Source organism: Miscanthus floridulus, chromosome 3 (genome assembly GCF_019320115.1).
Source record: "Miscanthus floridulus cultivar M001 chromosome 3, ASM1932011v1, whole genome shotgun sequence".
Taxonomy (NCBI): Eukaryota; Viridiplantae; Streptophyta; class Magnoliopsida; order Poales; family Poaceae; genus Miscanthus; species Miscanthus floridulus.
The window spans coordinates 25,475,498-25,547,586 of record NC_089582.1 but is presented as its reverse complement, the minus strand read 5'-3'; the positions used below and the strand labels follow the sequence as shown (position 1 = coordinate 25,547,586).

At 45.8% G+C, this 72,089-nt stretch overlaps 1 protein-coding gene and 2 pseudogenes across 2 annotated transcripts; 2 read left to right on the top strand and 1 right to left on the bottom strand.

Moving 5' to 3' along the window:
* Nucleotides 1-25,394: 25,394 nt before the first annotated feature.
* LOC136541481 (2-oxoisovalerate dehydrogenase subunit beta 1, mitochondrial-like) lies at nt 25,395-29,436 on the top strand. 2 transcript variants are annotated; one of them, XM_066533390.1, is made up of 13 exons: nt 25,407-25,771; nt 25,975-26,086; nt 26,311-26,346; nt 26,806-26,865; nt 27,205-27,262; nt 27,366-27,463; nt 27,721-27,810; nt 27,905-27,973; nt 28,053-28,139; nt 28,635-28,730; nt 28,834-28,911; nt 29,041-29,127; nt 29,216-29,436. In XM_066533390.1, the coding sequence occupies exons 1-13, from the start codon at nt 25,572-25,574 to the stop codon at nt 29,249-29,251; spliced, it is 1,107 nt and encodes a 368-aa protein (XP_066389487.1). In that variant the 5' UTR covers nt 25,407-25,571; the 3' UTR covers nt 29,252-29,436. The 2 variants fall into 2 exon arrangements, with proteins under 2 accessions (XP_066389488.1, XP_066389487.1); XM_066533391.1 differs by lacking the exon at nt 26,311-26,346 and having other exon boundaries at nt 25,395-25,771.
* A 74-nt stretch (nt 29,437-29,510) lies between these two features.
* Nucleotides 29,511-30,682, top strand: LOC136541482 (NADPH-dependent aldehyde reductase-like protein, chloroplastic; annotated as a pseudogene).
* A 908-nt stretch (nt 30,683-31,590) lies between these two features.
* LOC136545264 (DNA topoisomerase 6 subunit B-like) lies at nt 31,591-58,439 on the bottom strand (annotated as a pseudogene).
* Between the last annotated feature and the right edge of the window lie 13,650 nt (nt 58,440-72,089).

The window sequence follows — 72,089 nt, the reverse complement described above, 5'->3', positions numbered from 1 at the left end:
CCCATTGCATACTTGATGGTGATGATGGTTCATGCTCAAGCCATGATGAAGATGCTACTACATGCTCTCCAACCACACCACATTGTCTCATGTCACAAGGTGACACCAAGGTATCAAATGATGATGTGGTTGATCATGTTGATTCATATGATGAGCTTGTTAGTAGACTTGCTAGCATGACCATGTCTTTAGAAAATGAGAAAGCTAAAACATTGAAATTAGAAAATGAAAACTCATTTCTAAAGAACTCTTGTGAAGAACATAAGAAATTACTTGATGCATATAAATCTTCACTTGATGAGCTTAAATTGAATCATGAGACACTACTTGCATCTCATGATGAATTATTAGAACAACATGCTTCTCTCATTAAAGTATTTACAAAGAAACTTAAAAACAATGAGAGTTCATCACATGGGTCAATTGATCAATCACATACTATTGCTAACCCTTGTGATGTAGGCAAGAAGCATGTATCCACCTCTTGTGATGATTTATTAGATATGCCATGCTCTTCACATATAGATGCTTGTTCTACTTCTATGTCTTGTGAGACTAACCTTTTGAAGGAGAACAATGAGCTCAAAAATGAAGTGAAGAAATTAAGCAACAAGTTAGAGAGGTGCTACAACTCTCAAGTCACCTTTGAGCATATGTTGAAGACTCAAAGAAACTTTGGTGACAAGAGTGGAGTCGGCTTCAAGACTAGCAAAGTCAATCATCAAGAAGCCGCAATGACACAAGTGGCATTAGCTTCAACAAGAGCAAGATCAAGGGCAAAAGATGGGGCAAGAGAAGATATGAAAGAGAGATGAAGAAGCAAGAATAAGAGAAGCTCTCTCATTTCATGTGCTTCAAGTGCCATGAAGTGGGACATCTTGCAAATGGTTGCCCCAATGAAGAAAAGCTCAAGTTGAAGAAAGAAGAAGAGAGGCTAAGGCATGTCAAGTGCTTCAAGTGCCACACTTGGGGTCATCTTACCTCAATGTGCCCAACCAAGCAATTGGTGAAGCAACAAGTGAAGCCTCAACCAAAGCCACAAGTTGAGCAAGAGAAGACACCCTAAGTTCAAATCAAGATCAACCATGAAGATGGTGGTAATTTGATGATAAAGAAGAATAAAACAAGAAGGGGTGAAAAGGCATGTCATCCAATGCAAACTCAAGATGCCAAGATGATGAGCAAGAATGAAGATGAGAAGAAAGATTTTGCTCACATCAAGTGCTTCAAGTGTGGAAGTATGGGACACTTTGCCTCTAAGTGTCCTACCAAGCTTGAGAAGAAGGCTCAAGCAATCCATGAGAGGCAAGGCAATGAGAAGCACCACATGAGCAAAGAAGAGAAGGCTCAAGTAAAGAGAAAGTGCTATTCATGCCGAGAAAGGGGACACATGGCACATTCATGTCCCCTAGGTAACACTCCTAAGCCTATTTCAATTGATGATGATTCTATGCTTATGAAGGATGGCAATGGTACCTCATTAGTTGTAATTGCAAAACATCCCGCTACTCATACTAAGGCGTTGCCTAAGTATGTTGCTCCTAACTTGAGAGGACCCAAACTTGTTTGGGTACCATCAAAAAGTGGATGATTGATTATAGGTACCATCGGCATTGGAGTCTTGGTTCAAATGATATTCATCTTGTTGATCATGTAGTTGAGCCAAGTATTGCTAAGTGATGATCATTATCCCAATGCCATGACAAATTGAATGAAGTCCAAATATGCTACAACATACAAGTGTAAATTTCAAGTTGTTGGTGATTCATTGGATATATTTGATAACTTGCAAATAATTGAGTTGACGCTTGCTAGTTGGATGATCATGAGCTAACCAAGGTATATCTCTTGTTGATCATTTCATTTGGGTGCATATGAGTTGATTGAATTGAATAAATATGCAATGTAGCTTGCTATGAGATGATTAAATGGATAATTGATTAGTAGTCAAGTTTGGATTGATTTGTGTTGGATAAGTTCATGAGATGACATTTAGTAAGTGGTTTTAATGGATATATATCTTATGGAAGTATTCAAATAAGTTAGCTTCAAGTTTGATTCATATTTGATGAAGTATAGCTCAATTGTTGAAATATATCCTATATTGCAAAATCTGAGCTAGCTGTGAACTTAGCCATGTTTGAGAAATCAAAACTTATTTGATTGGCATGAAAATTGGTGTACATGCTCTAGACTTAGGGTATAAGATGCTGTAAAATTTTTATGAGAATTGGATAAGAAATGCTTCAGTTTTAGAGTGGATCTTGTCAGCTATAGTGCAGCAGTTTTCAGCATATAGCAGTGGTGGAAGAATTGATATATAGCAGCAATCTAGAAGTCAGATGAAGCTCAAATTTTTACAGCTGCTATATAACTTAGTAAAGAACATCTCCACCAAATTTCGTAGTATTTGGATTTGTACTTTGGGATATATGCTTATTTCTTTGAAGGGTACAAAATCTATCAGAAAAGTGACAAATGTTGGATTGATCTAGAGTCACTTTGATTGAAAGGTCCTCAAGTTGGAAATGTGTTTACAAGTGTTTGAGGTACCTAAGTTTGGTTTTGAAATAATCTAGAAGCATGACAAGATATGAGTACAAGGCTATTTGATTGAAGAGTGCACTTTGCACACATTCGGTACTCAAGATGAAGATCAAGATCAAACTCAAGTTGAAGATGAAATTTAAGTTCTAGATATGATTGGAGATCATTTGGTAGAAAGAAAAGGACTTAGAGAAGGAATCAAGGTCACTCATCAAGTTAAGTCCATCATTTGGATCAATAAAATCAAGTCATTTTAAGTGAGTATCAAGAATGATTCTTGGAGAGAGGTCACTTCTCCCTGGTGTAGGGGCTTGCCGCCTATGTGTAGGTGAACCAAGTGTGGTACTTGGAAGGCTAACATGGAAGTGGTGATCCGAGGAACATTTGAGATGCTTAGTTGAAGCAATCAAAAGGGTTGATCAAGAAAAGCAAGCAACACCCAAAAGAGAGCTAGTCATGATATTTCAAGTAGTATTCTCAAATTGATACTCTCATGCAAGCAAAGATCAAAAGATAAAGCAAGCCAACCACAACAAGAAGGTGCACTTGATCATAAGTGGTATTCATTTCATATGGGTGAAGAATGGAATTCAAAATGGTATCTATTAGTCTTTACCAAGCCTATAATTGGACTTTACATTGCTATTGGAGTAATGAATTGGAATCTATGTGACTATCCTCTACTCCAACATAGCAAAGGTATCATTATAATATGCATGATCATTTCATCCCTTACTAGTATGCGGTTAGTGCATATAGTACATGCTTCATAGGATCATGCATAACAAATGAAATGTTTAAATTCATAGCCTACCACTATTATTTGAATGATTACTTGATCTAGTGGTTAGTACATGAATTTGTTCATGAGCTAGTGAACCCAAGTACTTGACTTAATTTGGATTGCTAACAAGTGACAAGTACAACATTGGCAAGATAACCCTTGTAAGAGGTGTGAAGAAGCTTATCATTGGTTCAAACCAAACTTAGAAGCTTAGGCAAATCATTTTAGTTTAAGTCAATCATAGAAGCTCATGATAGTGATAAGAGTATAAGCACAAGACAACAATGCAAATGGATATCTAGTTTGTTTCAAATGGTATCTAGACTCAAGTATTTTATCAAGAATCTACAAATAATGTCTAGATCAACTCACAAGTGATATCCTATAAGTGGTACTCATTAAAATAGCAAATGTTCAAGAAATGGTCTTTATTGATAAATCAAACAAGTGGTTCCATACTAGAAGATTCTTTCAAATAGTATTCACTTCCTACAAGTGGTATCTATATATAGTATCAACCATGAAAGACGACGGTTCCACAAGTGATCCTCAACTTTAAGTGATCATCAAATGAAGAATACATCCCTCACCTACAAGAGCTCAAGTGTATCAAATGGATGACCCATGCTATCACATAGGGGGAGATATACCACAAATTGGTATAAAAAATCTTATATGCGGTATCTCAAGAAGCCCTACACAAGATTCAAGTGGTATAACTTTCAATTGGTATCAAATTGGTATCTACAAGTGGAGTCATTCCAACAATCAAGTGATGTCTGTCAAAAATACAAGACTCAAGCCTCAACCATCTACCCAAAATCCATACCTTTGCATCAATAAGAAACACACCTTTTATGGAAATTGATGACAAAGGGGGAGAGATTGAACAAAGATATGAAAGTCTTTGTAAGGGGGAGAGATAAATTGTGTAAAGGGAGAGATAAGATATGAAAGCTCAAGAGGTTGGACATGGACATGGACAAAGAGGGAGCAACATTGAAGAAAAGAGATGGATCAAAATGGATCAAAATTCTTGGACAAGAGAAGCACACAAGTAGGGGGAGCAAGCTCATGAACTTTGATTGATTGCATTTGATATGTGCATATTCATGTGCTTGCTTGCATTGCATAAGTTTTCAAATTCAAATATGCATGCTTGTGTGGTGTATGCTAGTTGTAAAACTTGAACGATGATTTGATAACAAGCACACATAGGATGATAGCTAGACACTTGGTATGCTTTACAAGTAATGCTAGTACCTTGTTTTTTATGTTGATCTCATGAGGTATCTAGTGATTTTATTTCCAAGTGACATCTAGCTAACCATGGTGCTAAGGATGAAGTTAAAGGTGCAACTCCGATTGGTATCACACTTCAAAGGTTTATTCTATACACCTTAGCATCATTCGGTAGTAATTACTCTCCCACAATTTCAATCTATGCATATGTGCAAGCTTCAAATTAAATACTCTAGCACATATGTAGGGGGAGCTAATACTATCAATTAGGGTTTGTGGTACTTGTCCAAAATCATTTTCACATGGTAAAATTGCTTGGGCAAGCAACATGAATCCAAAAGAGCTTAATTTCCATATCTTTGTAGAGTTGTCATCAATTACCAAAAAGGGGATATTGAAAGGTCCTTGTTTGGTTTTGGTAATTGAGTGACAACTTAGGTGGACTAATTGTGTTTATGTGAGATACACAGGTGATTAGTCCATAGGTACATGTGTGTGAGCAACATATGCCATGAAGGAGAAGATGGCTTGAAGATGTTGCAAAGCTCGCACATGTGATGATGAAGGAGCTTATTGTACATGAGACATGACATTGAGTCATGTGATCAAGGTGGAGAAGATCAAGACAAGACTTGGCTTGATGGACCTGTTGCAAGCGTGAAGGGCAAGTCGAAGGCTTTGGAGTGATGGACCGCGTGGCGGTGAAGCTTGAGCAAGACTTGGCACCGATGGACGAAGGCAACGGTGAAAAGCAAGTGAGGTCAAGATCGATGAACCAACAAGATCATGTGGTGACATGAAGTGGATCATATCATTGATGATCATGTTGGTGCATGTGTTGCATCGACATTGGAAGAGATGGAATGGAATGCGCAAGGCAAAGGTATAACCTAGGGCATTTCATTCCACCGGTCATAGGTGTGTAGAGAAGTTTATGACCAGGTTTAGGATAGATGGCCGTACTATCAAGAGGAGCAAACTTGTTTGCATATCGGTCATCTAGTGCCACTCGAGTGATCTAACTTTGCATCATCTCTAGGATCGAGTGGCGTGGCAAGTTGAGTGGCTAACATCCTTTGGGAAATGATTGTGAAAAGCTAACACACATACACATGGTGGTGTACACTTGGTAGTGTTGGCACATTTACAAAGGAGATGGAGTTGGAGTTGATGTGGATCAACTTGGTGAAGAAACTCCACCGGCGGACAGTCCGATGGTGCCACCGGCACCCTAGACAGAAAAGACCGGGTCTCACAGAGTGCACCGGACGCTGGTCACGTGGTAACCGGACGCTGGGGTCCTACGTCCGGTCAGTGGTGGCTGAGAGCATGCAGCGTCGGTCTTTGACCGGATGCTGGCACTGGAAGTGACCCGATGCTGGCAGGGTGCGTCCGGTCAGGCTGATGTACGGTGATGCAAAAGCTGGAGTGTGACCAGACGCTGAGCTGCGTCCGATCACGTGCGATCGGACGTATCCGGTCATGTCTGGTACCTTACTTGAAATGACCGGACGCTGGGGTTCCTACGTCCGGTCAGTTGAAGCTGCTGCGTCCGATCAGAAGATGATCATTGAGATCAGAAGAATGTCGTTGAATGTAGTGACATGTGGCTGTCATCGGGCGACCGGACGCTGAGGTCCAGCGTCCGGTCAGCACGACCGGAGCGTCCGGTTGACCCGACAGTTGCCCAGTGAAGGGGTAACGACTAGTTTTGCCCTTGGGGCTATAAATAGAAGTGGCCTTCAGCCATGGCTGGTGCTGAGCACCTTGGGGGACTTTGTGTCCATGCTTGAGAGTGCTTGGGAGCCCTCCATCTCACATATACTTGATAGTGATCATCTGATTGTGTGAGTGGGTGATTCTAGTGCGGTTGCATCGTGAGGTTGCATCGAGTGGCACTAGGTGATCGAGTTGCAAGCCGATGGTGCTTGTTACTCTTGGAGGTTGCCACCTCCTAGACGGCTTGGTGGTGGTCTCCGTGGAAGCCCTCAAGAAGCTTGTGCGGTGCTCCGGAGAAGTGCTTTGTGAGGGGCACTTGTGCTCGCCCCGCGGGAGTCGCGAAGAGCAACTTTAGTAAAACATGTCATTGAGCTACCCTCACTCAAGGGGTAGGTTCTTACGGCGCCCGACGTGCGGGCTTAGCGGGTGATGCTAATTAGCCATCGAACCACCAAGTGAGCGGTCGACACAACGGGGACTTGCGTGTTGGCAAACACGTGAACCTCGGGAGAAAATCATTGTGTCAACCTTGTTCTTCCCGTTGGTTTGCATCCCCATTATACAAGCTTGCAATTACTTTTATACATATTAAGCTTGTGTAGTTGCTCTTGTAATTAGATAGCTTGTGTAGCTTGCTAATTACCTTCTTGCTTGTGTAGCATAGAAGTAGCTCCCTTGCGTGGCTAATTTGGTTTTAGTAACCTTGTTAGTCACATTGCTTAGTTTGTGTAGCTAAGTATTTGCGCTCTCTAATTAGGCATTGGTTGCCTTGTTATTGAGCATTGCTAGTGAACTTAGTTAGCTTTGTGCTTTTGCTTACTAGCATGTGTAGGAGCTCCCTTGTTGCTTAAAGTACTAGTGGCATAGGTTTGTGTGACCTTGCTCCTAGAATTGTTTAGAAGAGCTCTAGCTAGCCTGGCACCTTAGTTGCATAATTAGTATCTTTGCTAGGTGCTAGTGAACATATATAGAGGGGTGTAGTCTTGGCTAGACCGATTGTTTTAATTCCGCATTTATATCGGTGAGCCGACACGATTAATTTTAGAAAAGACTATTCACCCCCTCTAGTTCGCCATCTCGACCCTTCAACCAGGCCGCCCGAGAGCGCGATGAGGCGCAATAGAGGATCGGCTCCCTCCAGGCCGAGCTCAAAACTGTGGTAACCCGAAGGCTGGAGGCTGAGAGTGTCTCCGTCGGGCTGGCCATGGAGCTCACCGAGGCATGAAGGAGCCTTCAGGCAGAGAGCGACGAGCATGATCTCCTATGTGCTGTCCTTGGAGTGGTCTGCGATGACCTGGAGGTGGTGCGGTCGGAGGGGACCTAATGTAGACTAGGTCTGATCTTCCGAAAGGTATGATAGCATTGATTGGTGGAGACTCGACATTCACGATCTAGGCTTCGAACCAAGACTGATTCAGACCCCCGCAACCGTTACACCACTGCTCCGTTGGTTATCAACCATGCGAACGCGATTGACCTCGTCAAGAAGGCTTTCCTGCAAGCGAATCGAGAACACAAGCAAGAATGAGATAAACGCAATCTAAAATTGCAAATAAATATGAGGCTTATGATAATGAGAAAGAGTTCAAGTCTTTATTCAAAAGGACTAATCGCCACAGGCGAACAAGATCAAGAACTGGGGCCCTGGTTCACAGCAAGCGGCCTTGGCGACGACAGTTGCAGCAAAACGACATTTGTTTCACGAGAAAATCAAGAACTAAACAAAACCCAAACCCTAAGGAGAGCGACAACTGCTATTTATAGAGTCTTAGGCGTCACCCCCCTGGACGTGCCCCTTAATGGGCCCAAACACGATACACGGTCCAACGAACCAAAAGATGGTGTCGCAGCACCCTGGCAGATTCTGGATGCTAACTTGTTTCAATGATTCCCGTTGATTCCGAAGGTCTTTTGATGTGAAACCACTTGTATTGGCTTCCTTATCAAATTAGCTTTCGATCCATATGTGGATCGTCGAAAATGGAGTCCGGATGCATCCTGGGTGACCAGTTTAAGGCAGACTGGTCTTAGAACCCGAGACAGACTCGAACTTGAGTTGCTTTGGGCCTCCACCTCGGGGACTCGAACCGAATTAGCCTCGGACCTCCTTCTTGACTTGGACACCCTTGCTGACCTCCTACCCCTCCATGCCATGCACCAAACATGGACATATGCATGTGTGTCATGTCCTCATCATCCTCCCCTTCTTGACAAAAAGCCGTCTTCGGCGTTGATTGTGCTTGAAACTGATCCTGCACAACACAAAGGAGAACGGGGTTGCGAAGACAAAGGGAACTAAAATAATTGTGAGAAGGAATGTGACCATGTTTCCAAGTTTCTAGCGTGTCATCTCGCATAAAAATTTCAGCAAGCATGTAGACTCCTTGATCCGAATGCACACGATGTATGTCAACACTATCCTACAAAAGATTAGAACTAACCAAAAACAATGCAGGAATAGATGGTCTAGCAGACATAGGTAACAACCAACAATGCTCTCCTTCTTGGAAGTGAACTTATTTCTTTGAGGAACATGAGAAAATGTTTGTATTATTATGGTTGCCCTCTAAACGATCATAATCTTGTACAACAAAAGGAGAATTCATATTACTACGAATGTATACTCAATGTATCATATATTGTCCTTTGTTGTTATATTTGCCAATAATATGATATGTATGTTTAGAAAACCAAGGCAAATCAACATATTTAAATAGGCTCTCCTCCAAGCAATCTAGGTTACACAAAACATCAAATTCAATGTAACCCAAAGTATGTAAAGAAGACAACAGTTTGAGCTCATCAGTTTTAGTAGCAATATGAATAACATGTTTATTTTCAGCACAAGTGGTTGGTTCCAAAACATGTAAAACTGAAGCATCATCAACCAATTCATCTTTATCACAAGGCAAATTATCATGGGACAAAGATAAATCAAGAGAGGGTTCCACTAACAATTGCTCTATGATAGCATGGTGTGTGGAAGAATTTAGTACATTAAAACAATTCTCACCTTCTGTGAGTGTAGCACCATGGGCGTTACCTGTGTTTTCAGTAGGAGTAATAGGTGCATTGTGAAGTGATGGTTCTGAATTTGCATATGAGGTTGTGAGCTCCTCATTTTCTATCACGTCATCCTCGCTCTTTTGTACATTGTCCTATAAAAGGTTAGGCATAGCAAGAGGAATAACAAGAGATTGATCTAGTTGATGCACCTCATCATTTGAATTAATTACAAGAGATGGATTAACAAAATTTTCTCTCATAAGATCTTTCATATCATTCCAAGTTTGAGGTTTATCAGAAGGATCTAAAGACTCCCACCAAGATAAAGCAGAATGTCGCAAAACACTAGATGGATTTTTTACCTTCCTCCTTGGACACATAAAGCGAGTAGCAAATATGTTATCTATGACAAATTTCCACTCCATGTACTCATCAGCACCTATACCATCATAAGTCGGTGGATACGAACAACCTGTCATTGTTAGAAGACAGCAAAAGACAACACAAAAGTATTATCCCTACCAACTACTTAGGTTGTGGACAAGGAAAAACAAGGCACTCAACTCTCAAGCATCTTACCTTGGTCTTACAAGTGTTCTTACCAAAGCAACAGGCGGTGCAATCAGTCGGTGACTATGATACCATTGTAGCTTGAGTGTAACAATTGCAAGGCGAACCTGTACTTGTTTAGAAGAAAGTGGAGCTTGGACAGGCACAATATAGTAGCAAGGAATAGCAATAATTTAATTCAGAAATTGCAAGATTGAAAAGTAGTCCCAAGCTAGTCTATGTCGCTGGCCTAAACTCGTCCTGAACCTAGTTCAAGCAAGCAATACAATACAACTCAGCACAAGGACTCAAAAGGATGCAAGCACTTCTGAACTTTTTTTTCACTTTCTTTTTCTTTCCTTCTTTATTTTTTTCTCTCTTTTTTAGGTGCGGCTTTTTTCCTTCTTTTGGTTTTTTGCACCTCTTTGTCTTTTTCTTTGTTTTATGCTTTTTATCTCACAAAAGTGCCGCACATAAGAGATTAGACTTTAGATATTTCCACCGTGGAAGAAAAATACTTAACCGAGGAAGCCGTAGAAGGAATTGCTAGACAAAACAAACTCAATCACGCAACCCACTCCGTGACTATTTCAGATCCAAAGAAAAACTGGAGATCAATCCAATGCAAGCCACACTAGGAAAGAAGACTTGACACTAGACCAAGAACAAGATCAGAACACAACGAACACTAAGACGCGGCGAGGGACGACAGTTCAATAAAGCAAACTAAAATTTAAAAAATTGCAAAGGCACAGCGGGGCTATAGGACTAGAGAATATGTGATGATGTATATTTTTTTGGCTTTTTGTGGACTATAGGTAATGCAAAAACAGAAACAATCTAAAGGGAAAAACAAAGTTATACCTAACGAGCTGACTCCCCTAGCCGAGGAGGCGGCCAGTCTCCAGCTGCGGGAGGCCGAGGCCCGACGGGACATGGAGGAGGCCAAGAAGGCATTTGAGGAACTATCAGCGAGGGTGCGGCAGGATGAGGAGGAGGCCGCCAGAGTCCAGAAGGAGTGGGATGAGCTGCTCCAGAGGGACGTCGAGGCCCGCTAGTGGATCCTCAACCTCCTAGCCAAGGCAGAGAAGGAGCGGGATCTCAAGCTAGGAGCCAAGGAGAGGTTCGTGGCCCTACAGTAGAGGGTGAACCTAGATGCTGAGGTGGTTGCTCGGCTGTGCAAGGAGCAAGATGAGCTGTGCCAGACCGCGGAGAGGCTCTGCTCCGAGCGTTGCGCGACCCACGGGGAGCGCGACCAGGCCATCCGAGAGTGCGATGAGGCGCAATAGAGGATCGGCTCCCTCCAGGCCGAGCTCAAAACTACGGTAACCCAAAGGCTGGAGGCTGAGAGTGTCTCCGTCGGGCTGGCCAGGGAGCTCATCGAGGCATGAAGGAGCCTTCAAGCAGAGAGCGACGAGCATGATCTCCGATGTGCTGTCCTTGGAGTGGTCTGCGATGACCTGGAGGTGGTGCGGTCGGAGGGGACCTGATATAGACTAGGCCCGATCTTCCAAAAGGTATGATAGCGTCGATTGGTGGAGACTTGACGTTCACGATCTAGGCTTCGAACCAAGACTGATTCGGACCCCTGCAACCGTTACACCACTGCTCCGTTGGTTATCAACCACGCGAACGCGATTGACCTAGTCGAGAAGGCTTTCCTGCAAGCGAATCGAGAACATAAGCAAGAATGAGATAAACGCAATCTGAAATTGCAAATAAATATGAGGCTTATGATAATGAGAAAGAGTTCAAGTCTTTATTCGAAAGGACTAATCGCCACAGGCGAACAAGATCAAGAACTAGGGCCCTGGTTCACAGCAAGCGGCCTTGGCGGCGACAGTTGCAGCAAAACGACGTCTGTTTCACGAGGAAATCAAGAACTAAACAAAACCCAAACCCTAAGGAGAGCGACGGCTGCTATTTATAGAGTCTTGGGCGTCACCCCCCTGGACGCGCCCCTTAATGGGCCCAAACACGATACACGGTCCAACGGACCAAAAGACGGTGTCGCAGCACCCTGGCAAATTCTAGACGCTGACTTGTTTCAACGATTCCTATTGATTTCGAAGGTCTTTTGACATGAAACCACTTGGATTGGCTTCCTTATCAAATTAGCTTTCCATCCATATGTGGATCGTCGAAAACGGAGTCCGGATGCGTCCTAGGTGACCAGTTTAAGGCAGACTGGTCCTAGAACCCGAGACAGACTCGAACTTGAGTTGCTTTGGGCCTCCACCTCAGGACTCGAATCGAATTAGCCTCAGACCTCCTTCTTGACTTGGACACCCTTGCTAGCCTCCTACCCCTCCATGCCATGCACCAAACATGGACATATGCATGGGTGTCATGTCCTCATCAGGACCAGCTCGCTTGCGGCCCGTGCTGTAGATATCATGGTGCGAGTGTGCAAGCTCGAGAGGGAAGCTCTTCACTCCAAGATCACCCAAGCCTTCACCATCGCCCACTCTCACTACGTGGAAAGTATTGACTTGGAGACAATGAGCCTTGGCTTCGCGCCTGGCTATGAAGCCTCTGAGCTGGATGAGATAGAGACGGCGGTGGCTCCACTTACGCGGGGCCTGGCGGACAGAGTTGAAGACATAGTTCTCCCCCTGAGGGGCTAGTTAGTCAATTAGGTTGGGTGAATTTGAATGAACATCATTATACACTGTGGACAATTGCTGATCCTTATGTATCATAAGAATAAATTCATAACTTGGTTATTTTGTTTTGTTTGATTGAATTTGTTTCCTTCCCTTTTTGTATGCGAAAAGAGAAGGCTCACGTATTCCAACCCTTCCATTCGTTAAGACCATAGGGCCCAAGGTGTAAGGGGAGAACTTCGATCATGCTGGTGAGCAAAGACACCGTAGCCACCGAGGCATAGGTGATTTATAGTCCAACCAGACATGATCAATTATTCGTTTCCACAAACCTTGCCACTAGGCTTAGCGTGAAGAAGAGGTCTGACGCAGCGACTGTTTCAGAAAAGGTATACTTATACCTTTATCAGCCCCCAAGTGAGATCCAACCCCTTGCCATTGCTGGGATCAGATGTCACTGAAAATCGAGAGGAGGATAGTGAAACTTAGGAGAATGCATCTCTTGTATTCGCACGTACCGTCTCCCTAGGATCTTAGCTATCATTCTGCGACCGTGTGTTAGGTCTCCTTGCAAGTCCGACCTCCCTCGAGCCCCCACGCATGGCGGGGGTTCGGTCAAGGGTTGGCATGTTTTTGTGACTGTCACCCCATCCATGGTTTCCGCAACTGGAGGGGTTGAGTTACTATTACTTGCCTTGGTGGCTCGAGTGACGTGCTCGGTGAGCTCGCTAACGGGCATGTTCGAGCGAAATCCGGTTCCATTGCTTATGACGGGGTCAGCAAAGCCCTCGTGTGGCATTCTGTTGCTTCTTAACCCGCCTTCCAATAGATTCCCCCTCAATGGGGATTCTATGGGCACGGCTAGAGGCTAGGATCGAACAAGAAGGTTGAGATGACCTTGTTCGCTTCTAAGTGGGATGGGCACGGGCCACTGAGGCTCATCTGCATTTCCCCCCTAGGTTTTGTTCGATGCGAGGTAGCCTCAGGCCCTTCGCGAGCCGGCCTTCGAACCTCGGTCTCTTGATCTAGGGTTGGGCAGCTCGAGCCCCCAAGCCCCTTGGGTTTGATAGGGGTCGGCCATGTTTCATGTGTCACCCCGTCCTTGATTTCTGCGACCGGAGGGGCTGAGCTAACGACACTTGCCTCGATGGCCTAAGTGTCATGCTCAGTGAGCTCGCTAACGGGCATGTTCGAGTGGAATCTAGGTCCATCATCCACTGACGGGGTCAGCAGAGCCCTCATGTGGCATTCCACTACTTCTTAACCTGCCTCCCGGTAGATGCCCAAGCCGTTCGATAGGCTCAGGTGGCCCATTGGCCTCTCCTCGATGGAGATTCTATGGGCTTGGCTCGAGGTTAGAATTGAATGAGAAAGGTCGAGATGTCCCTGTTCGCTTCTAAGCGGGGTCGGGCAAGGCCACTGGGGCTCATCTCGGTTTTTCTCCCCTGGCTCTGTTTGACATGAGGCGGCCTCGAGCCCTTCGTGGGCCGGCCTTTGAACCTCGGTTAGTTGCCGCTCATATCAAATGAGACGACTACCGCTTCATGATGCGACGCAAAGCGTTGTGACGCAGCAATCGCATATGCGATGCTTGGATGTATGATATAAGTGTATGAATGATTATATATAGAAATAGCGGGGGTCGGTAATGTTACCTCGATGGCACGAGTGACGGGTCCTAGGAGTTCTTACCGGATATGTCCGTCCGGGGGTTCGAGTCCAACGTTCATGACAGAACTGGTGTAACCTGCATGAGCCTCCCATTCTTCTGTATCTGTCATTCGACAGCGGCCCGAGCCATTTGATCAATTTGGGTGACCTGACAGCCTCTCCTTGATGGAGATTCCATAGGTAGGCCCCTCCAAATCCTTCCCAAGAAGGTGGAGGTTAAGGTTTGGAGTGCGGAGACAAGGACTCTGATCGCGCTAGTGGATAAAAATGCCATAGCCACTAGGGCATAGGGTCCTAGCTGTCCGACCAGGCTTACTCAAAGTTTGCATCCACACACCGTGCCTCTAGTTTTTTAAACATAAGGAGGGGTCAGGCAAAGAGAATGTCTAGCAAATATACACCCTCGCCAGCCCCCAAGCAATTCCTGACCCTTTGCCGTTGCTGGGGTCGGAGGCTCGGTAATGAAATTGATATGTAAAGTAAGTAAGTGAGGATGATTATCTTTTGACAACGGTCTTAAGCCGTCTAATCGACCTAGGAACCAGTTTTACCTCGATGGTAAGAGTGATGCGTTCAGAAAGCCTGCCCTAGATATGAGCGTGATCCTGTCTGCTCCTTATCCGCTTCTCGTTGGTGGCCAAGCCATCCAATCAAATCACGTTACCTATCGAGACAAGATTTCCCTATGGAAATAGAGGATGAGAACGTCCCATGCAAGAATTTAGTTAGACAGATAAGTCAAGTGTCAAATTTGTGCAAAATGGATGAGCTCTTCGTTATAGTAAACAACCTTTTAGCTCTTCTCTCTCTTTTTGTAAAAGAGGTTTAGTGCATTCCGACCCTTCACATAGTTAAGGTCATAAAAGCTCAGAGTGCGGGTGAGCCAATTCTGATTACACTGGTGAGCAAAGACACCATAGCCGCTGGGGTGTAGGTATCCCACAGTCCGACTAGTTATACTCAGAGCTTGTTCCCATAAACCTAGCTCCTAAATCCTAATGTAAAAAGAGAGGCGGGCACAGAAAATGTTTGTAGGATAAATGTACTCATATCAGCCCCCGAGTGAGGCCCGACCCCTTGCCGTTGCTAGGGTCAGATGTCACGAAGGATTGAGGAGTTTTGATAACAAAACTGATAAGGAAAAGTGTGCATTTATTAGGGGTAAAAGTGACATAGTTGCTTGATGTTACAGGCATTGGTGAAGATTTCATCGTCGATGTTCTTGAGCTTATAGGCGCCTAGATGAAGCACCTCCGCAACTACATATGGTCCCTCCCACAGCGGGGAGAGCTTGTGGTGGTCCTTGTTGCTCTGTACGAGGTGGAGGACCAGGTCCCCGACGTTGAAGGCTCAGCCCCGCACTCGCCGGCTGTGGTACCATCGCAACGCCTGTTGGTACTTAGCGGAGCAGAGGAGGGCGACGTCGTGCGCTTCATTGGTGGCGATGTCCAGGAGTTCCTTGGTGGTTCATGGGCCCTTATGTCCTAGCTTGTGAACCAGAGACTCGCAAGTGGTCATGGACAGGAAAGCTTCTATAATGTCGGCGTCAGCGACGTTAGGGAGCTCGTTGCATTGCTGAGAGAAGCGTTGGATGTACCCATAGAGGGTTTCTCCGGCCTTATGCCGATAGTTCTTGAGGTCCCATGGATTTCCAGGGTGCTTGTATGTGTCCTAGAAGTTTCCCACGAAGATCTCCTTCAAGTCTGCCCAACTTTAGATTCTGTTGGATGAAAGGTGTTCCAACCAGGTTCTTACCGAATTGGCCAAGAATAATGGAAGGTTGCGGATAATGAAGTCGTCATTATCTGCACCACTGGCTTAGCAGGCAAGCCGATAGTCTTTGAGCCATAGTCCGGGGTTTGTTTCCCTAAAGTGCTTCATGATATTGGTTGGTGGTCGGTACCTTGGCGGGAAGGCAGCGTTGAGGATGTGTCGGCCGAAGGCCTGAGGCTCCAGCAGGCCAGGGCTCGGGCTTTGATCCTCGCCGCTGTCATAGCGTTTGCCACGACGAGGGTGATAGCCGCATCTGGCTCCCTCTCTCAGGTCATCGTAGGTGCGTCTGCGGGTGTCGAGGGTGTTGCGCGCATCACGGTTACGGCCAAGAGGCTGATGCACTGGGATCGCGGTGTGCTGCCTACTTCCTTGTGGTTCTTGGTGGACCGATGCGTCCCTACCGGGACACTTCGAGGGCGTGCGCTAGCCAGCGTCAAGCTCGCGTCGCCGAGACAATGAGCTTTCGGCCTGCTACGCCACCGCACGCTCGAGCAGCGTGCGAATCTTATGGTAGGCCCGATGATCCTCGGGCATCACGGCCTCTAGAAGACCATGGAGTAAGGCTGCCATGGTGGCCATGTTCTGGCTTGCCCGGGCGAAGCGAGGGAGGGCTTCATCGTCGGTGATGGTCCTTCAGTTCATGTCACGGGCCATGGCACGGCCGTGCCCACCATCTCCATGGCGCTCGATCTCCTGATCGAGCTTCGTGCATTCCTGCTCGAGCTAGAGTCGTGCTTCCTTGATCTCTCGGTGTTAGGCTTTCAGCTGCTCCACCGGCATGTGTGGTAGGGCCGCTGTCTCCCTCTCGGCCTCATCGTCGAGGTCGTTTGTTGGGGTAGCCTCCCCCTTGTGGACGCTTTTGACGTGCCCCTCTGGGGTACCTATCACGAAGCATTCATGAGAGGGGTGATGGCTTCCCCTGCTGGAGTCAGAGCTAGAGGGCGACTCTGGCTCCTCTGCTAGGAGGTCGTGGAAAGATTACGCAACATGTTCGATCACCCCCATGAATTCGTCGTTCGTGGGAGGTGGGACCATGTGTTGTGCCACAAGGTGGCTAACGGTCGCCGCGGTGTTGCGGAGACTGAACGGAAGTACTGTCGGGGCGCTCCGTATGAGGTGTTCCAGAGAGAGGGGTTCCCCTCCAACGAGCTGCGCCATGACATTGGCGTTAGAGAAGGGGAGGCGGCGTGGGCCCTCCCTAGATGGCTAGGGTCCTAGGGAGACGCCAAGCTAGCGCTCAAGCCTCCCGTAGTCGAGGCCGATGGAGGGGAGAGGTTGGATGGCGGCGTGAGCCAATGCCAGCTCTCCTACCATCGTGATGATGAATTCTAGGTCCCTGAAGCGCACGTGTGCACCCGGGACCCAGCTGATACCATGGCTAACCATCCGTGGCCTAATGTTAATGTTGGAACGCATAAAGGTCCCCTACCTGGCATGCCAACTGTCGATGTTTCGAGTAAACACCAACAAGTAAATTTATGTTATTGCGCGTCTGTCCCGGATGGTGTGCTAAAAAGACACAAGGTTTATACTGGTTCGGGCAGAATGTTCCTACGTCCAGTTCATGGCTGTTGCTCGTGTTATTTGTACTGAAAAGTTCGTAGTAGGGGTTACAAACGGGCGAGAGAGGGAAAGATCCCAAGTCTCTGACGGAAAGGTCGAATGATTGCTGAGAGCTTGGTCGTTGCTCAGCTATGTGTGATGTGATGCGTGGTGTGTTCAATCGATCCCTCCCCTTAGCAGGGTGTCCTGCCTTCCCTTTTATAGACCAAGGGGAAGCAGGGATTGCAGATAGAAGAAAGAAGAAAAACCAGAGACAAAGAAGGTCCTACCGAGATGTCGAGTCTTCCTTTTCCTCTGAGCGAGCCCCGCTGACATGGCAGACGGTGCCAGGGATAGCTCCATGCTGGGTGCATGTTCGCTGATCCTGATAGGGCCACGCTGGGCGTCTGTCCGCTGATGATGCCATGTTCTGGCTTTGTCAGCAAGTGGTCACGTCCCATCCCGCTCCGGCGGTCGGCGCGACGGACCAGGGTGCTAATTCGTGACCCTACGGGGAGCAGGCGACGCAGTGATCGCACATCTGTACTGTAGATGACGCGAGTTTCCTCCTGGACTGTAGTGGTTGTCGTATGTTTTCGTCAGGATCCACGCCCGAGGGCAAATGGCGGCGCCCACAACACTGTAAGACAAATGTCGGTGACTACAACACTGTTCGGACTAGGACATGCCTGGAAGGGCTTAAAGCGCCCGTCTTGTCATATCATGACGGTACCTTCCTGTAGGCGTGCAGGGTATGGTCCTCGGTATTGCGGTTGACTTGAGTGCCCTGCCTTATCTGCGCGTGTAGTTATGAAGGAGCAGCGCGCAGACGTCGAGCGAGGCGGAGCCAGCCCCTGGACGTCGGGCGAGGCGGAGCCAGTCCCCGGACGTCAGGCGAGGTGGAGCCAGCCCTCAGACGTCGTGCGAGGCGGAGCCAGCCCCCGGACGTCGGGCGAGGCGGGACCAGTCCCCAGACGTCGGGCGAGGCGGAGCCAGCCCCCGGACGTCGGACGAGGTGGAGCTGGCCCTCGGGGGTCGGGCGAAACAGAATCTGCCCTTAGACGTCGGGCGAGGCGGAGCCAGTTCTCGGGAGTCAGCTTGAGGCGGGGCCCATGGTCTCGGTGGACGGACAAGGAGTGACCCGGCAAGCGATGTAGTCGCGCTCTTGATCGCGCAGATAAATCAACGTTGACGGTGATTAGCTGCTCCTTTTCAGGTACCCTAATATTGGTCCCCAACACATCTACTTTTTTTTTCAATTCAGGTGGCCAAGCAAAGAGCGACAAACGTTTTTGGGCTGAAACGTCGCTGCTATCCCTGGTGCCATTTCTCTTCATTCTCGAGAGAATCAAAACTAATTCAGGCTACCAAACGGCCACTGAAGACACGTTTTTCAGGATTTTTTTTACATTTTTTAAAGTTATATTAGGCCGGTCCCAACGCTCATTTCCACAGTATTGAGGTTGGGAGTTTTTTTAAAGGAACGGGGACTATTAAATCTTGGAACAGTACATCTCCAGAGTACATATAAAAAAAATCTGAAATAAAAAATACATAATAATATATCCAGATTCTTCCATCGTCTTCCTTCCCAATAGCTTCCCACGAACGCCGAAGCCAAAGTGTAGTTCTCATACCGAATCCAACGACCAACCCCTAAACTTTGGGCATGCCCTAAGATCCAACGTTTCGGAACCAGTCCAAAACGCATCTAAGTCGTTGAAAGAATATCGGCAATTGCATCGTCGGGTACGACATAGGCTACAAATTTATCACCTTATTTCCTCTCCGCGATCATCGACCGTGAGATCGATGTCCTGGTGTCGTTGTCGTCGTAGGGGCTCCCAAAAACACCCCGCCCCTTGCGAATAAAGGTCATAAATTGGCCGCCTGCCGATGAAATCGATGCTTGCAACCGTGTTCTCGTCATGGCAATCGCCGAAGTCATCACAGGAAACACGATCCCGGCCGAAAATCATGTGATTTCGTCGGAAGATTTAGTTGACTAAAACCTAAGCAACTAGGTATGAAAACTGCGGGAAAAAGATAGGTCACCTCTCCTTCTTGTCCCCGGCAGATGCACTGGAGAGGAAGAAGGAGAGGGGCCCTAGGTGCGGCAGTGGCGGTGGTGGTAGCGTAACCTACAACTATAAACATTTTGTTGTTTACATTATTAAGGTTGTGAGTTTGATTGCTGGCAACTGCATGCCCACATATTTTATGTGACTTGCGATATTTTTTGCTATACATTTGGCCGGTTTACAAATTATGGGAAATCATTTACACTAGCGGCATCTTTAAGAAAATTGCCAATGTACATCAATTTATACTGGTGCATCCTCAAGAAAAGTATTTCGTGACTTTTGATAATGTTTTTGCTATAATATTTAGCCCAATTTGCAAAGTCTAGAAAATCATTTACACTTGTTTTAAAAACCGCCAGTGTAGATCGATTTATATTGATCTCATCCTTAAGAAATCCACCGGTGTAAATATTTACATAGACAGTTCTTAAGTGATGTCGATCGAGTTCTCTGATTTAGTGATTTCCAGTGGCCTTTCATTTTGGCTGTTTGTAAAAACAGCACCAGTACGAATTGAAAAGTACCGCCAGTAAAAAGTTTTCTGTGCTAGTGAACAAAACTAATACTTCATTGTGTTCATGAAAACTATTTCAAAACTTCCAAAGGATCGTGGCAGGGTGATCCTTTTGACCTTGTTGGGAGACGGCTTAGGCCCTTAACTACAATGTTCATTGTTGCCGTATTCTACAGATATCGATCAAATAAAGATTCAGGGATAATTAAAAGATCAATTCATCAGTATCGCATGACAATCTAACACATTTTCTGTACGGGTTTGGAAACACGTCTGAGGGAAAATGTTTTAACACCTTAGCAGAAAAAAGTAAAGTGTTTATATTGAGTCTCTGGAGGGACATGCAAATTCGTTTTAACTGTTACTCTGTTAGGATCGCAGTGGCCAATGAAATATCTGGGAGTACGTTAAGATTGCAGAGTGGCGTTAAGTTAACCTCTGAATGTTGACAAAGAAAGAAAATAAAGTTTGCCTAAGAGTTTAACAGAATCCGACGAGGAGTAATACTACTGTGCAGGACAACTACCCAAAATTGAACTTCAAATGTGGAATTTGCTCCATGGTGAGCTGAGTAAATGCAACTCACCAACCTTAATTATTTGTTAATCAAATTACTACTCCACATAGGACTATAGGAGTGAGTAAATGTTATCACCAACTTGGCAACTTGCTGTATTTTATATAGACTTAATTGTGTCATTAATGACCTCGAGCTTACCGATAAGCTACAGATCTGTTTCAGTACATTCTGATTAGTTGGACGGTGTTGGTATGGGCTGAAACGATAGTATACGATCGTGGATTATTATTGTTGACTGATTTGATGTGAGAGAAAAATATTATTCTGACTGAAAATTTACGATCATTTACGACCACGCTGATGGCGGGAGTCAATCAAGTCAATTTTTTTTTTGCAGGGTGATTAATGAAACAGATTGTGGCAGGGTGATCCTTTTGAACTTCAAAGGTGGAATTTGCTTCATAAGATCCAGAACATAAGGTTCACAAACACATGCCACTTTTTTTTTGACAAATCACAAAACATGCCACTCATTACCTTTTCTAAACATTTTTCTTGCATTTTCTTGAGAAAGCACTAAGAGTATCTCGAGAAATACTACCTAAAAATCAACCTCTATTTCTCTCTACCAATTTTCATACAACCCAAATTTCGTTGTTTTCTCCGACAACACTGCCTAAACCATACTACCCAAATTCATTGTAGGTGAGAATGACATGTGGGACCTCTACTGTCTTCTTCTCCATGGATAAGCTCCTCTGCCTCGCTGCCTCGCGCCTGGAGGGATGGAGCAGAACCGGGAGCCAGTCGCGCCGAGGAGGGACGCTGCCGGGAGCACGGCCGCGCCGGGAGCACAGCCACGCTGGGGAGGGGCGCCGGGCGGGGCAGGCCGTGCCATTGGTGCCGGCCGCGCCTGGGGCAGGACTGCCGGCGTCGGGGCTCGCATGCTGGCCGCGCCTGGAGCAGAGGGGAGCCGGGAGCACGGCCGCGCCGGGGACGGCCGTCAGGGTCCCCCCCCCCCCCCCCCCCCCCCCCCCCCCCCCCCAAGCGCCGCTTGCTCGCTGCCGCGTTCGTCCGCTGGTGCCGCGCGCTCGCGCGCTCTCTGCCGCACTCGCCGCCCGCCGGCGCCGCGTGTGCTCGCGTACCGGCCGCTGCTCGTCTCTGTGCTTTCGTTGGTAGAGTTCACGAGAGGAGAGAGAGCACCGGATGGTGGAAAAGATAAGGGTGAGAGAGAAAAAGACTAACATTTACTTATTTAAAAAAACCAGCCAAGATAAATTTTTGCAAATGTGTCATCGTAAAAACCATGCATACTTTCAAGCATCGGAACTGCTCGTAGAATACTCCTCCCTCTGTCAAGAAACCACGCACTGGAGGATCTTCGAGATCCATTTAATCGTTGTTGTGTACTTGGCACATCGATGCCTGTTTAGTTTCCCGAGAGTAATGCAAATGAAAACTCCATAGCACACGGTCGCCCGCTCATGTATCGGCCGCTCAAAAAGTGCTCAAACTGCACACCAAAATATCCTCAAACACTTAGCCTTGGCAGCAAGTTTTTCACTCTTCATTTTGTGGCTGCTAGGCTTATCAGGGGCAAATACCCAGGGTGCCTCACGGCGCGGCTAATAAAGCACTTCGGGTGCCCTAGCTGGCCGCAGCTTAGCATCCACGACCCGCTTCGACCACTCTCCTCCCTCGACCGCACAGCAACCGCGGCCCGCCTCGACCACCCCTGGCCTCGACCAACCGAGTACGAATAGGACCATGGGTGGATGGCACATTAAATGCACCTGCCATGATGGGACGCGCACAAACCGCACGCCTTCTCAGGACAAAGAAGGACGACGACCACCTGACAGACCGCAGAGCCTTGGCGTGCATCGACCACCCAACGAACCGCGGGGCCTTGGGATGCATCGACCACCCTCCGGACCACGGGGTCCTGGGGTGAAGCCTCACCCTTTGGACCGCTCCCATCATGAAGACAAGGAACCACTCCATGACAGAGCAGCGTCAGAACATGGCTCATGACCGCCCAACCTGTGCCTGACTCAACGAGCAGGTGTTCGGCCATGCCTACACGGGCATGGGTCTCACGACCGGGAGTCAATCTCCTTAGAATCAGCCAGGCCAAAGGCCCCTCCATGACTAGGAAGGCTGGCCGTCGGCCGAGGACAGCCGCCCTGTTCACGCGCTGGCACCACGACGCTTCCCCGGGATAGCGGGTGCCAGAACAAAGGCCACGACATGCACTATGCACTCACGTTTTTTTAGGACGACAAGTTGACAGCCACGACCCGCATTGTGCCGCTATGGCATACCATACCTTAACGTGAGGAACGAGAACCGCGGATGATACTCGAACTTGCAACAGAAGCAGCTGAAAAGGTCCTATATAGCTAAAGAGGGGTGAATAGCTTATAAAAATTTTCTACAAATACACTAGAGCAAAGGGTTAGTAACCTAAATGGTAAAATACAAATTTGCTCTAGATCTACAAGGGTTGCAAGCCACCTACACCATAATTCTAGTTCTTTATAATCTCTAGACACACACAAAAGGCTATGTCACTAATCTTACTCTAGTTGAGCTAGCTAACAACTAACAAGAGACTAAACAAGCTACTCAACTAACTAGCAAGAGAGCTACTCTACTCAAACTACAAGTACGAATCAATCTAATTCAAAAGTGAGTAAGGTGATTATACCGCTGTGGCAAGAGAGATGATCAATCAATGAAATCCAAGTGAATACCAAGGTGGCCTCGCCGCTCGCCTCGGCCGCGTGCCGCCGCCTGCGCAGGCCGTGCTTGCCAAGCTGCGCCCGCCCGCGCCGGCGGGGCGCCTCGCCTCGTCGCGCCCATTGGCTTGGTCGTATTTGGCTTATAAGTCATGGCTTATCAGCCAACGAACAATATTTTTCTCTCACACCAAACCAGCCAACAGTACTTTCAGCCATGGCTTATAATCCAAACAAGCCCAAACGAACAGAACGAGAAAAGGTGAATGAATGGGCTAAACTTATTAGGGTCCACGAGAAGAAAGAAACACCGCATTATGTTGCAATTTCTAGGAGCACTTATCTTGTTGATGTGATTTCTACATAAACTACTCTCTCAACTTGATGTTTTAGAATTTTAGGATAGTTAATGGTCAACCGAAATTACCCATGTAACCTTATTTATTGAAGGTGATCCACGCTAAGAGCATAAAGAGTTTCCAAAATCGACTCTCAATTTTGGTTTTTTTGTCAGGATTGAAAAAAAAACTCTTTCTGACAACTCCTTATACCAACTCTCTATCTTTCAGCACTTGGAAAAAAATGATCGAGACTAGGACCAGGCATTCGATTTGAACCGGCCATTTGGTTCGGTTTTTCGGTTTCTAGAAAAAAAATCGGCTTGTCAAGAAACAACGGCCGATCGGTTTGTTTCAGAAATGAAAATCGATAAGTTTGGTTTCGGTTTTCTAGTTCGGTTTTGCGGGTTAAACCGAGAAATAAGAATATAGTGTAAATTAATGCGTGGAGTCGTGGCCTTCACATTGGCAATATGTAGTGGGTGTTTTGGTGGGCTGGGCGCTTGGGCCTGCCCATTTTCTACTCCCACAACACCAAAACGATGGCCTTCTCATTCACACACAAATAACACCAGACTAGAAGACCCAATCACCCAACTCACATATGCGAACACACAACACACAAACAACACCAGACTAGAAGACCCAATCACCCAACTCATAGATGCACAAACATATCAAACAGGATTAACATTTTTTTTTGAAAATATGTTGTATCATAAAGTAGTACATTTATTTCATATTGTAGTTGTTATACTTAGTAAAAGTTAGAAAAAATTGACTTAAGATAAAACTAAAACAATTTACAATATGTTGATGGATATATTGTCCGAAATGCCCTAATGCTCCCTCATTTTCCTTGTATAGGGCATGTTGGGATATGAAAGTGCCACCAATGATATGTGAAATGCAAATCTATTGACACAATTTGTAGACATCACATTCACATATATACATATAGAGGCTATTTGGATGTATAGGGTTATTAATTGTTAGCCGACTAATTTTTAGCTCTAGTCCATCTAACTAGAAGACTAATAGATGAACTAATTTTTTAGCTAAATCTCTAACTAATTGTTAGCTAACTAGCTTGTCAACACCTAACTAATTTAAGCTATTTTGTAGTCCCAAATAAAAAATAACCTAACTGATCTAAACAAGTCCATAGTTTGACTGATGGTTGATGAACGGTTACACACGTCAGACTATTTCAGATCTCACCGATTTACACGAGAGCAACTCTAACAGCCTCGGTATACACCTCCGTGATGCCCGATTTATTGATTGTAGGGGAAACAAGAAGTGCAAGTATTTACTGCACTACGGGGACAATTACGGACACTAGCTATTTAGGATATTCATTCATGATGGTACTTGCATGCTCCCATTTCTTCATGTGTATAATCAACGTAAGATAAGTCACATCCAACCTGTATACTTGCATAGAAAAGTACAGCATCTAAGCATGATCCACATGACGCAAACGTGACTAGGCGAGAAGAGAAAAAAAATACAATTAGAAGAAAAACGTGACAAATTTAACAAATAAATAAAATTAACAGGAATATGTGTTACCGGTGCTTTACTGCTTTCTGGTAGTACTACCTCCGTCTCAGACGTTTTTGACTTTCAGATATCGCGTTTCGTTTTATTTAAAATTTTTATGTAAATTATAAAATAAATAAGACGTTTATTTTTTTACGGAGGGAGCAGATTGGAAACAAGGCGATACGAATTTGGAAAGCGAGCAGGCATGGGCGCGAGCTTATCTCTCCACGTCACTCTCAGCTGCGGGTCCTGGAAGAGAAGTACAGGCAGGCAGAGCAGAGCAGCAGCGTGAGCTGCTTGTGCGCTTGTCCAAGAATCGCTCCCACTCCCGGCTGTTAGGAGAGCGGAGCGCAGTGCGCAGCTCAGCCAGCCGATTCCGCTTCTTGGATGCCGATGGCCGCGGCGAAGGCGTTGAGGGAGGTGGCGAGGAGGAGGGGGAGCTGGGCGGCGGAGGTCGGGCGCCGGTGCTTGTCCAGCGGGAGCGCTGGGCCGGCGGCGGTGGCGGAGCGGAAGGAGGGAGGGAAGGCGGTGAACCTGTTCACGGCCGTCAACCAGGCGCTCCACATCGCCCTCGACACCGACCCCCGGTGAGCATGCGTGCTGATCCCCTTCTCTGTTCGTCCAATTTCAGCTGAGCTGCGGTTGAGATAAGATAACGAACCTGGCACGTCCGGACGTTCCGATTCGCTTTTCAAAGTGAAATCCCTCAGTTCCGGAATCCACTTCATCTAGGAGTGGTAAATCACGGAGTTCAGTCAGCTGAGGTCGGTTTCCGTTTCCATTTCGACAGCGCTTATGTCTTCGGAGAGGACGTTGGATTCGGCGGCGTCTTTCGCTGCACCACAGGTCTCGCCGATCGGTTTGGCAAGAACAGAGTGTTCAATACGCCGTTATGTGAGCAGGTGCAGCTTTTCACTTAGTAGTATGTCTGCTGACGCTTATGCCACTTTTATTTACAGCAATATCTCAAAATTCAGTAGCCAGATCAGGCTGAACCTTCATTTTCTTGGTTCTGAAATACTTTACTGAATTCTGATTGGTTTCGGAGATGGGGGTTGCATCTAGCTAGCCTAGTTATCACTTTTGATGTTACACCTTCATTTTCCTGACCAGTTTTGCTCAACAGGGTATTGCTGGATTTGCCATTGGCCTAGCAGCAATGGTGAGTTACCTACGATGTTTTACTCTTTTATGTAATGATTTTATGCAAATTGTATGGAGGAACCCTCCTGAATTGATTGTTTTTTGTAAATTTAAAGCACAACATGTAACACTCAAGAAAGTAGTACAATAGGATCAGAGGACCTTTAAACCAAAGAAAATACAGATGAAATTAATTTATTCAATACAAGATGGTCCATGGTAGGTTTTGTGCATGTTGCAAACGAACACTTTGATACTAATTATGGAATATAATCTGGTGCAGCCTGATTATTTTCTAATAGGATATCATTCTAGTTTGCCATGGCACTCTAGTCAGACTTGAGCGAACTTTATTGTTGCTTTAGCATACATTGTCACAAATCATTAATTCACTTATAACATATTTGTATTAGCATAAAAATGAATAAAAATGAAACTATCCAAAATAAACTTAAGATCTTTTACCTCTTTCGTGCAGGGTAATCGAGCTATTGCAGAAATCCAGTTTGCGGACTATATCTTTCCAGCCTTTGATCAGGCATGTCTCTGATTTCTTCCATAATTATCTTACATTCTTACCAAAGATATTTTTTTCCTTCTCCCAGTTACTTGTACATTCAAAATACTTGCTCTGCTGGGCCACATGGTATTATCTGTGTCCTAGGAAATGTCTTATTTCTCTGTTCCAATTCCTTGTCGAGCTTTTTTTCATTGTCAAATCTTTCTTATGCTGATTTTTTTTTGCAAGGCTTCATTTCTTCAATTTGTTTATTTGAGCCTATTTATTTCCAATGTATATTCTTGCCGAATTCAGTGCATATATTTGTTTGATCTATGTTTTGTGCCAATCTAATTCATACATTTTTTTTTGTTTTAGATTGTCAATGAAGCAGCTAAGTTCAGATATCGGAGTGGAAATGAATTTAACTGTGGAGGTATTTCTTTTCTCAGTGTCTTGAATGGCCTATCACGAGGAATCAGCCGGACTATTATAAGTAATCATGCTGGACTTTCAATTTTCATTTGCATCTTTTGTAGGCTTAACAATTCGAACTCCTTATGGTGCTGTTGGGCATGGTGGTCACTACCATTCACAGTCACCAGAGGCTTTCTTCTGTCATGTTCCTGGACTCAAGGTTAAGTTTGTGGCCCTACCAGAATCCCTCTTCATGAACTATTATCCTTTCCAGGAAAATGTGAAATCAACATTTTCCTGAATGGATCCACCAAAAAAAGACATTTTCCTGAAATGCATACCTCCTTGATATTTTTCTGAACATGTCTTCAACTGTATGAGCAAGACTTGGTTGATACAGTTCAATGAATATTACTATCTGAGAGAAACATAAAACATACACCTCAGAATATTCGCTAAGAAAGTGAAGCCTTTCAGGTTGTCATACCGCGAAGTCCACGTGAGGCTAAGGGGTTGCTGTTGGCTAGCATTCGAGATCCAAATCCAGTTGTATTTTTTGAGCCAAAGGTGAACTTTAAACATTCTGAGCTCTAGAAAAGCTTCATCAGAATCCCTGCTGTACTTTTCTGAGACAAAAACTACCTTTCCTCTCTTTCTGTAGTGGTTGTATCGTTTGGCTGTTGAAGAAGTTCCTGAGGAGGATTATATGCTGCCCTTATCTGAGGCAGAAGTGAGTATATTTGTATCACATCATTGTATTGTATTCGTCATCATTAAATCAAACTACTTATGCAATTTCTGTACTCTAGGTGATTAGGAAAGGAAGTGATATAACACTTATTGGCTGGGGAGCTCAACTTGCAGTGCTGAAAGAAGCTTGTGAAGATGCTGCAAAGGTCAGTTATTTCCATAATTCTTAGACAAAATTTCATTAACGTTCCCAATCTGATATATATGGGAAAACCTGCCTTATTATAATTTGTGGTGAAGTCCAACAAAACCAAAATATTCCGTTTTGTTTTGTCTTGAGTCAACAGTGGCAAAGAAAGGTTACTACTACTTGATAATATTATGACATATTTACTGATACTGTGAGTATAGCACCAGATGAAACACGTAGTTGAATGCACATTCTCATCTAGAAAGACAGATTTTATTTTTAAGTACTAATTCAGATCAATAAAGAACCTGAAACTGAAATTTTGACTAAAACTGGCCATCCTGACATATATGTGATTTTGGAAAAAAAATAGTGACAATTAATAGCAAGTGGTATGTCAGTATGTGTATTGTCCTCGTAGCTTCTTGATTGTTTCTGTAAATTTGATATCGATCTCTCCGTGGTGTTCCTCAGTTTTCCCTAGACTACAGCTGACACTACTATATGTCAGGATGGGGTATCTTGTGAGCTCATTGATCTAAAAACACTTATACCATGGGACAAGGAAACAATAGAGGCCTCTGTCAAGAAGACCGGAAAGCTCCTCGTATGCAGCTCTTCTCACATGTCTATTTACATTTACTTATTCTCATCTATGCTATGCATGTCTCTACGAGATGCTACCATTCCTCATTCAAATTCTGTAACAGGTTAGCCATGAGGCTCCAATCACCGGGGGGTTCGGCGCAGAGATTGCTGCATCCATCACTGAGCGCTGCTTCCAGAGGGTAGCAAACCTTCCAGCTTTCTTACTGAATGGATGGATTATCTATCGAACATGTATATAAAATAAATAATGTGTTTCCTCGTCGTGATGCACCTCTGATCACATTCATTGACAATTTGATCTGTTCCAGTTAGAAGCGCCTGTAGCGAGAGTCTGTGGCCTTGACACTCCTTTTCCTCTCGTTTACGAACCATTTTACATGCCCACCAAGAACAAGGTATGAATGAATCCTGACCGGTTACCAGTTAGAGTACCACCCTTTGCTATGCAGCTGTAATGTGATGTGTAACCCAAGTCTATTGCAGGTCCTGGACGCTATAAAAGCAACTGTAAATTACTGAACTGTTGGACCATGCCACTGCTGCCGTACATGTTCCTTGATCAATACAAGGCTAGTTACACAACCTATAGATAGATGTGCACTGTTTGCACTGCTGGTCTGTAACCTGAGAATGAATATTCACAAACCAGCTTATTTATTCAATAATACAGCGATAAATAAAGTTGCAAGGTGCAAATTGTGGAATGATACATATATCAAAGTGTTTCCCTGCGAAATTCCTATGTAGTTGTCGCTTTGATCAAGGGTATCTTCCATCGGAGGTGAAAGCTTGATGCCACCGCACTTGAGGACAGGACAGGAACTGGACAGCACCGCACGAGGCTCACGAGACGTCGCGGTCCCCGTCGTGCTCTGGACGCAACCGCCGAACGGCCGGCCCCCGGCGAGACGTGGATGGCGCGGGCGCAGCACGCTAGGCGGTGGCAGCATTGCCACGCGCGTGGTTAACACTGGACGCGCCCGCGCGTGCGAGGCCCAAGAAACCCACAGCAGCTGCTAGGTACAATGGCAGACACTGGTGACGTCGCCGCCGTAGCTGCTGCCGCCGCCGCCGCCGCCGAGGCCTCGGCGCGGCCGGCGGGCAACGCCCAGCCGCTGGCGGGGCGCGTGGCGATCGTGACGGGCGCGTCGCGGGGCATCGGCCGCGCCATCGCGACGCACCTGTCCTCCCTGGGCGCGAGCGTGGTGCTGGGGTACGCGTCGCGCGCCGACGAGGCGGACGCGCTGGCGGCGTCGCTCCCGCGCGCGGTGGCCGTGCGGGCGGACGTCTCGGACGAGGCCGGCGCGCGGTCGCTCTTCGACGCGGCGGAGTCGGCGTTCGGCGGCGGCGCGCACATCCTGGTGGCCAACGCCGGGGTGATGGACGACACGTACCCCGCCGTGGCCGACACCACCACCGAGGCCTTCGACCGTGTGCTCGCCGTGAACCTGCGCGGGGCGTTCCTGTGCCTCCGGGAGGCGGCCAACCGCCTCCCACGCGGCGGCGGCGGGCGGATCGTGGCCGTGACGTCGTCCGTGGTGGGGAGCCTCCCGCCGCGGTACGCGGCGTACACGGCGTCCAAGGCGGCCGTGGAGGCGCTGGTGCGGACGATGGCCAAGGAGCTCAGGGGCACCCGCGTCACAGCCAACTGCGTCGCGCCGGGGGCCACGGCCACGGACATGTTCTTCGACGGCAAGAGCGAGGACATGGTGCGGCGCGCCGTGGAGATTTGCCCGATGGAGAGGCTCGGGGAGCCCGGCGACATCGCGCCGGTGGTCGGGTTCCTCTGCACCGACGCCGCCGACTGGGTCAACGGCCAGGTCATCCGCGCCAACGGCGGCTATGTGTGATGTGGGAGATCTTTAGCTTTTATTACAGCTTCTTGGTGTCGATCATCTTCTTCTTGTATCACGCACTGTTTCGCCATCTTGTTATCGAAGTTTAGCCTTATCGTTCTAGCACAAATCGGAATGCTTTCTCGCGTCCAGAAATCGAAGCCCTGTGCTCTCCTTTCGAGGATCGTCGGGCGGCGGCGTCCGGCTTGACCTCGGCTCGAGGTCGAGGTCATTGCCAAGTCAGCCTGCAATCGTCACAGGAACAGAGCCAGCCCATGGAGGATCTAACCTGGGGCCGCTGTTTTTGTGACCAACTCTTTCATGATAAAACTAGTCTATGGTCGTTAAGATATCCTGTGCATGCAACAACTAGGGCTCAACCCTAGTCGGTGCTTTCCCCACCCAGGCAGTATACTGGTTTCAAAATTCAAATTTTATTATTCTTGAAAATAATTAGTTACCTATATGAGTTTGTTTTCTACATGTAGTTTGGTTATTAAAAAGTGGTAGAATACTGTTAAGTTGAAATGTGCATTTTATTAAAAATAGAAAGCGGACTAAACGCTTTCTAGATTTGAGCTATTCTTTTAGCATATCTCAAGATCTGTCAGACCAGCCTTTGAGAGATGCTCACAGGGGTCTTGCAAAAATAAAGGGTAAAAAAATGTTGGATCCTGTGATTTTTCATGCAAATCGGTTGGTGGCCCGACCACGAGTGAAACTAAAGGATAGAAGGATTTTTTTTTTTCCTTTTATGTAGTAGTGGTAAAAAGTGCAAGCGAAAAGGATGGATAAAAACAGAAACATGTAAAGGAAAGAAAATGTGAGACAAATTATTAAATGTGCCAAGCAGCGGCATTAACTTTCATATTTTCGCTCCTTCAGAATTATAACTAATTTCTCAAGTTCTAGACTTCTGAGCACCTCAAGTCAACAATTTAGAAGTATGCAGCACTGAACTTTTGAACCAATGCACTAGTTTGAATTACATGTAATAAATATTTTCCCTCCATAAATGCAACATACAGAGGCATCCTAGGTTCAAGCTACTTAGCAACTTGTAATGGACATTGGCTATGCTACATGAACAGCTCAGTAAAAACAGCTTAAGCGTTAAGTTCAGGTACAATATCAATACAATTCATGGACAGTTTCATCCTAAGAACTATGGGAATTTGGTATTGATGGGCCTGAGGATGGCGAACGTGTAAGTTTCCCTCTCAAGGAACAAATCTGAACACGAAGACTGGACTCTGTAAGTCGACAAACTTGTAAGATCCTTCAAGTGAGTTCAAATATATTGCTTCTCGGGGCTCCTCGCTTACTCCACTCTGCATGGCGTAGTCCAGTGCCATTTCATAGTCGACCTGGGGAACAATAAAAAAAATAAACAGATGATTGAAATAAAACGTTTGATGGCCTAATTTATCGGCACTCCAGACGTTAAGCAGTTTTGCAATAGGAAAAAAAAGCAATAACCAATATGACATGATTGTATTCCACATCAGCAACGAATTTATTCAATATGCTCCCTCCGTTCCAAATTATAAGTCGTTTTGACTTTTTTTGTACATCCAATTTGCTACGCATCTAGATATAATAATATGTCTAGGTAAATAGCAAAATAGATGAATCAAAAAAGTCAAAGCGACTTATAATTTGAAATTGAGGGAGTATCATATATGACTTCAGAAAAGTAATGCAGACACATCTTGAAACAGAGCACACAAGAAAATGTGTCACAGACTCAGATTTATCTTTATTTTGTTTCTATATAAGTTTTTTCTTACCTGTTCAACATGCTGAGCCAAGCAGTCTCTAAATGTCATCTCTGTCACCTCCTGAGAATCTATCTTCTCAAGGAGTTCCTCATCTTCCTTATCATAGCGTGGCCTTTTTGGGGGAGATTGATCTGCAATTTCTACCAGAGTTTCCATAATCGCTCTTGCAACATCAGGAATATATCTGCAAATATAAAATAGTAAAATAAGATAAAAATGCATACAATTTGGAAGAACTTTGTGTCAGTGTGAAGCAGCATGTGAGTCATTTTGTTCATAATAAATTCACACAGAATGTAGCTTTTTCTACAAATAGTGGTAAGGATTAGAGAAGACCAGTTTTAGTCCCAGGAGTTTAAGTTGCCAGCCTGAATACCAGTGATGACACTATATACCAACCAATATCAGCATTCAACAAATATTATGGAATGTGTGGTTCAGTACAGCTTCAAAAACAGGAGCTTTGCCATAATTCTAATTATTATATACAACACTCTGACCCCCAAAGTAGAAAGTAGAAACTACCTGTTCAGGTTCCTTTTCCTATCCTGCCGCTCACGAGCCTGAAGTTTCTTCACAATCTTAGACTTCAGTTGAAGACAGCACTGCTTCAGGGCTGACTGAAGGTGCAAGAGGATGATTAATATGTGGCCTTACAGACACAGTTAATCAGGGAAGTTCGAAAGTACCATAACAGCAGATGATATTTCAGTTATGTCATCCCCAATGTACTCCTTTCCAGTTCCTTTGAAAGGTATCTTTGTACTTACAATGCTCACAAAGACACCAACCTTATCTTGCTGTTGATTAATTTTGTAGCTGCTCCAACTAAAAAGAAGGATGGGAAAAGGTATAGAATAGGTAGAACATCTGATACTAATGATACACTACAACAACAACAACAACAACAACTACAAAGCCTTTAAGTCCCAAACAAGTTGGGGTAGGCTAGAGTTGAAACCCAACAGAAGCAATCAAGGTTCAGGCACGTTAATAGCTGTCTTCCAAGCACTCCTATCTAAGGCTAAGTCTTTGGATATATTCCATCCTTTCAAGTCTCCTTTTATTGCCTCTACCCAAGTCAACTTCGGTCTTCCTCTGCCTCTCTTCACGTTACTATCCTGACTTAGGATTCCACTACGTACCGGTGCATCTGGAGGTCTCCGTTGCACATGTCCAAACCATCTCAACCGGTGTTGGACAAGCTTTTCTTCAATTGGCGCTACCCCTAATCTCTCACGTATATCATCGTTCCGAACTCGATCCATTCTTGTATGACCGCAAATCCAACGCAACATACGCATTTCCGCGACACTTAGCTATTGAATATGTCTTCTTTTCGTAGGCCCACATTCTGCACCATACAACATAGCAGGTCTAATCGCCGTCCTATAAAACTTGCCTTTTAGCTTCTGTGGTACCCTTTTGTCACATAGGACACCAGACGCTTGCCGCCACTTCATCCACCCTGCTTTGATTCTATGGCTAACATCTTCATCAATATCCCCGTCCCTCTATAGCATTGATCCTAAATATCGAAAGGTATGCTTCCTAGGCACTACTTGACCTTACAAACTAACATCTTCCTCCTCCCGAGTAGTAGTGCCGAAGTCACATCTCATATACACAGTTTTAGTTCTACTAAGTCTAAAACCTTTGGACTCCAAAGTCTCCCGCCATAACTCCAGTTTCTGATTCACTCCTGTCCGGCTTTCATCAACTAGCACTACATCGTCCGCGAAAAGCATACACCAAGGGATGTCCCCTTGTATGTCCCTTGTGACCTCATCCATCACTAAAGCAAACAAATAAGGGCTCAAAGCTGACCCTTGATGTAGTCCTATCCTAATCGGGAAGTCATCCGTGTCTCCATCACTTGTTCGAACTCTAGTCACAACATTGTTGTACATATCCTTAATGAGCCCAACGTACTTCGTTGGGACTTTATGTTTGTCCAAAGCCCACCACATAACATTCCTTGGTATTTTATCATAAGCCTTCTCCAAGTCAATAAAAACCATGTGTAGGTCCTTCTTCTTCTCCCTATATCGCTCCATAACTTGTCTTATTAAGAAAATGGCTTCCATGGTTGACCTTCCGGGCATGAAACCAAATTGGTTCATAGAGACCCGCGTTATTGCTCTCAAGCGATGCTCGATAACTCTCTCCCATAGCTTCATAGTATGGCTCATCAACTTAATTCCCCGGTAATTTGTACAACTTTGAATATCCCCTTTATTCTTGTAGATCGGTACCAATATACTTCTCCACTTATTAGGCATCTTGTTCGATCGAAAAATATGGTTGAACAACTTGGTTAACCATACTACAGCTATGTCCCCGAGGCATCTCCACACCTCGATTGGGATACCATCCGGTCCCATCGCCTTACCTCTTTTCATCCTTTTCAACGCCTCTTTGACCTCAGATTCTTGGATTCTCCGCACAAAGCGCCTATTGGTGTCATCAAAAGAGTCATCTAACTGAAAGGTTGTGTCCATATTCTCACCATTGAACAATTTGTCAAAATACTCTTGCCATCGATGTCAGATCTCATCCTACTTTACCTAGAGATGCTCCCTTTTATCCTTAATGCACTTAACTTGGTTGAAGTCCCGTGTCTTTCTCTCACGAACCCTAGCCATCCTATAAATGTCCTTCTCTCCTTCGTACTCAAATGTTGGTAAAGATCCTCGTACGCTCTACCCTTTGCCACACTTACAGCTCGCTTTGCAGTCTTCTTTGCCACCTTATACTTCTCTATGTTGTCCATACTCCTGTCATGGTACAAGCGTCTATAGCATTCTTTCTTCTCCTTAATAGCCCTTTGGACTTCTTGATAACCCTTTCCCTAAATACCTCTGACGTCTCCCCTTTCAGTTTCCACCATTTTGTTCTTTCAATCTTAGCTTGTTTATCCCTACGGGCACGCACCTAAAAACGAAAATCTGTCACCAAAAGCTTATGTTGAGAAACAACACACTCCCCTGGTATCACCTTGCAATCCAAGCATGCTCGTTTGTCCTTTCTTCTTGCGAGGACAAAGTCAATCTAGCTACAGTGTTGTCCGCTACTGAAAGGATCAAGATGCCCAAGAGGGGGGGTGAATTGGGCTAATTCGAAATTCTCTTGCAATAAACAAATCCTACGGATAGCCCAATTAACCCCTTGTGCCTAGAAAAGTGTTTCTATCAAACTAATGCACAAAGAACTCACAACCTATGTTCCAACCTTACTCTTAGCAAGCAATTCTATGGATGTAAAACAAGTATTGAATTGCTCAAAGTAAATACTCAAAGTAAGTAGAGAGGGAAAGGAACGCGGCGATGTTTTGCCGAGGTATCGAAGAGTCGCCACTCCCCACTAGTCCTCGTTGGAGCACCCGCGCAAGGGTGTAGCTCCCCCTTGATCCGCGCAAGGATCAAGTGCTCTCTACGGGTTGATTCTTCGACACTCCGTCGCGGCGAATCACCCAAAGCTGCTCACAACTTGAGTTGGGTCACCCACAAGCTCCGCCGGGTGAACACCAAACTCCCAATCACCACCAAGCCATCTAGGTGATGGCGATCACCAAGAGTAACAAGCACGAACTCTCACTTGACCACGCGAAGCCTAATGAGAAGATGGATGCACACTTTGCTACTCTTGATTTGCTAGTGAGGCTATTCTCTTGGATTCTCAAATCACAAACACCTCACTAGGATCTTGCTCTTCTTGGCACTCACAAACGTGTTTCTCAGCTGTTGGAATGAGCAAAGGATACTCCACTCACGAGTGGAGCTTCTATTTATAAGCCAGCCTGAAAAACAAACCGTTATGAGCTTCTGCGGGATGACCGGACGCTCCGGTCGTGATGACCGGACGCTCCGGTCAGTTCAACCCACGAACCAGTAGTAACGAGTCGACCGGACGCTGGCAGGGTCCGGTCAGCACTGACCGGACGCGTCCGGTCGCATAAAACCCTTACTGGAACCTTACTGGACTCGACCGGACGCTGAACCCTCAGGGTCCAGTCAGCACTGACCGGACACGTCCGGTCACTCTTTTCCAAGTCTGGACCCTTACTGGAGTCGACCGGACGCTAGCCCTCAGCGTCCGGTCACAAGACCTTCCAGCGTCCGGTCACAACAGACTTAACCACCTCAGTCAAACGAACTGACCGGACCCTGCGGCCAGCGTCCGGTCGCACCGGAGCCAGCGTCCGGTCAGTGTTTGACCCTCCATTCACTTCCAACTTTCGAACATATGTGAATGAAGTTTGCTCCAAAGGATCTTAGGCATTCATAGGAGCTACCTAGAGCTAGTTTTAACAAGTGTGCACCACACCTAACTCACTAGACTCAACTAGGTCAAGCTACCCGTTCATACCCCCCTTCATAGTACGGCCAAAGGAAAAACAAAGTCCTAAACTACTCTAAGTGTCTCTCCAACTCCAATCGACACTTAGAACTAGTTATCCTTAACCTTGTCGTCCATCCTTTGAAAGCCGAAACGATTTCCATCGTAGGGGCATGACAACCTCGATTGCCCAATCGATCTCCATTACCATGACCTAACTTAATTGCCTCTGCAAAACACACGTTAGTCATAGTAAACTTGTATTGACATTAATCACCGAAATCCAACTAGGGGCCTAGATGCTTTCAATCTCCCCCTTTTTGGTGATTGATGACAATACCACCTCGAGTATGTTATGGAGTGAGGTTTTTGACGGGCTTGGTTCATATAAGCTTTTGTCAATAAGAACAAAAAGAGTTAGTCAAGCTTATATGACCCAAGCCAACACAATGTACTCAAAGGATATAAATTAAGCATGAGTACAAATAACAAAGCTCATTTGCTTCGAAATATAAACGCGGAAGCAATAGCAAATGAGCATTACCCAAGTGATATGACATATAGATAAAGCAAAGTAGAAGTCACACATGTCAAATATCACAACCACGTAGATAGCACTATCACATATATATAATAGAATGCATGAAAGTAAACACACGAATGCATAAGTAATAGTTTATCACACAAATAAAACTCCAAATGTATATAATAAGCTAATACTAGATAACTAGCTCCCCCTAAAGCTCGCTCCCCCTGAGTCTACATACTCAAACCCTCTCCCCCTTTGGTGTCAAACACCAAAACCTAAGGGTCGGTCGGTGGGGCTGCAGCGGACGAGTCGGGCGCTGAAGTACGTGGAGCAAGATGGAACTGGGCGCCATCATCATCTGACCCTGAGCTCTGAACTAACTGACCCTCTGAAACAGGAAGTGTCGCTGAAGCGGTCTGGGTTTGAGCTGGGGCTGGTGCTGCCTGTGATGCTGCAAGTATGTCCGTCGTAGGATCTGACGAGGCGACAGACGAGGGGAGCCTCTGAGTGGTCATAATAGCTGGAGCTACTGTAGACGGACCAGCAGAATGCATGTGAGGCGGAGTAGGCATGCCAGTCAACTCGCTGAATGATGCTCCAAGACTCCTGGAGACTGACGACTCAGGCACGAATAGCGAGGAAGTCTGCTCTGGTGAGAAACCCGTGTGATAAGGAGTGAACTGCGGGGCTACACCAGGTGAAGCTAACCACTGGGACACCTGTACAGGCGGTGAGGTAAACTGAGCTGGAGGCTGTCCCTGACTCTGAAGCCCGATGGGCTGTACTGCTGGAGTCACCGAAGTGGTAGGTGGCTGTGCAAGCTGGGGAGAAGTCTGTGGCAGTGGAATCCCAATGACTGTCACTACATGCTGCATAAATCCCATGAGCTGCTGCTGCATAAGTAACTGCTGGTGCTGAAGGAGCTGCTGCTGCCGCTGAAACTCGTCCTGACGAGCCTGAAACTGTGCGAAGTTTGTAGCTGTCTCCTGTGCCTGTCGTGTCTGATCCTGCTGCATCCGCTCAAGAATAGCAATGAGAGCGGGGTCTGTCTGTGGAGCAGGTGGAGCAGAACTGGAGCTACCGGCCTCTGCATCGTGTCTACGTGGAGGCATCTGAGGTATAGGCTGGTAGTCGTCGTCGGAGCTGTCACTGTACTCACTCACTCCCTGCTGTGCCTCTAGCTCCTCCTCCTCAGTGGCTGCAATCCCTCTGATGATCTCGTCCTGCTGAGCTGCGGACTCTGGCACGTCGGGACGATGGCTAGGCTGACTGGGTGCCTGAGGAGTGGTGTGTCTGATCCGCTGTGACAGGTTGTAAGCCGGGAACTCTGTAGTGGCACCTGTATACTCATCCATCATGCCAGGGGGCTTATCAATCACAACCCTGCGGATGAGGAACGTGATCTAGTGAGCATAGGGAAGCTGCCTACGACCCTTGAATCCCTCAGCTATAGTATCCTCCATCTCTGAAAGAAGGAGGTCCCAGATGTCAAACACTGTCATCTGCATGATGGCATTGAGAAGCCAGAGCTGTAAGCGAGTCAGGCCCTCCCTGTATCCCAACCTGGGAAGCAGTGTCCTCCTGATGATGGCCTCTAGTATCCTCGCTGTAGGAGTCAAGTCACTGGGGTTCCTGCTCGACCCCTCACCGAACGGCTCCTTGAAGCAATGCCGCACTAGATCTGTAGGGGGCACCTGCCCTCCATGAGGACGCCTAGGAGGCTCCTGATGTCCATAGCAAACCTCATGCATCTTTATAGGCTGCTCCTATAGTCTCAGTATCTCCCTGGCTCTGCCACTAGTCACTCTGTGGTCTTTGCCATTGAAAGCAAAGTGAATGAATCTGTGATGAGGATCGATGTAGAGCGAGGCATAAAACTGACGGACCTAAGAAGGTACATATATCCCTGTCCGTCCAATCAGATCTGACAGTCCTGGCAAATATGACAAGTATTGCCGAATGCCCTCTCCGGCTGCTGCCACAATGGACTCTATCTGATAGACCCTCTGTGATCTGAACACTGCCCCACTGTTAAGATATGCATTGTAGAAATCCTCATGCAGTGGCGTGTAGAACCCCTCAGCTGCTCTCTCATCCCTCCTCGGAGGAAACCAAACCTCAAACTCAACAAACCGCAGCTGCTGAACCTGCCTGGCTGTAGCGGCCCTCAAGTCAAGGTGAACCACTGGAGGCGGACCCTGTGGTCTGGGCGGAGGGCGTGAACCCCTGCGCCGTGTAACTAGCCTCGGTGGAACTGCAGCACTGGTACGACTCGAGCGGCGTAGCTGAGGTGCCGGCTCGGTCTCCTGACTCTCCTGAGTCTCCTGGGCTGGCTGAGGCTCTGCTGGTGGAGGCTACTGCTGTGCTGACGGACCCTCCTCAATGGTGACCCGTCGTCCTGCAAACATGGCAGTCCCAGCTGGACTACCATGACGACGCTCAACCTCCTCAATCGCAGCTCTGACTGCGGGTGAAACTGGCTGATCTGCAATGACAACTCCGCTGCGGGTACCACCTCTCTCGGCACGGTCTGCGGCCTCTGCAATAGCTGCTGCTCTCGCTGTCTCGGCGTCGGGGTACTTGCACTTCTTGGATGTCAGCTGCTTGGTTGACTTGCCTTTGGATCCGGCTGGCTGACGAGGCGGGGGCCTCCGATCATCATCACCTGGGCCACCACCAACATTCTTGGTGCGAGCCATCTGAACTGACAAGATGGTGAGCTGTCGCTGATGAAGATCAACTGTCAAACTGCCGCTTTCGAGGCTTGGCCTCGATCCTTACTCGCGAGCTTGGCTCCGAGTTAACTGCCAACTGCCAATTGAACCACAACGGAACCGACTCGCTGCACGATAGAATAGATGGATATACAAATAAATACCATATGTCTAATAGATACGAAACCCTAGCAGAGAAAGCAATGTAGATGCGAAATTGAATCGAATGGCTTTCTACCTGACAAACAGCGAACCGAGAAGAGATAAGATATCACGCGGGGGATCCTCGGAACCGGGCTAGGGTTAGGTCAAATGCCCTAAATGCAATGGGGAATCAGTGCGATTAGAATTTGATCTAGGTCACAATTTGGAGATCAAGATTGAAACACAAAGCTTGCCATACCAATCAATGGGAGGAAAGGGCAAGAGCACTTGGCGAAGACCGGCAACCTTGGCAACAATCGACCGGCAGAGCTTGGGCGCGAGGAGGCCGGCGAGATGCGGAGCAGGCGTGGTGGCTCGGCTGTGGGCTTGGCTGGAGCGCGGCTGGCGAGCGGCACAACGGCGCGGCTAGGCAGTGGCGGCTGCTCGGGCTAGGGCACGGCGGCGCGGGATTGGGCGCGAGGAGGTGGCGGCGCTGGTTAGGTCAAAGAAGAGGAACACGGCTCGGATAAATAATCCCCCAAACGTGACAGAAAAGGAAACCGAAAAGAGACGAAGTCGCGCGAGATCTACTGACCGGACGCTCCGGTGGTAGCGACCGGACGCTACCACCCAGCGTCCGGTCGATTCCAGAGAGGTCCAAATCCTCTGGAATCGCGACCGGACGTGTCTGGTGGTCCATGATCGGACGCAGGCAGGGTCCGGTCAGTACTGCTTGTCCTTCCTTCGATCGACCGAACGCAGAACCCTTCCTGACCGGACGCACAGACGCAGCGTCCGGTCACTCCTTCATCAGCAGTTCACCTCCTATGAACTGACCGGACGCTGGACAGCAGCGTCCGGTGCAGCGTCCGGTGCACCTTTTACAGCAATCCTTCAACATTCCTTCGCGCTACCTGTTCCCAATCAAGTCCCAACTTGAATAAGATCCAAATAAACACCAATTGGGACTGATGTGAGTGACCTCTCTCAAACCCTCATATTTTTTTCAAAATATTTTGCCTTAGGCTATAATTCTTTTTAAGAAAATAGGCAACAAGAGGGCAAATGGAACAAAACGACAAAACAACATTCATGCATATGTAATACTTGTAAGTAAATCTAGTTGCTTGTCAAGTTTGATCCAAGGTTAAGCTTCTTCACACACTTTTCGGCGGTTATCTTAACCATGTTAGACAAGCCCTATATGCATTGCCACAAATTAAACATGTTGTATATTACAATGAATGCAAGGGACAACACAAGCTCAATTTTTAATGAAGTTACTAAAATCAAGTACATTGAGCTCGTTCCGCAATCTACAAAATGTAGCCTCATCTAGCGGTTTAGTGAAGATATCCGCTAATTGATCTTCGGATCTTACACCTTCTAGTGATATATCATTTTTAGCTACATGATCTCTTAGAAAGTGATGGCGGATATCTATATGCTTGGTGCGAGAGTGTTGAACCGGATTATTTGCAAGTTTTACCGCACTTTCATTGTCGCACAAAAGAGGTACTTTCTCTAGAGCTACTCCATAGTCTAGTAAAGTTTGTTTCATGTATAATATTTGTGCACAACAAGCACCCGCGGCAATGTATTCCGCTTCGGCGGTGGACAAAGCCACACTATTTTGTTTCTTGGAGGACCAAGACACAAGTGATCTACCAAGCAAATGGCACCCTCCGGATGTGCTCTTTCTATCAACTTTGCATCCGGCGTAATCCGAATCGGAATAGCCAATTAATTCAAATAAAGCTCCTTTGGGATACCAAAGGCCAATGCTTGGTGTGTGCTTAAGATACCTAAGGATTCTTTTTACGGCAATTAAATGAGTTTCCTTAGGACTAGCTTGAAATCTAGCACACATACACACACTAAACATGATGTCGGGCCTAGATGCGGTTAAATATAACAAGCTACCAATCATGGAACGGTAGAGAGTTTGATCAACTGAGTTACCTCCCTCATCTAGGTCGAGATGTCCATTGGTAGGCATTGGGGTCTTGATTGGCTTACATTCATCCATCTTGAATCTCTTGAGAAGATCTTTTGTGTATTTCTCTTGAGAGATGAAGATGCCTTCTTTCATTTGCTTGACTTGAAAACCAAGAAAGAATGTAAGCTCACCAATCATTGACATCTCGAACTCCTTAGACATCAATTCACCAAATTCTTTGCATGAGTCTTCATTTGATGATCCAAAGATGATATCATCAACATATACTTGACAAATGAAGATATGCCCATCAAGCTTCTTGGTGAATAGTGTGGTGTCGACCTTCCCAATGGTGAAGCCCTTCTCAATAAGGAAGTCCCGAAGGCGCTCATACCAAGCTCTTGGGGCTTGCTTAAGCCCATATAGTGCCTTGGACAACCTATAAACATGATTAGGATATCTAGGGTCTTCAAACCCGGGAGGTTGATCAACATAGACTAGTTCATTAATAAAGCCATTTAAGAATGCACTTTTCACATCCATTTGATATAGTTTCATTTCATGATGTGATGCATATGCAAGAAGGATACGGATGGCTTCTAATCTTGCAACCGGTGCAAAGGTTTCTCCAAAATCTAAACCTTCAACTTGAGAGAACCCCTTTGCTACTAGTCTTGCCTTGTTCCTCACAACAACACCTTGATCATCTTGCTTGTTGCGGAACACCCACTTCGTTCCAATGACTCTTGCACCTTTTGGTCACTCTTCAAGATTCCAAACTTCATTGCGAGTGAAGTTGTTCAACTCTTCATGCATGGCATTGATCCAATCCGGATCTTTGAGAGCTTCTTCTACCTTGGTAGGCTCATAGCAAGAGACAAAAGAGTGATGAGCAATAAATGAGGTAAGTTTTTGAGATCGAGTCATCACCCCCTTTGTTGGACTCCCTATGATGAGATCTTGAGGATGATCTTGTAGGAGAGGTGTATTTCTTCTATTGACCACTTGAGGAGGTTGTGGGGCTTCAACATCTTGTGCTTGTACCGCCATTTGCTCATGGGAGATATGAGTATCTTCATTTTCTATTTTCCCAATTTTTTCACCATCTTGTGGTACATTTGATGAAGAAGGTTGGTTAATGACTTGTACATCATCTTCATCATCTTTTGGCTTGATGTCTCCCACCGAAATATTCTTCATAGCCTCCCTCAATGGTTCATCACCTACATCATCAAGATTCTCATGTGCTCCTTGGGAGCCGTTAGATTCATCAAATTCCACATCATATGTTTCTTCAACCAAGCCGGTGGCATGATTAAATACTCTATATGCTTTGGACTTCAATGAGTAACCAACAAGAAACCTATATCACAACGCCTTTGAAACTTCCCTAGGTGTTGCCGCTTCTTGTAGATGTAGCACTTGCAACCAAACACCCTAAAGAAGGAGACATCCGGCTTCTTCCCATTGAGCAACTCATATGGTGTCTTGACAAGGAACTTTTGAAGAAATAGGCGGTTGGATGCATAACATGCGGTGTTGATTGCTTCCGCCCATAGAGCTTCAGGGGTGTTGTACTCATCTAGTATTGTCCTTGCAAGAGTGATCAAAGTCCGGTTCTTCCTCTCAACTACACCATTTTGTTGAGGAGTATAGGTTGCGGAGACTTCATGTTTGATTCCAACTTCATCACAATAAGCTTCTATGTTTGTGTTGTCAAACTCTTTGCCATTGTCACTTCTTATCTTCTTGAGCTTCACTTCAAATTCATTTTGAGCTCTCTTGGCAAACTTCTTGAAGCAAGATGCAACTTCGGATTTGTCATGAAGGAAGAACACCCATGTATATCTTGAATAGTCATCCACAATCACAAGACAATAGAGATTTCCTCCCAAACTCTTGTATGTTGTTGGTCCAAATAAATCTATGTGTAGGAGTTCTAGCACTCTTGTGGTTGACATGAAAGCTTTGGTTGGATGAGTGTTTGCAACTTGCTTGCCGGCTTGACATACACTACAAAGTTTGTCCTTCTCAAACTTCACATCCTTCAACCCTCTCACCAAATCATTCTTCATAAGCTTCTTGAGTGAGCTCATCCCAACATGAGCAAGCCTTCTATGCCATAGCCACCCAAGTGTTGTTTTGGTGAATAAGCAAGTCTTCAAGTTTGCATCTTCGGAGGTGAAGTCAACTAGATATAAGTTGTTGTATCTAAATCCATTGAATATCACTTGATTGTCATCGACCTTGGATACAACAACCTCCTTCTCGGTGAATAAGCATTGAAAGCCAAGATCACACAATTGCCCAACGGATAGCAAATTAAAGCTCAATGAAGCAACATAGAGCACATTGGAGATGGAGTGATCATTTGATATTGCCACTTTGCCCAATCCTTTAACCTTGCCCTTTGAATTATCTCCAAATGTTATTTTCTCTTGTCCATCTACCTCTTCATCTAGTGAGGTGAACATACGAGGATCACCGGTCATATGTTGAGTGCAACCACTATCAATAACCCAATGACTTCCACCGGTCTTGTAGTTCACCTACACACAAGAGATTCAAGCTTTAGGGATCCAAGCTTGTTGAGGGCCCTTCACCTTCTCAACAAGTGACTTAGCCACCCAAATTTTCTTAGGCCTACTCTTGTTGGGGGGACCTAAGAACATGACTTTCATCTTTCCACTCGAATCTTTTCTAAGCATGTAGTGAGCATTGAAAGCAAAGGGTCTAGCATGCTTGGGCAAGGGTTGTGGCGGTGGAGTTTGACACTCATGAGCTTTGACTTTGGCTTTGGCTTTGGCTTTGATTGTTGGTGTTGAGCTTGAGCCTTCTTCTTCTCTACACTTGTCATATATCCAATGCCACTTCTATCCATCTTCATGACGGTGTTCATGAGTAGCTCACTTTGGAGATGCTTGCCTCTAGCAAACTTGCTCAATCCCACCTTGAGATGCTCTTTCTCCATCTTGAGCTTCTTGTTCTCTTCCTTGAGAAGATCATTGTTCTTCTCCTCCTTGAGTTTCTTTACTTCTTTTAACTTCTCATTTTCAAGGATCATCTCTTTGTCATGATCAAGAGTTTCTAGCACAATGGTGTTGTGACTTTTCATTTCTTCAAGATCTTTCATGAGCTTCTCATTGTTACTCTTGAGCTTGACATACTCATCATAGTCATTGCACTCAACCACTTGCTTGCCCTTGCTACTTGATCCATGCTCAATGCTTTCATCAATTAAATCATCACATGAGGTAGCTATATCAATCTTAACAACATGGTTAGTAGCATCATGTGGCTCATTTGGTAAGAATTCTTGTGCAATAATGAGGGTATCATAATTGATCTTTAGAGTTGCATATTCATCTTTTAGCTTATTGTGACTAGTGATAAGCTCATTGTGCACCCACTCAAGTTTATCATTTTTATCTTTAAGCTCTTTCTTAGAAGATTTGAGCTCCTTGAGTTTGGATGATATAGAATCATTTGTTTCTTTGAGCTCATCATTAGCCTTTTCTAATGTGTCACATTTAGCTAAGAGTGAGTCATTTTTAGCATCAAGTTTTTCATTTGTGGCTCTACTCTTTCTAATGATCTTAGTATATTTTCTTAGTATTTTGACAAGATCATCATAAGTAGGTGAGTCATCATCATCGCTCTCACTATCATCATCACTAGCATGTTCATCATCACTACTATCATCACTCTTAGTTACCTTGCGTTCACCTTTGGCCATAAGACATAGGTGTGTAGAGGATGATGGCGATGGTGGTGGTGAAGATGCAAGATCAATAGCAATGGCGGCCACCTTTTCATCGTCACTATCATCGTCGGATGATCCACTTGATGAATCAATGTCCGTGAGCGAATCACCAACAATATAGGCCTTGCCACTCTTCTTCTTGTAGAACTCCCTCTTTTTGCCATCTCTCTTCTTGTATGGCTTGTTCTTCTTCTTTTCATCTTCATCACTTGAATCATCTTTCTTGCCCTTGTTCTTGAACTTGTCTTTCTTGGGCTTTGTGCATTGATGAGCTAGATGACCAAGTTCGCCACAATTGTAGCAATCCATCTCGGAGATTGGCTTTCTTCTTGAGCTAGTGAAGAACTTCTTCTTCTTGCCATCAAACTTGATGCCACTCTTGTTTAGCCTTTTTAGCATCGTGGTGGTCTTCTTCACCATGAGGGCAAGGCTTTCTTCATCATCTTCATCACTTGAGCTCTCATACTCAAGTCTTGCTTTGCCCTTGTCTTGGCTAGCTTTGAATGCTAGGTCCTTCTCTTTCTTCTTTGTAGAGGATGAGCCATCTTGTGGTGTGATGTGCATGTACATCTCATGAGCATTGATCTTTCCCAAGATTTGTGTCGGTGTAGCGGTGGAAAGATCACCTTGATGTAGCACGGTCACAATGTGCCCATATTTATCAATGGGGAGGACACTCAAGATTTTTCTCACAACATCGGATGGTGACATTTGAGTAAGTCCAAGCCCATTGACTTCCTCTACAAGAACATTTAATCGAGAATACATCTCATTAGCACTTTCTTTGGGAAACATCTCAAAAGAATTTAGCTTTTTAATCACAAGATGATAGCGCTCCTCACGCTCACTCTTGGTTCCCTCATGGAGCGCACAAACGTCCGACCATAGAGCATGGGCGTCTTTGTGGTTCCTTACACGATTGAACACCTCTTTGCAAAGGCCTCTAAAAATGGTGTTGCGAGCCTTTGCATTCCATTTCTCATAATTCACTTCATCGCCTTGAAGTTGTGCGGCATTCCTAGGTGCGGGGAACCCTTGAGAGGCGGCTCTAAGAATTCCAACATCTAGAGCTTCTAAGTATGCCTCCATGCGGATTTTCCAATATGGAAAATCATCTCCCTCAAAGATAGGAGGAGGTCCATCCCCGTGAGACATCTTGCTCTAAGCGATTAAGCTTAAAAACGTGAGCACGAGGCTCTGATACCAATTGAAAGGATCAAGATGCCCAAGAGGGGGGGTGAATTGGGCTAATTCGAAATTCTCTTGCAATAAACAAATCCTACGGATAGCCCAATTAACCCCTTGTGCCTAGAAAAGTGTTTCTATCAAACTAATGCACAAAGAACTCACAACCTATGTTCCAACCTTACTCTTAGCAAGCAATTCTATGGATGTAAAACAAGTATTGAATTGCTCAAAGTAAATACTCAAAGTAAGTAGAGAGGGAAAGGAACGCGGCGATGTTTTGCCGAGGTATCGAAGAGTCGCCACTCCCCACTAGTCCTCGTTGGAGCACCCGCGCAAGGGTGTAGCTCCCCCTTGATCCGCGCAAGGATCAAGTGCTCTCTACGGGTTGATTCTTTGACACTCCGTCGCGGCGAATCACCCAAAGCCGCTCACAACTTGAGTTGGGTCACCCACAAGCTCCGCCGGGTGAACACCAAACTCCCAATCACCACCAAGCCGTCTAGGTGATGGCGATCACCAAGAGTAACAAGCACGAACTCTCACTTGACCACGCGAAGCCTAATGAGAAGATGGATGCACACTTTGCTACTCTTGATTTGCTAGTGAGGCTATTCTCTTGGATTCTCAAATCACAAACACCTCACTAGGATCTTGCTCTTCTTGGCACTCACAAACGTGTTTCTCAGCTGTTGGAATGAGCAAAGGATACTCCACTCACGAGTGGAGCTTCTATTTATAAGCCAGCCTGAAAAACGAACCGTTATGAGCTTCTGCGGGATGACCGGACGCTCCGGTCGTGATGACCGGACGCTCCGGTCAGTTCAACCCGCGAACCAGTAGTAACGAGTCGACCGGACGCTGGCAGGGTCCGGTCAGCACTGACCGGACGCGTCCGGTCGCATAAAACCCTTACTGGAACCTTACTGGACTCGACCGGACGCTGAACCCTCAGGGTCCAGTCAGCACTGACCGGACGCGTCCGGTCACTCTTTTCCAAGTCTGGACCCTTACTGGAGTCGACCGGACGCTAGCCCTCAGCGTCCGGTCACAAGACCTTCCAGCGTCCGGTCACAACAGACTTAACCACCTCAGTCAAACGAACTGACCGGACCCTGCGGCCAGCGTCCGGTCGCACCGGAGCCAGCGTCCGGTCAGTGTTTGACCCTCCATTCACTTTCAACTTTCGAACATATGTGAATGAAGTTTGCTCCAAAGGATCTTAGGCATTCATAGGAGCTACCTAGAGCTAGTTTTAACAAGTGTGCACCACACCTAACTCACTAGACTCAACTAGGTCAAGCTACCCGTTCATACCCCCCTTCATAGTACGGCCAAAGGAAAAACAAAGTCCTAAACTACTCTAAGTGTCTCTCCAACTCCAATCGACACTTAGAACTAGTTATCCTTAACCTTGTCGTCCATCCTTTGAAAGCCGAAACGATTTCCATCGTAGGGGCATGACAACCTCGATTGCCCAATCGATCTCCATTACCATGACCTAACTTAATTGCCTCTGCAAAACACACGTTAGTCATAGTAAACTTGTATTGACATTAATCACCGAAATCCAACTAGGGGCCTAGATGCTTTCAGCTACTGAAGGTCACTAGATGAGATTCTCTCTTTCTAAAGAAAGTGTTGGCTATCATCAGGTCAAAAGCTACCGCGAAGTCCAGAACTTCCTCCCCCTCCTGATTCCTACTACCATACCCAAAACCTCCATGAACTGCCTCGAAACCTGCGCTTGTAGTACCTACATGCCCATTAAGATCTCCTCCTATAAAAAGCTTCTCACTACTAGGTATAGCTCTAACCAGGCCATCTAAGTCTTCCCAGAACTGTCTCTTAGCACTCTCGTCGAGGCCTACTTGGGGGGCATACGCACTAATTACGTTCAAGACCATATCACCAATGACAAGCTTGACTAAGATAATCCTATCTCCTTGCCTTCTCACTCCCACCACACCATTCTTGAGGCTCGTATCAATCAAAACTCCTACTCCATTTCTATTCATGACTGTCCCTGTGTACCAAAGCTTGAAACCTGTATTGTCCACCTCCTTCGCCTTCTGACCCTTCCATTTAGTCTCTTGAACGCATAATATATTTACACGCCTCCTAGTCGCAGTATCAACTAATTCTCTTAACTTACCTGTAAGTGACCTTACATTCCAACTACCTAAACGGATCCTAGTTGGTTCGACTAGCTTCCTTACCCTTCGTACCCGTCGACTCTGATGCGAAGACCCTTGCTCATTTTTCATTACACCCGGGCGCCGATGTAGCGCGCCACTAAGGAAGCGACGACCCGATCCTTGGTTACTTGACACCATGCCCAGATCACGACACGGCGCGTCACGGGGGTGACGACCCGGCCCTTGCCCATTTAACACCATACCCGGATTCCGATATAGCGCGTCGCTAAGAGGGTTACGCCCCAACGATTTTCTTTCGGGTTTCATCTCCATTTAAGTGGCTAAGTTTTTACATTGGCTCGCCACGCCTAATACAACCCTCCTCCTTTACCAGGGCTTGGGACCTGCTATGCTGGGACACCAAAGGCGCCCCACCATAGGCGGAGTTATACTAATGATACACTAACCATTCTAAAAAAAACTCACTTGATCCTTTTTTGAGCAGTTCTTGTGATGACATCAGCGCCTTGTTCAAAAAGAAGCGGTATTCTGTTTGCAAACCTAAAAATATTTAGACCCTGAATGAAACAAAGATAACAATATAAGAATTTTAATCCCAGTAGAATCATGTAGTGATATCTTGTCAGTTACTCCCTCTGTCCGTAAATAGAAGGCGCAACTCCTCCAGTACCAGCGAGAGAGAGAACATGCATGCTCTGTGAGTAACGGTCTGTGCATGCGGCGAGGGAGGAGGCGAGGATGTTAGCAGGCACAGCAGTAAATGTTGCATGCGTGTGAATGGTGCCAGGACTCAGCCGCCTTGTATACTCGGACTATAGAAAAAAGTGGTTACGCCTTCTATTCACGGACGGAGGGAGTAAAAAGCAAAGGATGGAAAGAACATTCCCCATAGTTGGAGCTCAATGTAATACTGGCAAACAATTATGTTTGCTCCTTAAAAGTTTAATCAATGAAGTGGAAGAACTCAGTGAATCTAAAACGTACAAGCAGCTATTAGTGTTTAAATCAGATACGCCCAGGTCTCAACACATAGCCAAAATTGCGAGTTCTCATTCTTCCAATTTTTAGAGTGGTTAAATTCATAAATTCTTTCAAAAGTAACATCTTTTTTGCAGGACAGGCCATTCTAGGAGTTTAATTCAGTATAGTATCTCAGACAAAAAGAAACTACCCTGGGAAATTTAAAAATGTTAGCATCAAATAAGACAGCAAATCAAATTGGAATAATCAACTATCATGATCTTTACAATAACTACCATCACACATTGAATGTTAGGAATAATCCTGTGTCTAGGTTCATAGCCTTAACTCTAGCTTAATTTCAGCATGAAGTAATAACAGTAATAGAGGCTAATTGTGTAATATTCTGCATTAATTACAAGGCTATCACAGCCTAAAATGTAGCTCACGGCTGCCTATATATATTGGAGAGAAAATCAGAAAGACTAAGTCCAGCGACGAAGCCAGGAATCGACGAAGCCAGGGCTGGCTTCCTCTTCTTCTTCCTCCAGCCCCTCCTTGCCTTCTTCTTCCTCCTCATGGCGGTAGCCCGGGCTAAGCCCGGGCTCCATGTAAATCATGGCCGTAGGGGGGGCTGGAGCACGGCTAGCCCCCCCGCTGGCTTCGTCGCTGACTAAGTCATTCCAGCCACCAAACCCACTGTTTTCGTGTGTACGAGAGTTCCTGGTGATCTGTTTGGGGGACTATTTGCCTATCATTGAAAATTGCTGGAACCACAAAGGACAAACAAAATACATGTTTCTACAATCTTTTTTAACACAATAAATAAAAGCATAAATGTTGCTTTACAGAGTAAAACTTGTAGTGTTTCCTTACTTGTTTAACATCTTTTCCACCAATGCTTATCCCAGCTTCAACAATAAATGGGTGACCTTCAAAAACCTGAGGGCTGAACGGAGGACAACATTTAAGTTATTAGTTTGTTCAAATATGCAGTATTGAAATGCCTTCTGGAATTCAATCTGGTTAAAATGATATACCTGCTTGCATGTGTTGCAACCATATCAGGGTGCAACTCTTTTATGATACCCAGGCGTAAATTATATTCACCTGCAGGACTAAGACACTATAGAATTGGTTGATTTTGATACCACGATGACCAGTTGCACATATGAAAGCAGCCAAAGAATAGCTGAGAAATAAAGGAGGTAGGGAATGCATACATTGCCGCTGGGATCATCAAACTTAGCCTGCCTAAATAATTGATGTATTCGAACTAATTGCTGAGAAGTAAGGCTCTTAACTGTCATTTTTGGACTGAAATCAGGTCCCATCTCTCCTACCAAATCAAAAATATGTTATATTAAAACATAGAACTGATAACAAGAATAGTAAAGCCTAGATACAGAGTAATACAAAAGTACATAACAAAAATACAACTACATTTTTAGCTCAAAACAGGTTATAATAGGATTTGTAAATAATTTTAGTGGAGAGTAGAATACTTTGAAAAAGCAACATTAGAAACATAACTGAAACTCAGAACCATAAACAGCAAGACAAGATCAAACTGCCAAAGGAAGCTTTACTTCACGATCGCAAAAGATTCTATTCTAGAAAATTGGACTATAGTGGTCCATGATGTGTTGAAAACAGATAGAAACTATATTGACTTAGTTATTTTTTTAGTTTACAATAACCAGGTCAGCCACAATGCATATCATACAACTCACCAATTAAACGTTCAGCGTGTGGTTTGCTTATATTCACGAACTCGTGTTGTAGAAACTGTAAAAGATTTTGCTTTGTAGTCTCTGCAACTAAGCGTTTTATCAGTAACAAATCGACCGCAGATGGGTGATGCTTTGTTTGAAGTGGAACAGGAGGCATAACATCTGTCCGCCGTGCAAACTTTATTGTTAAGTTTTTGCTGCAGGAAACAAATTCATTCATGAAAAAATGGCAACAGCTTTCGCACAACATAAATAACCATAAACAAAATGCTTACTCTGCTGCATCAGATAGAAATTTAAAAAGGAACTGAGCATATGGCGTGATGACTGCCATCTGACGCATATAATGGAGGATCTTTGACTGCACGAAAGAGATCACTTGATTAGCTTTACAGCATAATTCCTTGTTTCAAATGTTCCAAAATGTGCCACTCACACGATGAGTTGTCCAATTTCCCTCAATTATAACTTCAATCTCTGCCCCATGCCAGTGAATTTTGTTCTCTCTTTTCTCATGTAAATGGACATGAGGGATATTTCTGAGAAGTGGGAATACACCAAAATGGGTCATGGTAAAGGTAAACTGCAGAAGTTACCAAACTGACATAAGTAGAGACAAAAAGCAATATCAATTCAGTACGTGTGTTGAACAGACACACGAACCAACAAGCTGTACTTACTTATGAATATCTATGTCCAGGCGACAGAAGGAAGTATAGTTCTGGCCTTTCATCGATGACTTAATTTCAATAGGAAGTCCTGTGCTCATCTTTGACCATATAAGTGCCTGTTCTAATCCACAATTATAATGTAAACAGAACATTAGAGCCAGTAAAAAAAAAAATCCATGAGAATAGGTCACATGTTTATTGTCATAAGCTATTTTACAGAGGCAAAACACCATGAGTATCTCTTAGACATGGGATAGATTAAGCAAAAGAATACCAACAAATTTGAAACAACAAACAAGAGAACAAACTAATAATAGATCACTTAAAAGGTATAATCAAAGTGAAAGAAAAGGATGATTATGCCAACTGCAAACAAGTTGCTATTATGATTGTAATAACATTTTACATTAGTTATGATGCAAGTTTTACATGGCTATGTAGAAATGAAATGAAAGTATCATGACAAACAGCATAAGATGAGCAATGCTTGGTTGTACACTTGCACTATCCAATCCAAACTCAAAGACAGCCATGCCCAAGCAAAAGAAAGAAAACAATTTCAACATTTCATGATAATGCAGAACTCAACTAACTGTTTGCATTCATTCTTATCTATCAAAAAGATACAAAACAATAGTTCACAGCAGCATACAATTTAGAAAGCTTCTTCTCAACAGCGTACACAAAAAACTATACCATTTTAGCACCGAGTCCAAATTTTCCTCGTGTTTGCCTCAAACCATACTTTGTGCCCGACAAAACTGCACCAAATGTAAATAACTCCAATGATATTGGGCATCATGGTACTATCTCCTCTCCAAGCAAGAAAGGATCAAATTGTTTGGATTCAGCATTTATGGATTAAAGATACCATTAAAAACCTACTTCTCCCAAGCATATTTGGGATATCATCATGTGGCATACCTCTACCATTATCCTGCATCCACAGGGGGGAGGGGGGTGGATTAGTCAAGATCAAAAGTAAGAAAAAATATTTTCACCGGATATATCACATTGTCATGGCAATACCTTGCAAGTCACTTTGAAAAGTGCAGCCTCGCCCCGACCTTTTCCTCAAACAGATGGAGCCTCCTTAACTTTCTTCCCAAGTGCAGCGTTTTTAGCTTGAGTTTCTTGGAAACGTGCCTCCTTGGCCAGGCGTTTCTAAGTATTGCGAAATCATACGACTTTATCAGACTTAAAATCATGAATAATACAAAGAGGTAAGTTTGTGAAGTCCACAACGCCTCTCAATACATCCACAATGTTCAAACTAATACAAACCTCACGATCCTTTTCTGACTCGAAATCATCATATAGTGCCTCGTCAACACGTTGTCGTTCCACTAGCCCTATCATTGTGTTGAACTTGGTCCTTGTGATCTCTTCTCTAACGAGGATATGGCAAAACAAAGTTATGGGGCACTGTCCCATACTGCAAAATAGAAAATACAACAAAGAATACATTTGGGGATTACTTACATTGTAATCTCTATATCAGGGAGCTCTGATATGGATTCGGTGGAATCAAGGGCATTCTCAACTAGCTCCCGTAACGTAGTGTACAGGGATTTACCAGGCTGACTAGCACCATTACATCAGTATCTATGTGAAATAATGACTACGATAGTATCTGATAAATAACTCCGCCTATGTTGTCTCAACATAGCAGGTCCCAAGCCCTGGTAAAGGAGGAGGGTTGTGATAGGCGTGGCGATCCAACGTTAAATCTAGCCATTCTAATGGAGATGAAACCCGAAAGAAAACCGTTATGGCGTAACCCTCTTAGCGACGCGCCATATCGGAACCCGGGTATGGTGTTAAATGTGCAAGGGCCGGGTCGTCACCCCCGTGACACGCCGTGTCACGATCTGGGCACGGTGTCAAGTGAGCAAGGATCAGGTCGCCGCATCCTTAGTGGCGCGCTACATCGGCGCCCGGGTGTAGTGAAAAATGAGCAAGGGTCTTCACATCTGAGTCGACGGGTGCGAAGGGTAAGGAAGCTAGTCGAAGCAACTAGGATCCGTTTAGGTAGTTGAAATGTAGGGTCGCTTACAGGTAAGTTAAGAGAATTAGTTGATACCGCGATTAGGAGGCGTGCAAATATATTATGCGTTCAAGAGACTAAATGGAAGGATCAGAAGGCGAAGAAGGTGGACAATACAGGTTTCAAGCTTTGGTACACAGGGACAGTTGCGAATAGAAATGGAGTAGGAGTTTTGATTGATAAGAGGGATTAAGAGCATCAAGAATAGTGTGGTGGGAGTGAGAAGGCAAGGAGATAGGATTATCTTAGTCAAGCTTGTCATTGGTGATATGGTCTTGAACGTAATTAGTGCGTATGCCCCTAAGTAGGCCTCGACGAGAGTGCTAAGAGACAGTTTAGGGAAGACTTAGATGGCCTGATTAGAGCTATACCTAGTAGTGAGAAGCTTTTTATAGGAGGAGATCTTAATGGGCATGTAGGTACTATAAGCGCAGGTTTCGAGGCAGTTCATGGAGGTTTTGGGTATGATAGTAGGAATCAGGAGGGGGAGGAAGTTCTGGACTTCGCGGTAGCTTTTGACCTGATGATAGCCAACAGCCCAACACTTTCTTTAGAAAGAGAGAATCTCATCTAGTGACCTTCAGTAGCGGACAACACTCTAGCTAGATTGACTTTGTCCTCACAAGAAGAAAGGACAAATGAGCATGCTTGGGTTGCAAGGTGATACCAGGGGAGTGTGTTGTTTCTCAACATAAGCTTTAGTGGCAGACTTTCGTTTTCAGGTGCGTACCCATAGGGATAAACAAGCTAAGATTGAAAGAACAAAGTGGTGGAAACTGAAAGAGTAGACGTCAGAGGTATTCAGGGAAAGGGTTATCAAAGAGGGCTCTTGGAAAGAAGAGGACATAAACAACATGTGGGACAAGATGGCAACCAACATTCGGAAGGTGACCTCATAGGTGTGTGGAGTAACCAAAGGAAGTGGAGGCGAGGCTAAAGATACTTGGTGGTGGAACGAGGAAGTCCAAAGGGCTATTAAGGAGAAGAAAGAATGCTATAGACGCTTGTACCATGACAGGAGTGTGAACAACATAGAGAAGTATAAGGTGGCAAAGAAGACTGCAAAGCGAGCTGTAAGTGTGGCAAAGGGTAGAGCGTACGAGGATCTTTACTAACATTTGAGTACGAAGGAAGGAGAGAAGAACATTTATAGGATGGTTAGGGTTTGTGAGAGAAAGACAAGGGACTTCAACCAAGTTAAGTGCATTAAGGATGAAAGGGAGCATCTCTTGGTGAAGGAGGATGAGATCCGACATCGATGGCAAGAGTATTTTGACAAATTGTTCAATGGTGAGAATACGGATACAACCTTTCAGTTAGATGACTCTTTTGATGACACCAATAGGCGCTCTATGCGGAGAATCCAAGAATCTGAGGTCAGAGAGGCATTGAAAAGGATGAAAGGAGGTAAAGCGATGGGACCGGATGGTATCCCAATCGAGGTGTGGAGATGCCTCGGGGACATAGCTATAGTATGGCTAACCAAGCTGTTCAACCATATTTTTCGATCGAAAAAGATGCCTGATGAGTGAAGGAAAAGTATATTGGTACCGATCTACAAGAATAAAGGGGATATTCAAAGTTGTACTAATTACCGGGGAATTAAGTTGATGAGCCATACTATGAAGCTATGTGAGAGAATTATCGAGCATCGCTTGAGAGCAATAACGCGGGTCTCTATGAACCAATTTGGTTTCATGCCTGGAAGATCAACCATGGAAGCCATTTTCTTAATAAGACAAGTGATGGAGCGGTATAGGGAGAAGAAAAAGGACCTACCATGGTTTTTATTGACTTGGAGAAGGCTTATGATAGAATACCAAAGAATGTTATGTGGTGGGCTTTGGACAAACATAAAGTCCCAACGAAGTACGTCGGGCTCATTAAGGACATGTACAACAATGTTGTGACTAGAGTTCGAACAAGTGATGGAGACACGGATGACTTCTTGATTAGGATAGGACTACATCAAGGGTCAGCTTTGAGCCCTTATTTGTTTGCCTTAGTGATGGATGAGGTCACAAGGGACATACAAGGGGACATCCCTTGTTGTATGCTTTTCACAGACGATGTAGTGCTAGTTGATGAAAGCCAGACAGGAGTGAATCAGAAACTGGAGTTATGGCGGGAGACTTTGGAGTCCAAAGGTTTTAAACTCAGTAGAACTAAAACTGAGTATATGAGATGTGACTTCGGCACTACTTCTCGAGAGGAGTAAGATATTAGTTTGGAAGGTCAAGTAGTGCCTAGAAATGATACATTTCGATATTTAGGATCAGTGCTACAGAGAGACGAGGATATTGATGAAGATGTTAGCCATAAAATCAAAGTAGGATGGATGAAGTGGCGCCAAGCATCTGGTGTCCTATGTGACAAAAGGGTACCATAGAAGCTAAAAGGCAAGTTTTATAGGACGATGATTAGACCTGCTATGTTGTATGGCGCAGAATGTTGGCCTACGAAAAGATGACATGTTCAATAGATAAGTGTCGCGGAAATGCGTATGTTGCGTTGGATTTGCGGTCATACAAGAAGAGATCGAGTTCGGAACGATGATATACGTGATAGATTAGGGGTAGCACCAATTGAAGAAAAACTTGTCCAACACCTGTTGAGATGGTTTGGACATGTCCAACGAAGACCTCTAGAGGCACCGGTGCGTAGTGGAATCCTAAGCCAGGATAGTAACGTGAAGAGAGGCACAGGAAGACCAAAGTTGACTTGGGTAGAGGCAATAAAAGGAGACTTGAAAGGATGGAATATAACAAAAAACTTAGCCTTAGATAGGAGTGCTTGGAAGACAGCTATTCACGTGCCTGAACCTTGATCGCTTCTGCTGGGTTTCAACTCTAGCCTACCCCAACTTGTTTGGGACTTAAAGGCTTTGTTGTTGTTGTTGTTGTTGATACTGATAAATTTCCTCCCCAAAAGTGCACTACAACTAAAATGAGTAATATCCGTGAATAAAAACAATGGTTGATAGTTTCTGCTTGTTCCCCATTGTCAGATGTGGTCTAAGTTTAATTTCTAGATTACATTGCGCTTGAACCAGGAGGAAAATAAAGAAATGATACTGTCTGTAGACAAGATAATAGAGCATCTGCATGACTGCATCTAGCTAAATTTCGCAAACGCACGAAATCTAGCTGTTGCACCCAAATCGGCTAAAAGTCCTTAGAGAACAACTCACATTGTCAAATCCGGCAATGTTCTTGTTCTCCGCGAAGAATTCGGCGGGCGATTCTGCAGTTGAAACCCCATAAAAGATACAAAATGCATAAGATAAACCGACCCAAAAACCCGAAATTCTTAATGAGAAAGGCGATCGGGGAAGGAGCTCACTATGCTTGAGGAGACTTCTCTCCTTGGCCGACGCCTTGGGGCCGGCAGCCGCCTTCCCCTTCCCCGTCGCCTTCCCCTTGGCCGCCACTGCCTTGGGTGTCTTCTTCTTGGTCTCTGCAGCGGCGGCAGTGGCCTCGTCGTCGGAGGTGTCCATGGCGACTTGGCGAGGTCGGATCGAATTGGGCAGGGAGCTAGGGTTTGGGGTTTGGGTACAAAATTGGAGAGCGCGAGCACTCAAAAGTCTGAGCCAAATGTGGGTCCGGTTTGGGACTTTGGGGTTTGGGCAGAGACTGTCGTACCAGGACCAAACCGAGGAGGGGACGACGCGAGGAACACACCGAAACGCCCGGGACCACGGACGGGCCGAGGGAGACCGGAGCCACCCTAGGGACGGGGTGGGGCGGCCGCCCCAGCTACCGGCGAGCTCGCCCTATAACCCCGGAACCCCCGTTCTTCCCTAACACCGGCAGCGAGAAGCGCTGGAGCGGCAAGCCGGCGAGCCGCGAGCACGAGCAGGCAAGGCAACGCTGCGGCGCTGGAACTTGGAGGAAGAATGGGCCTTTTCTTTTGCTTTTTTCAGCCCAGCAGAGGTGAGAGGCCCATATTGAAAGCCCACTGTCGTATACTATTCCCTAGCCCAACCGGTGGATCCCCAAATTCCCAATTGTCGATTCCCTAGCCAAGCCAAGGAGACGAGGACCAACCGGCCACCGCGGCGACGTGCGCCCGCGCCGTTGCCCGTCGTTGACGCCGCATCGGCCGTGACCGGCCCCTGCCCAGCCGCCCGCATCCGGCCTCCCACCGCTGCACGCGCACGCCTCACCGGCCGGCGAGCAGCAAGCAAGCGTGTTGGTAATGATATCAGAGTCTTTCACTCCAAACGGTTTAAGGATAGTGATTGTGTTTCTCATCTACTTTTCGCCATAATATGTGTGAATTGTGATTGCAGCGTTTTTACCATAATCTATGTGATTCTAGTATGTGAATGCGGTGCCTTTTTGGTTCATTTTCTCGTTGCAATTCGCCCCAGCTATAATTTATTTGACTCCGTCACTTTCGGAGCCACGCCGGCCGGCCGCAGGAGGTCGCGCGGAGGGGGGGAGGGGGGCGGCCGCAGCCGCTGGCGGCGCACACCCACGCCGGCCGTGCCACGCCGTGCTGCAGGGGCCTTCCCGTGAGGAGGGTGCGAGGAAGGGAGGGGGGCCAACCGCAGCAGGCGCTATCGCCCCGCGCCCGTCGCCGCTTCGGGAGGGAAGGAGAGAGAGGGGAAGGGGAGGAGAACGGAGGCAGAGAGAGATAAGGCGCTATTTTGTGTAGACGGCATTTTTTAGGCGACGTGGATACGCTAAACGATTTTGAAGCGACATGGCCCGTCTCCCCTGCCGCGGCCAACCTTGGCTTTAACGGGGGAGAATATATAATGTGTTTGAGGCTCTGAACAGTGTTTAGCGGTATACCTCTAAATCAGTTAATAGCGAAGCTAAATCAGGCTATAGCGGGATATAGTGGCTAAATTGTACATGAACACAAATAGCGGCACCATACCTTAGAAAGCTATAGCGGGCTATAGCGACAGCTATAGCGGGAGATTTAAAACATGCGTTGAACGATTTTGAAGCGACATGGCCCATCTCCGGTGCCGCGGCCAACCTTGGCTTCAACGGGGGATAATATATAATGTGCTTGAGGCCCTGAAAATTTTCAGTCATAATCTATGAGGCCCATTTTGATTGCCCAGCCCACTATGTTAATTTGTGTGCAAGCCCATTCTCAAGGCACAATTGAATGGATGCAACAGTAGTATTGTTTTACATAAAGTTTGGTAAAAATATATTTTTCATCCTTCAAGTTGCACGTAGGTCTGATTTTCAACCCTTCATAACTATAAAACCAGGTAACAGACATCCTCATTGTTCAAACTGGATAAATTTAGTCCTCTGGCCGGTTTCAAAGGTGATGTTCTATGTATAATAAATAATAGTAATAAAAACCTGGTTTGATCTCTGTAAGTTCATAATTAATTTATTTTAAACCACAAAAATATGAAACTAGTTTCAGAATTCTTCTAAAACTGTTATATATCTACTGATACTCTGATTAGAGTTATTTGCACCTTATTTGTCTTAGATAAATAATGAGCGTGTCTACAAGCACTAAAGTGCAACAGAAACAAAAATAATCCAGTTTTTAGAAATATGCAGACAACATTTTTAGAAAAAAAAATGATACCATCCGTGCACGCTGGAAGAACGTCCGTCAGTTCATAGTGACAAATCCTAAGTTCACACTTGAGGTTGCTCAGGTTGGATCAGGTTGGGGGTGGATTTGTGTGAGGATTGTTCTAGGGTGTTCCTAGAGACTTTTGGGACTCATCTACCAAGATACATTGGCTTGGTTGTGCTCATGTGAATCTCTAGGTCATCAATGGCTAGGTTGCCAATGGTAGGTGTTTCTTGGGTGTGTGTTATAGGGATCGAATGGATATTATAGAGTAAGAACTCACTAATCCATGGGCAAGAGCTTTTGTAGAGGTGACCTAGGTTGGTGTAGAGGTCGATTTTAACCTCATTCCCTTCTCCTCCTTGCTTTACCCTAGCAATATAGATGAACTCAAAGCTTGTTGCAGCTCGGGGGAGTTCGTCCCTGCCTTCTTCTTGGTATCTTTCCTCTTCTTCTTCCTCCAAAACTTGTTGGCTTAGAGAGAGAGAAGAAGAGGAAGAGGGTAGTGGAGAGAGAGGGAGTGTGCCACTGGTGTTGCGTTCATGCTGGTGCTCCACATTTGTTGACGGATGGGCCAAGAAAGCTAAGAGCTAGAAAACTCAACTATGCATATCTATATTTTGGCAGACTGTCCGGTGTCTCTATCATACTATCCATTAGTACATGGCTCTGATAGACTACAATAGGTTTGACACAGACAGGCCGTCCAGTGATCATTCGAACTGTCTGCCACTGCACATCACCGGCCAGAGACTTAGTAATACTTAACACCTAGTTTTGCAATTAAGGTTTTCATGATGCAATCATCATTAATTCATGATGTTGCTACTTAGCAACATATGCACATGGGTTGTTTCATCCCCGGACCATTTGGCCTGGACATTTGAAAAATGTTTCTTAGTCATTGTATTACCGGACCTCACTGATTTTTGTCCAATGCTCCCACTACTATGAGATGCAGGCTATTCAGTGAAGTCTTGTTTCGCTATTTTCTTGATTATTACTTCGTGGTTTCTTCTTTAATTTTCCCGCCCACTTGTTTCCTTGCATCACTAGGACCAAATATATAGAAAATGTTTAATACATCTTAGCACACATATTAGTTCTAGTGTGTTGTCATCATTATTTTTTTTATAATTGTGTTGTCATCATTATCACTAAAACTACGATATATCATGGCCATGGACACATCCTTATTGTAGACAATTTTTTTCTACCAGTTTGGGCCCAAACCAGGTGTAAAAATAGTGGACTCATAGGCCATCCAAGTAGCTAATTCTAACTTGAGATGCTATTTGCCTATAATGTTTTCTTAGGCCAACGACGGGAGGTTTCGAAAACCCTACCTGATATATTAAGTCCACAGATGCCATACTTATATGAAGCACTCCTCCATCTGTTTGTGTCATGAGGTAGTTAGGTGCATGCCGGTGATGTGCAGTACATCGTCCTCACCCTCTCCGGCTAGTGGCGAAGCTAGAGGAAATTCAAGGGTTCAAGGGGGTGCACTTGCCTTGTGTGTGCATAGACTTATGCCATGGAGGGTGCATACATGGTGAAAATTTGGTCACTATAACTGATTCTTAAAATTTGGGGGGGGGGGGGGGGGGGGGCATTTGCACCTCCCAGTTAGACTACAGCTTCGCCCCTGTCTCCGAATACTGTCGTGAAGGTTGCTACCTATTGTATCTCTTGTTTCTGCCTTTCTCTACGGTCCCCTCTCTGCACTTCTGAATTTGTTGTAGCCTTGTTTCCATGAATCAAAAGCGCTTCTCCTATGCCCTAATGTCCTAGAACATTGGTGGCCTTTTGCCTGTAACGTGGCACCATTCTTCTTACCATTAGTTACTTTGTGGAATAGAAGAGAACTTGTCCTTAGTAAACAAGAAAACTAGATAACTTCATTTGTTTGTAGAGTTGTCCTAAGGTCTTGATTGGATCCAAAATTCCAACCCATCCAATAGCCAGTTACTAGAAACTAGAATAGGCCCCATGTACTCTAATCACTACCGGACTCCCGGCCTTTGCCGAGAGCCCGAAGCTCTCGGCAAAGACGAGTTGACGCTCGGCAAACTATTTGCCGAGAGCAGCTCTCGGCAAAGAGCCGTCGGCAAAACATCTACCGGCAAAGTATTCTTTGCCGAGAGCACCTCTCGACAAAATATTTACCGAGAGTAAAGTCAAGGCTCTCGGTAAACTATAGCTCTCGGCAAACTGGCGCGCCCCAGTAACGACCAAACAACCGCTAACGGTGTGACAGCATCTTTGCCGAGAGCGACCATCGGCAAAGTTCTTTGCCGAGAGCGACCGTCGGCAAAGAATTGTTAAAAAAAAAGATTTGCAGCCGAGGTGGTTTTAAAAAAAAATAGGTTTGCCGAGAGCCGACCACCAAGCTCTCGGCAAAGAGGCTGAATGGATGCTCAGTAGGGAGGAATTGTCGATGTTTGTCGAACATGGAATATTTGCCGCCCTTCTGCAGCCAATTGAACTGCAGAGCTGCCTTGCACAAGGGGCATGGAAACTTCCCGTGAACACACCAAGCGCTGAATATCCCATATGCTAGGAAGTCATGCATGGAGTATTGATACCAAACATGCATGTTGAAGTTTGTCTTTGTAGCTCGATCGTATGTCCATACACCATGGTCCCAAGCATGGACCAGTTCATCGAACAAAGGCTCCATGAACACACCCATGTTATTCCCAGGGTGTTCTGGAATTATCAACGACAAGAACACATTCTGTCGTTGGAAGGAGACGCCAGGGGGGAGATTGAGAGGGATAACAAACACGGGCCAACAAGTGTATGGGACAACCATCATTCCATAAGGATTGAACCCATCTGTTGCCAGTGCAACACGCACATTACGTGCCTCCCCACTTTTGTTACGATGAATGTTATCAAAGTGATGCCATGCTTCACCATCGGCTGGATGTACCATCTTCTTAGGACTGTATCTTTTTCCATTTTTGTGCCATATCATCTGTTTCGCGGACTCCTCTGTCATGAATAGCCGTTGGATCCTCAGTATGAATGGAAGGTACCGTAGGATTTTCACGGGGTACGGACTCTACCTTTTCTCACCATCACCAGAGTCTACCTCCAGATACCTAGAGGATTTACACTTTGGACAGTACTTTGCATCCGCGTGTGCTTTTCTAAAGAGGACGCAACCCTTCGGACAAGCATGTATCTGCTCATACGGCATCTTAAGTGCACGAAGGACCTTCTGCGATTCGTACATGTTCTGTGGCAGAAGGTGACCGGCCAGAAGGATGGAGCCAATAACTGTCAACATTTCATCAAAGTTCTCTCGACTGAGGTTGAACTGGGACTTTAAGGCCATTAATCGTGAAATGCCATCAAGCTTTGAAATCTGTGTGTGGCCATGAAGGGGTTTCCCTACCGCAGACAACATGTTGTAATACGCCTTTGCGCTTGCCTCTGGCTCCTCCTCCTGCTGCCTACGTCCATCAGCGAAGTGTGCTTCGTGAAAGTCATCTAACCAAGCTGCTACCCCGGCATCAGCATTGTAATCCTTGACACGTGGTCTCACCACCTCCTCTCTCACACGATCGGCTTCACCGTGGTGGGTCCACTGGGTATAGTTTTTCGTAAATCCATGCCTAGCCAGATGTGAAGTCATCACCTCCTTTGTCTGCCTCTTTCTGTTCTTACAGTTGATGCAGGGACAAAAAACGGCACGCGCTCTGGGAGCCTGGTCAAATACTTGCTTGATGAAAGCCTCGGTCTTGTCGACCCATTCTCTGGTAATCTCACGGGCGCTCCGGCGGCCCGAGTACATCCACTCACGGCCATCCATCCTCTAACATATATATCACCAAGTAATAAATATAACCATGGACTTGCATCTACACGTCGTTCCTACCATCTAATAGGTAAGGATAGGTCCTAATCCCATCCGAGGATGCGTAGATGGTGTTAGTTCCCATGGTCTGGTCCTATCCGAAACAGAATTTCGGCAGCACCTCCCCGCTGTTCTCCAAATACACGTCCCGACAGGGAGATTGTGTATCCGAAGAACAACAGGAAGGTACTATCGAAACTCTGTCTCGGATCGGAGCAGAACATGGAAACTAACACCATCTGCGCATCCTCGGGCTGTCCAAAAAAACGTGGACAATTCGAAACAGATACGGTTATTGATATGCAAAGATCTGCATATTTCTAACTGTATCTCTTTCGAACGGGAGACACCTAACTGGGTTACGTGGAGATACATGACCAGGACAAAGAAAGAGTGGTTATACCTTAGGTGGACGGTATACTTGCCGACGGCCGGTGTTTGCCGAGAGCCGCGCTCGGCAAACGTTTTCTTTGCCGAGAGCCCGCGTTTTTGCTCTCGGCAAAAATCTCGGATCTCGGCAAAGGACGTTTTTCCGGTAGTGAATCTTCATGAAGCAAATATACCGTCCAAATGAGAAGTATGTTGGTGAAACAATTATGTGCAAATGCAGACTTGACAATGACAGTGCTGGTTTCAAGTTTGCATTGCCAGTACTTGTAGGCTGCATTATAAAATAAAGCTACGATCTTAGCATGTCTAGGAACAGCAGCAAGCAATACATGCTAAGCTGCAAAATGCATGTCACTGGAGTGTCTAAACAGTGCCAAATCTAGTTGGATGGAAGAACCTCTTAGCTTCATTGGATGTTATGCATGTCAACACATACTAAAGATCACAACTAACTTTCATGTATGCTATATTGCTAGGGTAATAGTCTAATGCCAGAGACTTATGGAATACAAACCAAGATGAAGGAAAAGATCTTTTTTCTACACAATAGGATGCTTTTAAGAAGCCTATAGTAGGTCATTCAGTAGAGCGCATCATTAAACAAATATCTGCAGTTTCGCGCCTAATTATAAAATCCAACTCTTTAAGATATCACAGCACTGTTTCATAACATACTTGATAAGCTAGCTTTTAGTGTTCACCCCCTTGTAGCATTCAGCTTTTCTTTTCACATAAGACAATTTGAGGCTAAATGATTAAAAGAATGTAAATTTTCAGAAAGACAAATTTGAAACATAATTGTACTTTCATTTCATAAGAACTAATTTGCTCGAGCATTTTTGTAGAGTGAAGAATAACCCAAGTAAAAGATTCCATAAGGTCTACAAATCACCTCGTGCATCATCATAGTACTCGAATACGGCATCACACTGGAACGTGGCTGATGTTCATATTCAGATACTATAAAAAGCCATCATTGAAGAAATTATCTGTTTATATATCCGATACATTTGTGCAGTCCAGAAGTAATTTCAACAGGCTACGGAAGCAGCTGATGGTCGTCCAAGGGAGAATACCGTACCGTGTCAAGGTCGGAGGCGGCAAAGCTGGGAAGGCCCAGGCGCTCCCCGTCCCCACTGCCGCCGCCGAGGCTCTGCCCTGCAGTTGCGATGACGTACGATCACGGGCGAGCAACAAACCCAAAACCCAAATGGAGCCCATACTAGTGGTGCGTGCGATCGAGGACCTACCTGGTCGGGCGTCAAAGCACAGGCGAGCCTGCGGAGCGCCGCGGCGAGGATCAAGCCGTCGGCGAGAGCGGCCCGTAGGTCGTCGTCGGACGCGTGCGGCGGGGGCAGAGGCAGGCCGGAGCCCGCCAGAAGCGACCGCAGCCACGCAACCACGCAACGGCGGGGGCAGAGGCTCGCGGCGGCGGCACACCGAGCTGGGCGGCACTCCTCGCGGCGGCGGCGGTGTGTGTGCGTGCGTGAAGACTGAGAGAGATAAGGCGCCGAAACGGTTAAATATGTGAAGCCACTTTGCCGAGAGCCAGATCTGGGAGGCTCTCGGCAAACCTTACACCTTTGCCGAGAGCCCCCAGGCCTGGCTCTCGGTAAAGTTATTTTTTTTCAAATTTCGTTCGAATTTTTTAACTAGCTAACTGCACAAAAAAATATTAAAAATAAATAAAAATATTATTTGCCGAGCGTAGCTCTCGGCAAACTGAACAAAAATGATATTTCTAAAATAAATAAATCTTTCCCGAGAGCAGCTCTCGGCAAACCTCTTCGCCGAGAGCCAGCTCTCGGCAAACCATTGATCCAGGCCAGGTAAAAAAAAAGAAATCTGCGCCGAGAGCAGGCCCAGTTGCTCTCGGCAAAGAGCCTTTGCCGAGAGCAATCCCCTGAAGCTCTCGGCAAATAATATCCAAAAAAAAAATTAATAAACAGCAAACGGCTCCGGAAAAATACGAAATTTTGCCGTGTTACAACTTATGCTCTCTAATGGCTATACAAAAAGTTTGGAACTCCAAAACTAATTCGACCGTGACATTGTTTGAAAATCCTAGTGGATCCTTCTCAACTTTATGAAACTTATTCGGAGATGTCTCAGATTGTAAGAATCATACGCAACCACTTGTGCGAAACATTTTCAATTTTTTACCACAGCCTCCAAGTGTGATACCATGACTTCATTGCAAATATCACAATTTTCCGACTTCGTTTCCTTTTTTAAGAATTTTTAAATCGTTGGGCGACTTATGTTCATGGTCTTCGATTCGTAAAATAAAAGGCGAAAAAAAACGTCAACAAGATGTTATTTGCCCTCAATAATGCATATATAGCATGAATATCATTTTCTACTTAATTTTTTCCCGTGTTTAAATCAATCGCTGTTCAAATTTTAATCGATTAAAAAACTCCTTGAAATGCAATTAATTAATTATATATAGCAAATAATTACAAAAATACACAAAATTTTAATATTGAGTACAACCTGTAGTATGTCTATAGAGAAAAAAGTTTGGAGCATATGAAAGAAAAAATAATTTAATTGGAGAGAGTTAGGAGAAGAGAAACACATGCATATGAAATATAGAAACCACATTTGCCGAGAGCCTGGGAGGGGCTCTCGTCAAATATTTGCCGAGAGCGGCGCTCGGCAAAGATGTTTGCCGAGAGCAGTAACGGAGGGGCTCTCGGCAAAGCGGTGACGCCGTCAGGGCAAGTCACGGCTATGGGCCCGCGGCAATGTTTTGCCGAGACCCTGATTTTGCCGAGAGCGCGGCCTACGGCAAACGACCGTTTTGCCGACGGGCATTTTTTGCCGAGCGCGGCTCTCGGTAAAATGGCCCGCTTCGTCGAGAGCTGTTGCTTGCCGAGAGGCAGGCCCACGGCGATCCTGTCACTTGCCGACGGCCGGTGTTTGCCGAGAGCCCCTCTCGGCAAAAGTTTTCTTTGCCGAGAGCCCGCGTTTTTGCTCTCGGCAAAAATTTAGGATCTCGGCAAAGGACGTTTTTCCGGTAGTGAATCTCCAAGTAATAAGACAGTCAACTAGTTAATATTCTCCCCGACTAATACAACTATTCTTTTAGCAAGGTAGGTCTAAATAGAGCCAAAGCCAAATTGTCTCAAATTAGACCAAGTTCTTATATAGTCACTACGCCAGATTCTCACACTAGGAACTGAGGCATTTTTACTGTAGAGGAGGCTGGAGTTGGGGGCGCCCTTACAGTGGGCGTCCTCGGGCCCCAGCAGCCCAGCCGCCCCTACAGATTGCACTATAGGGGCGGCTGGTAACCTGAGTCGCCCCTACAGTTGGGGTTGATCTGTAGGGGCGGCTCAATCATCAGCCGCCCCTACAGTGCCCATTTATAGGGGCAGCTGCCACCAGCCGCCACTGCTGTTTGACTGTAGGGGCGGCTGAATCACCAGCCGCCCCTACTGATGGCGGACTTCCTAAGTGGCCCGCCTCGGGGGAAAAAGGCCGCGGCCCAAGAGGCCCAGACGAGGCTCGATATGTGCGACCAAGTATATAAACACAAGTTAGGGTTTCATTCCAGCAGCGAGCGAGCAGGCCCCTTCACCTCCCTAACCGCCTCGCTCCTCCGTCTCCCTCTCGACCGAGCGAGCGCTCCCTCCCTCCCTTCGCTACCTCCGCTCTCTCCATAGCCTCCCTCAGCCACTCACCTCCCTCTCTCATCTCTCTCTCTCACACGTCAGCGGCGGCGCGGCTCCCTGAAGCGGGGGCGCGTGCGGCTCCATCTCTCCCTCACCCGCTCTCCTCTCGTGCGGCGTCGGGGGCGCGGTGGCGTGGCCTCCAGTTGGCGGGCTCCTACGGCGGCGGGGCTCGGTGGCGCGGCCTCCTGTCAGGGCTCAGAGGGGCATGCCAGCTCTCTCCTCCCGCGCGCTGCTGGTGGCCGCAGGAAGCACAGGCGGCGGCCACCACCAGATCCGGCGAGGAGGAGCTCGATCCGGTGAGGTGGAGCCCGAATCTGGTGACGAGAAGCACAAGGCGGCGCGGCCTCGCGCGAGTGGTGGAGGAGCAGCAGCGGTCCCAGATCCGGCGCCACCTCTACCACCCTGAAGGCGGCGCCACCTCCTCCGTTGGGCCAGATCCGACGGCGGCGGGTTCTGAGGCCCAGATCTAGTGGCGGGCCCTCTCCCCGTGGTGGATCTACGCCCTCTCCTAGCAGTGGATCCGGTGGAGGGCTATCCTGACGAGCGGCGGCGCGCACGGGCGGATCCTGTAGCCGTGGATGGGCTCAGTGGGCCCGTGGATGGATTTTTTTTTCTTTTTTTATTTGATTAACCGAGACGGGTGGCCAACCACCGCTAAATTTTGATTAACCGAGGCGCACGAATATATATATATAATATGTGGTCAGATTTGAATTTGAATTATTTATTTGTTTTGCTAGAAAATCCACCGTAGGGGCGGTTCTTGATTGAACCGCCCTTACAAATACACACAGCAGGGGCGGCTGGTGATACAGCCGCCCTTACAGAAGTCCACTACAGGGGCGGCTGATATTACCAGCCACCCCTATAGAGGGCACTGCAGGGGCGGTCAGGAAACCGCCCCTACAGAGGCACCCTCTGTAGGAACACCCTGGGAAGGGCGGCTGGCGCAGCCGCCCCTACAGAGGCTCTAGAGCCGCCCCTACAGTTAACTTCTGTAGCAGTGAGTAAAGAGTGTCAATATTTATAACACCAAATTGTACCATAGATTTATTATCATAAATAATATCTCCAATAGTGTATTTGTTTGGTACTATTGTAATGCTCTTATATATAGGAGTACAAAGCTAGATAAACTTAAGATAGTTTGAGTTTGAATGACTCTAAAAATCAAAGTATTTTTTTGACCGTCGGTACTTGTTGGAAGAAAACAACTCCAATGGAGAAAAAAAAAAGAATATTCCTGATATATATCTATATATATATACCTAATAATAAAGAGGCAAAATTTCTTTCCTCACTTTTTTTTTTTTGCTCGGTCCATCCATCCGTGTCCAACTCCGTCTGGCCTCCCCAATGCTACAAGCTCTGTCATACGAGCCTTCTTGCCTTGAGTAGCATGAATAGGAATCCTACTCGAAATAGAAATAGAGAAAACGATATAAAACCCCTTTTTCTGCGGTGCTGCTGGCTGCCTGTCGCTCCAGGAGCCTACAGAAGTCGGGCATCCAGGGAAGTTGCGAACTGCACGGCAGGAGACGGAAGTCCGAGTGCATTGCGGCTAGCCGGCTAGGTCACGAACTTCTGATGCATGGTAGATGCGTGTGCTATCCTTAGCTGGGCTTTAAGGGTGTTTTTGTTACTTGGGTCGTATCCAAACTCAGCTCATACGTGTATACGCATATCTCCACTGAAAAAAAAAACGTGTATACGCATATCCAGTCCGTACGTATCCAAAGTCCATAGTATGGAATGAATACGTATCCAGCGAGTATCAGTATCCGATACGTATCGGAACGGGATCGAAAATCATCATAGTATAAAAGTAGAAAGTAAGCGAATATAAATTAGACAAAGCTATTTTTTTATTAACATTGGGGTTGGTCTTCGTCACCGTGTCCATCCGCTCATGGCTCAGTTCACGCCTGTTAATTATTTCCATCACTCGTTTATTTCCTTCCCAGATTAAAATAACCTTGTCCGCATAAACCTACTCTGTATCACTCTAATCTATCATGACCTATGGAGTTGACTTGCTATCTGTGTCGAACTCTAATGTACCATGACATATGAGTTGCACCGCTATCGTGGGCAGACACGAGGAAGTACTAGCTCCTGGTCCGCCTAGCCATCTGTCAACATGCACAGGTTTGTATGCCAATCGTGGATAACAGTTACAAGTCAACTGGTGTACATATGCATGCACAACATGATAAAAAAACTTGATATCAAAGTTATACGGATTAAATTATTTATTGCATGTTGATCTGTCGATGGTAACATGTACATCCCGTTGCAATGCACGGGCACATTTGCTAGTATGGTATACTGAGAAGACTCCCATAGCTACGGGGACGTTTGTACGTCCATACACGTCACGCGTACTCTCCTACCAAAAAACGGATAATAACATCATATATGTACTCCTTTTTTTCACTACGTGAAAAACAGTTTGTAGCAATGGGACTTTTTTTATGGGCGGCTGGCATTGGAGCAGCCCCTACAGTGGCGTGCTCGAGCTCCAGCATAGTAGCCGCCCCTACAAATGGCACAGTAGGGGCGGCTGATAATACGAGCCGCCCCTACAAATGTCATGCCCGTGGACTTCGCAACTCAGGTCCGCATCTGCCTCCACCCCTTGGTCTGTCCCTCGCCACCTCTCCTCTCTTCCCCATCCATCTCCCGTCACCTCCCCCTCCTCTCTTCCTCCGACGACGCCACCGCCCCTTCCTCTTCCACCGTTGCGGCCACCATCCCCTCCTCTACAGGCGCGGCCACCACCCCTCCACCGGTGCGGCCGCAACCCCCTCCTTTCCCCTCTTATATCTAGATCTAGAAGGGTGGGGAGGTGGGGCTTCCACTGCGTCATGGCGTCCTCCCCGGATCCGTTGCTCACGTCGCCGCCGCTCATGTCATGCCCGTCGTCGAGCCGCCCACGTCGGAGGCGCGGGTACCTCGTCTTCCTCCACCACCGCTGGTGCCGGAGGCACTCACAAGTCATCGCCGAGAGCCACGACGAGGGCGCAAGGGGTGGTGCGGGCTACGATGAGGATTAAAAGAAGGTCCTCCGCGCGTCGCTGCTCCACGTAGTTGTGTTTTGAACCCACTCCTCCAACTTGCAGTTAGATCCATGTCCACTTAGGCGGGATCGATGTCCACTCTGCGGCTAGATCCATGTCCACTCAGGCAGGAGAGGCTAGATCCATGGCCACTCAGGTCTCCTGTTGCTGCTGCAGTGGGGGACTCTGCAAGGTTTTTTTACCTTATTGTTCCTGGTCAATTTTTGTACTAGCTCTGATATATGGTGCATATGTTGATATTTCCCTGTATATAGGATACCCTATCTGTTGATTCAGGAGAAGGGATCCTATCAGGCACAGGTAATTTCTTCTGCATGTTAGGCTATTCTATTTACATATAATGTAAAATTCATCTGCATTAGTGAAAGCAGTACACTGATTTTAGATGAAACATGCCTAAGATAACTCCATAAGAAGTACTATTTAACATGTATTCCCCTTCCTGTTTGATTCTTTTACTATCCACTACTCTTGAATCCTCATTGCAATATTAAGAAGTCCATGTACCGTCTACCCCCTGTGTTGGCTGCTATTTCCAAAAGATAGCTTTTATTCATGAGGCTGCCATAATAATGTGCTCATTTTCGTGAGGAAAGACATGTTGGTTCTGTTGACATGAATCAGTTAGTACCAAGGAATGCGTTTTTAATCCACCATTTAAAATTCTTAGCGCCCTGTAATCACTAATTGGGAATCTAGAAAAAAAAAGAAAGACAATTATTATGGTTATACTTGAAATTTATCACATTAATTAAGTCTGTTATCTCTTATAAAACCATGAGAAGAGATGCATGTTGTATACACCATGGAAATTCCGGCCAATAGATTGGGGCCTTACTGAATTCTATCATCCTGGCAAGGAATATAATGTCTGTGTTGCCTCCAGGTAGCTGTAGATATGTGACAATGTGAGTGCGCAGTCTGAATATCTAGTTCAGGTAGGTTGCAAATCTTTATTTTTTTCATGATTTCAATCTTA

Bases quoted from the DNA above. Each gene is read 5' to 3' on its own strand.
- LOC136541481 (XM_066533390.1), top strand. From the start codon at position 25,572: ATGCCGATGGCCGCGGCGAAGGCGTTGAGGGAGGTGGCGAGGAGGAGG. The intron at 26,347-26,805 runs GTGAGTTACCTA...TCTTTCGTGCAG, and splicing joins CCATTGGCCTAGCAGCAATG to GGTAATCGAGCTATTGCAGA. The intron at 27,974-28,052 runs GTGAGTATATTT...TCTGTACTCTAG, and splicing joins TGCCCTTATCTGAGGCAGAA to GTGATTAGGAAAGGAAGTGA.